This window comes from Mus musculus, chromosome X, assembly GCF_000001635.26.
Source record: "Mus musculus strain C57BL/6J chromosome X, GRCm38.p6 C57BL/6J".
NCBI classification, from domain to species: domain Eukaryota; kingdom Metazoa; phylum Chordata; class Mammalia; order Rodentia; family Muridae; genus Mus; species Mus musculus.
In genome coordinates this window covers 149858331-149930419 of record NC_000086.7, presented here as the reverse complement: position 1 = coordinate 149930419, position 72089 = coordinate 149858331, and the positions used below count along the sequence as shown (strand labels likewise).

General features: G+C 41.7%; 1 pseudogene; it reads left to right on the top strand.

Annotated features, from left to right (window-relative positions):
- On the top strand, positions 31453 to 32984 carry Gm6512 (predicted gene 6512; annotated as a pseudogene).

Here is a 72089-nt window from a genome sequence, read left to right as displayed (position 1 = left end):
CTCTGGAAATCTCCACACCTCCAGGCACGATTTGAGCCGCCTGGGTTATGCAGAGGTCTCCCAGTCCTCATCCTTTTCTGACCAGTGGGAACCCTGAGCAGGAAGAGGGGTCCCACTGCTACTTTCAAACTAGATTGAACTGGTTACCTTCATGGTTCACCCTCAGGTTGCCACCTCCTGTGGGTGTCCCAGCCACCTCAAAGCACAGAGATCCACATGCTGATGTGTGTCTTTCCTGGACCAGCCCGAGGCTCTCAACACTTCCCTAAAGGCATCCTCCAATCACTGTCCTTCCTGCACTGTTGCAGAGGCTCATTGGCCAGATTTCAGCCTATGCCAGGCCACACCACTCCTCCAATCCCAAGTGAGGGGCGGGGAAAGCAGCTATCTTCACATACCTGCTACTCTGCTCCCGAGAGGCATTTTCACAAAGTTCAACCTCTGGGATGGAAAACCTGGAAGAACTTCATCATGCCACAAGCTTTTCTACTGGCTCCTTAAATGTATTCTCTGTTGTATACTAGGGAAATCCTGATCATTACTAACGGGCTCTAAATAATTCTGTTCACACTAATCTCAATTTGTTTTATTTCATTTCATTTTGATTTCTCAGTTCATCTTTTTGGTTATTTTGCCTCCGTGTTACCTGTGACTCAAGTGTGTGCCTGATGGATGTGCAGTCCAGAAGAGGGCTCAATTTTCCTGCAATCGATTGTTGTGAGACATGTGCTGGGAATCAATGCATGTTGTTTGAGGAAACAGCCCTCCCAATGTTCTTAACTTTATGGTGTCAGAGGTGAGAAAAAAATAGGATTGAAAGAAAGATGAAATTCCAAGACCTGTAAGTAACATAATACAAAGCACTCAGAAATTGCTAGTAGTTTGTGAGCCTAGAGGCTGCCTGGGGCTGAGGAAAAAGAAAACCAAACCCAGGTTTGCCCCATAGTTAAAACAATCCTGGGAACAGCATAACCTTAAAGATAAAGAGGAATGTGAGGACATAACAGGGCTATCTAAACTGAGTCAACTACTCACAGAACTCTGACACCCTGCACGTACATGTAATTCTTCTGCTGATGTTTGAATAAGCCAATACTGTGTTGCTATGCTGAATTCCAGACCCCTAAGGCCCTTACCCCATGACAAACCCTAGCTTTTGAGCATCCTGGTCGACATCCTTTATCTCCTGTGTGGGATGCATGTGGGTCCAGAGCTCTGTAATTAAACTACCTAGTCTAATTACAGCAAGATGGTCCTTCGTGATTTTTTTTTGGGGTGCACCCCGATTAGGGAATTGAGTGGGGGTATCCCCAATAGGTTCTATCAGGATATGACTCAGGGGTTCCTAAAGGAGTATAGAATGAAGACTATGGTTTTATAATTGGAAAGGGTAATTAAGACCAAATCTTGGAGGATTTTTAAACTTAAATGTACTTCCCATTCAAATTGGAAGGAAATTATACATTTGAAGTACATGTTTTATCTACATTTCTGATATATTCCTGTCTGGTCCTGAAATTGTGCTGTAGCTGAAGAGTCCATGTAAATAACTCTTATCTTCTTGACCTAGCCTTATTACATTTGATTACCTACACATATTTGAGGATATTTTTAGGTTTCCAGTCCATTTTCCTGGGCATCAAACTCAGATTCTCATGCTTACAAGCATACAATATGTCCCAGAACTCAGCCTAGCCAGCAGTCATTTAATGTTCCAGTGGATTACATGAGCCTGGTATTGAAGTTTTTAAAAAACAGTTTGTCTGTTTTGAAGAATGCTCCAGGTAGGACTGTGTATATGCAAAATCCCAGCACTGTAAAAAGCAGAATAATGGGGCATTTCCTGTCATCCTCAGCCACAATGGGTGTCTCCAGCCAGCAGGCATTAAAGGAAACACTTTCCTAAAAACCAATCCAAACAAATGAAATTATCACATCCCTGAATGAGCATTACCTGGCAGATTATATCTACAATTTCATGTCTAAAACTGCAGAAGCAGAAGGATTGCATTGGAATTCAGGCTCAGTGAATACTGGATTTTAGGACAGGCTTTTGACCAAAGTATTGTTTCAAGACAGGTTGCCCCTTCACTCTGCAGCTTCATATAAAAAATTAAGAGGTAAATAAACGAAGCAATGAACACACAAACACATGAACAAATGCAGCACAATTTCAACTGAAAGGTCAGAAAATGGCAATATTGTAAGTTTTCTTTACTCCAAAACTCTATATGTACCGAAGAAAGATGCATAAATAACGTGAAATGTGTAACCTGGCTTAAGAATGCTTTTCCCCCCAACAACTGGTCCCTTGATTTTCTGTGTATCCAGCTTGATGTCTTGTTGGCTGGATTAGAAATAAAAATGGGAATAATTTTCCTGGCTTTTTTTTTCTCTGTCAAAAGAACTGGAGACATATAAAAGCTGTTAAACTCTTTCCTTAGATGACTTAGGATCTGAATTAGATGCCCAGATTCCCTGCAGAAACCACACACTCAAGGGCCAGTGAAAAGGTTCAGTGAGTCACTGTTGTTGCTGTCTTTCTGAACAACCTAAGTTGGATCCCTGGGAATGGCATGGTGAAAATAATGAATCAACTCCTGTACCTTATGCTCTAATCCACACTTATCTGCACCATAGCATGCCTTATCACAACTGACTCAATACCAAAAGAATCAATATATGGAAAAATATGTAGACCACCATAATTTATAACAGTAATCCCTCGTGTGTGAAGGCAGAGCTCAGAGAATCCCAAGGATGTTGTAGTGGACAACTACCTTGGCCTGACTGCTAAGCCCCAAGTCCCTATGAGAGACTGATCTCAGCATACATGAGGATGATTCCTGATGAAGAACTGCCAGAGGTACCAGTCAGCCTCCACATGGAAGTAGACAATCCTAACAGCACTACTACAAAACATGTGCAACTGTTCACATACTAACAGAAGCACACAGAGATGTAGCCACACCTTTACCATCAGACACACACACAAGTGATTCTGGCAGAGAAGAAAAGAAAAATTATGTTATTTGCACGGTGAACATGTAATTATTCCTTAACCTCTTGATCTGGGATCATTTTAGACCTCAAACTGTTTGCTCCTGTTTCTCCATGAGGCCAGTCAAAGGAACTTAGCAACTGATAACTGATTTTCTCTTTAGCTCTGGAATAGAATACAATCCACTTTATAGAAGGACAAACCAAAAGCAAATTGAACAACAAACCTGGTGTGGTGACTGACACTAAAATCTTGCACTAGCAGCAGAACACATCAATGTAAGACAAAGAGGGCCAGCCTGTGCTGTGTATCCAGAATCTGCCGACATATATAAAAACTACCCAAGGTCTTAACTTGTTCAGAAGTCCGGAGGGTTACTTTTCATAGAGTGCTTGACTAGATTACACCAAAGCACTGAATTTGAAACCCAGGGCAGCATCTGATGCAGACAGACTGTACCAGCCTTGAATTCAGGTTATCCCATGCTTCATGACCCAATGGAAGATATCCTGCAGTGAGACCTTGTTAAAATACGATACCATGGTAAGTAAGAAAAATTAAAATTTTACTTTACGCACGTGGCTTTGGAGACAAGATTACCTGCTGTTTGGCAGACCCTCGACAAACTTTATTTCTCATGCCTGTCCTGGTTCTGTTTTCCCTAATATGAATCCTCTATACCATTTCTTTTTTAATATATGTTTTTCTTTTAGGAGAAAGGGTCTGTCTCTTTGACAGATCAGTCTGGGCTCACATCCAAAAATATGCCCTTGCCTCTGCCTCACCACTGCTAAGACTCAAGTCATGGGCTACCATGCCTTGCATCTCCTCCCCATTTCTTTCCCTCCTTCTGTGTCTTTCTGTTTCCAGCTCTGGGTCTAACTGTATTCTTAATTCTGTGCTTCCAGTCACTTACTCTCTTCTTACTAGTGTGCAGACACTCCTGTACCTGCAGCCTATGTAACTTGTTAAATATTTTATGCCATATTCACATTCATACTCAAACAGAAAGACTCACACAGAGAAAAACACACCCAAATACAAAGTCGCGCGCGCGCACATACACACACACACACACACACACACACACAGAATGCACAGACCCTCAGACACAAACACACAAACACACACACACACACGCACACACACACACACTTTCACTGATACTTTGGAGCCCTTGTTAATGCTAACAAAGTGCTGCTTAGTGGATAGCCAGGGAATGTTCAGGGAGTGAAAGTATGAAAGGACTGGGCAGGAAGGGGCAGCAGGATTAAGCTATGGCATGTGTAATTATTGAAATCTATATCCAGACATGGAACAATAGTGATTTATATAAACAATCAAGGAAACCCATCCAACAAATGTTCATGCTCCACTTAATTTGAGGATCCCTGGAAAGCTAGCCTTACATCCACGAATGAAGCCCATCACACATGCTCACAGCCACGCCCCCTAAAAAATTCTGTGCTATACCCTTCTGGCATTCTAATTCCCAGATTCCTAGAAGACTAACACTAGGCTTTAGTTATGTGATCCTGGAGGTGTGAACTCACCAAGCCCCTTGTGCTTACTCAAAAATAAGGGCCGTTTTACTGTTGCCCCATCCAATAACCATCAATAGCTAGGATATTAAAGTTTCCCTTCTAGAATAGATGCTTTGATGGGGTAGAGGGGCACTGTGCCAGAACAGCTAAAAGCCCCTCCTCGAATGAGGAAGACAGGAGAGACAGTGCCCGAACCCTCTCTGGAAACCTCCAAAACTCCAGATGTCATTTTGAGCTGCCTGGGTTATGCAGAGGTCTCCCAGTCAACATCCTTTTCTGACCAGTGGGAACCCTGAGCAGGGAGAGGGGTCGCGCTGCTACTCTCAAACTAGAGAGAACTGGTTACCGTCATGGTTCGGCATCAGGTTGACACATCCTGTGGGAGTCCCAGCCACCTCAAAGCCCAGAGATCCACTTGCTGAGGTGTGTCTTCCCCGGACCAGTCAGAGGCTCTCAACACTTCCCTAAAGGCGTCCTCCAATCACTGTGCTTTCTGCACTGTTGCAGAGGCTCATTGGCCAGACTTCTGCCTATGCCAGGCCACACCATGCCTCCAATTCCAAGTGAGGGGCGGGGAAAGCAGCTATATTCACATGCCTGCTACTCTGCTCCCAAGGGGCATTTTCACAAAATTCAACCGCTGGGATGGAAAACCTGGAAGAACTTCATCATGCCACATGCTTTTCAACCAGCTCCTTAAATGTATTCTCTGTTGTATACTAGGGAAATCCTGATCATTAGTAACGGGCTCTAAATAGTTCTGTTCACACTGATCTCAATTTGTTTTATTTCTTTTCATTTTGATTTCTCAGTTCATCTTTTTGGTTATTTTGCCTCCGTGTTGCCTGTGACTCAACTGTGTGCCTGATGCCTGTGCAATCCAGAAGAGGGCTCAGTTCTCCTGGAATTCATGGTTGTGAGCAATGTGCTGGGAATCAATCCATGTTGTTTGAAGTAATGTTCTTAACTATATGGTGTCAGAGGTGAGAAAAAAATAGGATTGAAAGAAAGATGAAATTTTAAGACCTGTAAGTCATGCAAAGAACTCAGAAATTGCTAGTAGTTTGTGAGCCTAGAGGCTGCCTGGTGGTGAGAATAAAAGTAAAACCAACCCGGATATGCCCCTTAGTTAAACCACTCCTGGGAACAGCTTAACCTTAAATATAAAGAGGAATGTGAGGACATAACAGGTCTATCTAAACTGAGTCAATAAGTCACAGATCTCTGACACTCTGCACGTACATGTAATTTTTCTACTGATGTTTGAATAAGCCAATAGTGTGCCGCTATGCTGAATTCCAAACCCTTACCCCGTGAAAACCCCGAGCTTTTGAGCCTCCTGGACAACATCCTTTATCTCCTCTGTGGGGATTCATGTTGGTCCAGAACTCTGTAATTAAACTACCTTGTCTAATTACATCAAAATGGTCCTTCCTGATTTTTTGGATGCATGCTGAATGGGGAATTGAGTAAGGGTTTCCCCACTAGGTTCTATCAGGATATGACTCAAGGATTCCTAAATAAGTATAGAATGCAGACTATGGTTTTATAATTGAAAAGGGTAATTAAGACCAAATCCTAAGGATTTTTAAACTTAAATGTACTTCCCATTCAAATTGGAAGGAAATTATACATTTGAAGTACATGGTTTATCTACATTTCTGATATATTCCTGTCTGGTCCTGATCTTGTGCTGTAGCTGAAGAGTCCATGTAAATAAATAACCCTTATCTTCTTGACCTAGCCTCATTACATTTGCTTACCTACACATATTCAAGGATATTATTAGGTGTCCAGTCCATTATTCTGGGCATCAAACTCAGATTCTCATGCTTGCAAGCATTCTCTATGTCCCCGAACTCAGCTTAGCCAGCAGTCATTTAATGTTCCAGTGGATTACATGAGCCTGGTATTGAAGTTTTGAAAAAACAGTTTGTCTATTTTGAAGAATACTCCAGGTAGGACTGTGTATATGCAAAATCCCAGCACTGTTAAAAGCAGAAGAATGGGGAATTTCCTGTCACCCTCAGTGACAATGCTTGTTTCCACCCAGCAGGCTTTAAAGGAAACACTTTCTTAAAAACCAAACCAAACAAAGGAAAATTTTCACATCCCTGAATGAGCATTACCTGACAGATTATATCTACAATTTCATGTCTTAAACTGCAGAAGCAGAAAGATTGCATTGGAATGCCAGTTCAGTGAACACTGGATTTTAGGACAGACCATTGACCACAATATTGTTTCAAGTCAGGTTGCCCCTACACTATGAAGTTTCACAGAAAAAAATCAAGAGGTAAATAAATGAAGTTATCAATACACAAACACATAAACAAATGCAGCACAATATCAACTGAAAGGTCAGAAAATGGTAATAGGATAAGTTTTCTTTGCTTTCAAACTATAAATGTACCGATGATAAATACATATGTTATTTGAAAGTAAGAATGCTTTCCCCCACCACACACACACAACTGGTTCCTGGATTTTCTGTGTATGCAGTTTAATATCTTGATGGCTGGATTAGAAATCAGAATGGGAATAATTTTTCTGTCTTTCTTTTTTTTCTGTTAAAAGATCTTGTCTTTTTTTTTTTTTGTCTGTTATACAAACTGGAGACATATAGCAGTTGCTTAACTCTTTCCATGGATTCCTTAGGACCTGAATTAGATGTCCAAATTCCCTGAAGAACCACACACTCAAGGGCCAGTGAAATGCCTCAGTGAATCACTGTAGTTGCTCTTTTTCTGTCCGAACTATATTGGATCCCTAGGAATGGCATTGTGAAAAGAATGAACCAACTCCTGCACCATATGCTCTAATCCACACATATTTTCACCATAGCATGCCACATGACATCTGACTCCATACCAAAAGAAACAATATATAGAAATAATATGTGGAGCACCATGATTTATAACAGTAATCCCTAGTGTGTAAAGGCAGAGCTCAGAGAATCCCTAGGATGTTGTAGTGGACAACTACCTTGGCCTGACTGCTAAGCCCCAAGTCCCTATGAGAGACTGATCTCAGCAGACATGAGGATGATTCCTGATGAAGAACTGCCAGAGGTACCAGTCAGCCTCCACATGGAAGTAGACAATCCTAACAGCACTACTACAAAAACACATGCAACTGTTCACATACTAACAGAAGCACACAGAGATGTAGCCACACCTTCACCATCATACACAGACACACACACAAGAGATTCTGGCAGAGAAGAAAAGAAAAATTAGGTTATTTGCAGTGAGCATGTAATTATTCCTTAACCTTTGGCTCTTGGATCATTTTAGACCTCAAACTGTTTGCTCGTGTTTCTCTAAGCGGCCAGTCAAAGGTACCTAGTAACTGATTTTATCTGTTGCTCAGGAATAGACTACCATGCATTTTATGGAAGGACAAACCAAAAGCATAGTGAACAACAAACCAGGTGTGGTGGCTGACACTAAAATCTTGCACTGGCAGCAGACCACAGCAATGTAAGACAAACAGGGACAGCCTGTGCTGTTGAAAGACCCCCGAAGGGAGACCCTCACTCAAGCACTCAAGCCCCGGGACAGCCGCGGACCCAAGAGGACACTGAGACCATACATAAAATGTAGAAGGTAAGATTTAATAAAGCAGCAACATGAAAGCACATAGACCAGAGCTCTGGGGTCGAAACTCATACACCTAGTGGTGTAGAGGAGAATCGACGACCAGCCAAATTTTTCACAGGCTTATATAGTAAAACTCAAGGGGGGAGAGCTGGGCAGGGAAAGTACAAGTTTACATCACTAGGGGGTTCTGCCAAGGGACAAGGGTTTCTGCCAAGGGAATCTACGTAACTAAGGGGTCATGTCCTATCATTTGGCATTGTACCCGGTTTATTTTGAGGTTGTTCCAGGAGGCCCTTATCTCAAGAATGTTCTTGGAACAGTCTTTAGTTGGGAGGGTTCGAACTCTAGGGTGAGGAGTTCAGGAATGCATTCTGGGGTGAAGAGTTCAGGAGTGTTACGGGAACAATCTCTAGATGGCAGGGGTCGGGCTCTGGGGTGAAGAAGAGTTCAGTAAAAATTTTTATTCTTCACCGTGTATCCAGAATCTGCCAACATATATAAAAACCACTCTAGGTCTTAACATGCTCAGAAGACAGGAAAGTTACTTTTTCATAGAGTGCTTGACTAGATTGCACCAAAGCACTAAATTGATACCCAGGGCAGCATCTGATTCAGATAGACTGTACCATCCTTGAATTCAAGTTATCCCATGCTTCAAGACCGAAAGGAAGATATCCTGCAGTGAGAACTTGTTAAAAAACAATACCATGGTAAGTAAAAAATTTTAATTTTACTTTAGGCACATGGCTTTGGAGACAAGATTACCTGCTGTTTGTCAGACCCTAGTCAGACCTTCTTTTCTCATGCCTGTCCTGATTCTGTTTTCTCTAATATGAATCCTATATACCATTTCTTTTTTAATCTTGTTTTGTTTTAGGAGAAACGGTCTCTGTGTATGACATCTCAGTCTGGTCTCACATTTACAAACATGTGCTTGCCTCTGCCTCACCACTGCTAAGTCTCAAGTCATGTGCTACCATACCCTGCAACTTCTCCCCATTTCTTTCACTACTGTGTCTTCCTGTTTCCAGCTCCTGGTCTAACTGTATTCTTAATTCTGTGCTTCCAGTCACTTACTCCCTTCTAACAAGTATAAAGACACTGCTGTTCCTGCAGCCTATTTAACTTGTAAAATATTTTATGCCATATTCACATTCATATTCTCACAGACAGACTCACACAGACACAAACACACCCAGATTCACAGTCACACACACTCATAGACACATACACACAGAATGCACAGACACACAGAAACACACACAAACACACACACACTTTCACTGTTTCTTTGTGTCCCCTTTTAATGCTAACAAAGTTCTGCTTAGTGGATTGCCAGGGAGCGTTCAAGGAGTGAAAGTTGGAAATGATTGTGCAGGGAGGGGAACCAGGATTAAGCTGTTGCTTGTGGGACAATTCAAGTCTATATCCAGGCAAGGGACTGTAAGACTCCAAAAATTGGGGAGACCTCAGCTCAAGTCCTGGGACAAGCTGGCTGTCATCCCAATGACTCATGAGAAAACCACACCTGATGCAAACTGCAAGAGGCTTTATTATCACCTAGCTGAGGACAAACTCATTTCTCTCCACAGGGAAAGGGATTTCGGCCAGATTGGTAACAGTAGTGGGCTTTTAAAAGATAGCTGAGGAATTGGGAGGAGTTGGGAGGAGTTGGGTTACTGCTCTTCTCTTTGTCCCTGGTAAAATTACAAGGAATGAGGAGTGGGGAGTGAGTTATAGCTCTTCTTTTTAAAATTTTATCTCTGTGTCCTTGGCACAGGGAGCCAGGCAACAGCCTGGCTATAGAGAAAAAAGAGCTTCTTTCTGGCTGTATTTTTAAAGATCAGGCAAAACAAGCTTGGGGAACATCCAGGGGCTTTACCTTTCAGGGAGAAATGCTTTAAGTCTGTGTCTCTCATCCTCCACTCCTTCTAGTGCATAGTTCTAAATCTAGAAGTAGGAAAATTAAACCTCTGGCCCAGTTGTCAAAGAAAGCTAATGTGAGGTTGCAGCTTTAGGATTTGTAACTTTGAGAGCCTCAGTAGCCCCTGGAATGAGACTAAAGAGTCTCTCCCCAGTCATAGGAGGGAGGGAGGAGTTTCCTGTGCCCACCCGGTGAGTGCAAGCAGGGCTGGGCTAGTGGGCTGTGGAGCAGATGGGATGGGGAGCCAGGAGCTTGCTGGAGGACTGGTGGGGCTTGTCAGAAGCACCAGGTAGGGTCCTTTCCATCTTGGTTCAAGTTTGGCGGAGCAGTGGCACCGGACCAGGACAGGATACCCTATTTGAAATTTATGTGGCACCATTGCGGTTCCTGGATTGTACTTTTTTCCCTGCAATTCCCAAGTGTCTTTTCTGGCCAGTTCTAGGGCAAGGTAGCAGGGGTTGGGAAAAAGGAACATCAGGGTCAAACATTTCCCCTGCTTCTGTTAAGAGGGGCAGTGTCCCATGGAGGAGTTCAAAAGGTGTAAGTTTAAATTTCAATAGGGTGTTCTGTATTCAGAACAAGGCCAAGGGAAGGAGAGCTCTCCACTCATTTCTGTAGGTCTCAAAATCAATTTAGTTAAGGTTTCTTTTAATGTTCTATTCACCTGCTCTACCTGTACTGAACACTGTGGTCTATAAGCATGATGTAACTTCTAATCGATCCCCAAATGTCTGGCTAAACCTTGGCTTACCTGGGCAACAAAGGAGGGGCCACTGTCCAACGAAAGTACCTTAGGGAGTTCAAATCTTGGTATAATAATTTGAGTTGCTGTAGTGAGTAGTTCTGCATAAGCAAGGTACTTTCTGTAACCACTTTCTGTCTTGTTATAAATACTTTTCCTTTTAGGCTTTGGGTGGACCAAAGAATGTTTGAGGAGGGGATAGGAGTTCAATGTTAGTTTAATGTTAGTAATATTTATCAATTAGATAAATATTACTTTCCTTCCTCCCCTTCCTTTTCCTCTCCCTCCATCCTTGCCTCCCTCCCTTCCTTTTGCAGTGCTAAGCATGGAACTCAGAGCTAGAAAATTCTAGGCAAGCACTCTACTGATTACTTTCATATTAGTTTCCTTATAAAAATTTCCCTTCCTTCTTTCCTTCCTTCCTTCCTTCCTTCCTTCCTTCCTTCCTTCCTTCCTTCAACAATATACCACCAAGTTGTATTGGTGGTGCATACCTTTAATCCCAGCACATGGGAGGCAGAGACAGGAAGATCTTTGAATTCATGGCCAGTCTGGCCCACAGAGTGGATTCCAGGACAGTCAAGCCTACATAGTGAAACCCTGTCTCAAATCAAAACAAAACAAAACAAAACACAAAACAAATAAATAACCCACCAACCTCTCCCCCCAAATCAAAAACCAAACAAAAACATTACACCAATATATACCTTGGTTAGCCTAATGCAATCAATAGGACAAAAATAGAAGTGGAAGCCAAGAAGGACAGTGAGAGGGTTGCAATTTCAGCAGAAATATGTATGGGTTATGTTGAAGACAGAACTGGTGTCTTACAAGAGGGAGAGGGAGGTAGTTCAGGTTTTTGTTTTAAGAGAATGGACTCTGACAAGCAGCAAGAAACAAGATTCTGCCAACAGCTAGAATTATCTAGGAAGTAGATACTTCCCCAGAACCTTCTAGCCAGAGGGCACTCTGGGCAAAACTAAAATTTCATGCATGTGGGTCTCTAGCAGACAAGAGCCATCAAACCTGAACATGCAACCTACCAAGCTGGGAGATGATGGATGGGTCCTGTACTAAGGTGTTATGTGAAGTAATGGTAGATGCCAGGCAGGCATGTTTTGGGGCAAATTCTTATGTGTGGGGGTGGTGAGAGGGCTAGTAATGTTTTAACTCTTTAAATAACCCTACCTTTCAAATCTGTTTGCTGACCTACTACTTGAGCTGAAGCCTTTAGAGAAATTTTTACTCTGTTACTCCTTTACTTCAGTTGAATCTGGGAACATTTTTTTTATTATTGTACTAAATTCTCCATCTAGAGACATTTTAACAGCATTTTTGTTTTGTATTTTAACATATGACACATCATGATCTTTGAGCATGCGTTCTAATATGCTAGGCTCCAAAGGTCTGAGAATGTTTCTTTTGGAGACCAAGGACATCAGAAGAGATTTATATTTCCTTGTTTCTTAGTATCTCTTAGTCCTGCCTGGAAGCTCTGCAGGAAGAAATGACTTGAGAGTGTGAGGATGTGCCAGACATCTCATATTTGGGTGCCCTACTGGACTGACAGTTGTGTTTCCCTCCCTATACCTCACACCAGCTTTTGTCCTAAGTTCTTAAACTAGTCCCCTGCCGCAGACCCTTTTTGTTCCCTGTCTGCATAGAATGGGTCTCTAGTTACGGGGTGACAAAGAGTCAGCGAATGACAGACAAAATCAACAGGAGAGGTTGTGTAGAATCTGAATGTATTATCACAAAGTGAACACCAGTCTTATATAATATAGAAAACAAAGAGGTAGGATGTCCCAGCAGGCAAAGTACATTGAAGTTACCTGACACAAAACAAAGGAATGACTTCAAAAGGATTTACAGGAACCATGTCATATTTCAGTAAAGATAAAACAGCTTTGCTTAGGGTCAGCTAATCACAGGTAAGGATTTCACACCCTAATTACATTTTGTGCTACTCCTTTGAGCCTTGTGAAAGCTAGGACCAGGGAGTTCTGCTCTAGCAGACCTTCTCATGAATAATGCAATACCACAAACATCCTATTTCCTAGGGCTTGATAAATTCTTGTATGAGTGAAATTGGATTTTCTCTTAAGTATCTGTGGAGAATCTCCAGTTGTCAGAAGAATTCACCAACTTGCTTCTAATATGCAATGTTGCCTGTTATACCTGGCTGTAGTGAAATTTCCTGTCTCAGTGGGATTCCCTAACTCTTACATGGTAAACCTAGCTATTAGCTAGGCCATTGTATATTCCCTTGTTTGGGTGAGACTGGCTACTGTCCTAAGTAATTACCCTGCAGACTAGCCCTGAGCTATTCTAGCTCTGTTTTTTTGTAATGCCTAATTAGTTTAACCATCTCTACTTGAAGTAAATTTAAATATTAATGAATAGATAATATTCTCACTGAATTCCTACTGAATTCCAAGTTTGTCAGCTTCAAGGATTTTCTGGGATGTTGGAACACTGGCGAAGGCTTAGCTATGTCAGAACTCAATCCTTAAAGGCACTTATGATAAAATAGTACTAAAAGATAGCATGTGGATCCATACACCAGACTAATTCGGGGATAGGGTATGAGTATACTGGTTATGAGAATGCCAACGTTCCAGGAGGTTGAGTTTGCTTGAAACTCTTTTCCTCATAAGTGCTTCCAGTCCTCTCAACCTGTCAAACAGACTTCACTGGAGTGTGCATAGCAGTCCCCAGAGTATCATTTCAGTGGTCCCCTGTCGCTGGAGACACATCCTTCCTCTATAGGAACCATGCCTTCTTCTAAGTTGGCCACAATAAAATGCTTCATCCTAACCCTTCCCAGACACCCCAAGGCCCATGAATTTCATTTTTCCAATCTGGAAGACAAGATCTAGAAATCAACTGTCTTTGGAGGATACTGAATTTTCCTACCTGTCTAAAGCTGAGTTAACCAAGAACTGAGAAAGTCTGCACTCCCAAAGATACGACAAACATTTCCTCTATCACTTACCTGTCTGAATAATCAACCTCTTTCCACTCTTTTTCCTTGGTTGTGGTTATCCTTTCCCTATTACCAAGACTGAATCCACTGTTTACAGCTATAGTTACTGTTTAAGCAACAAAATGTACTGAGCATTCTAGTATTGTAAGAATTGTACCTTCTCTGTACTTGTACTTGTGGAAAGGCAATATGGACAGTAAAATATCCATATATATTTGTAGAAACACAAAGTGTGCTTGAATATATCTTCAAGCTTTTATTAATTGTATGTTTAGGGTGAAGTTAAAAGCCAACACAACACAAAAGAAAACACCCCCTTCCTCGCCTGGAGTAGAGCTCCTGCACAGCTCCTTGATATATCTTTTCACTCAGTGTGTGCACGTGATTCGTTCTCAGTAGTGCCAGAAACAAGCAACAACCAGCACTAGTTCCTCAGTTTCAATCTATCCTTCTGTAATATGGAAATGGTAGTATCTTATCCACAAAGGAATTCTAAGGCTAGATTAAACCATGATATAAAAGTACTTAGAGCTTTCAATTAAATCACAAGTTACCTTTGGTTAGGTTTATTTCAAAGGTAGTATAGAAACATTTCTCATTCCCATTTTTATAAATTCTCCTGGTATCTTTGGTAGAATTTTATAGAGCCATCCCAAAATACCACTGTAGGTGGCCAAAATATACCATCCATAAACTCGCCTTTTATCCCATAACTGAGTTAATCCTTATGAGAAACACAAGGCACATAGGCAGTTGTGGAAACTAAATGAAAAGTAAAAGTTACACTTTTATGACAGCTAGTCACCATTTCGAAGGGTTTTTTTCTTCCTGTCCTATGAAAAGGCAGACAAGCAATAAAGGCAGCCCTTGTTTCCCCCTCTTTTCCTGACCATCTCCCTGAACAGGCCTTTCCCTACATCTTTGTTTGCTTCAGGGAGGTTGGTCTTTAATACAAAATATAATAGTGCATGTTCAACTCTGTTCTTATGGTGTACTTGTGCTGATGACCCTCAATACCTGCCACCTGTACCTGCTTTTCAAAAGCAGCTCAGTGTTTTTACTTACTGAGTCTGCTCTCCAGCCTCTTCTAATGTTTCTTTTTCATTCTCCTCTTTTCTTCTACTGTCCTCTACTATCTTCTCTCTGTGTCTCTATCTCTGTCTCTCTCTCTATCTCTGTCTCTCTCTCTCTACCTCTCTCTGTCTCTGTCTCCCTCTCTCTGTTTTCCTGTCTCTCTGTCTCTGTCTGTCTGTCTGTCTGTCTCTCTCTCTCTCTCTGTCTCTCTCTCTGTCTCTCTCTCTGTCTCTCTCTCTGTCTCTCTGTCTCTCTCTCTCTCTCTCTCTCCCTCTCTCTCTCTCTCTCTGAGATAGGGTTTCTCTGTGTAGCCCTGGCTCTTGTGGGACTCACTCTGTAGACCAGGCTGGCCTTGATCTCAGAGATTTGCATGCTTCTGCCTCCTGAGATCTGGGATCAAAGTCATTGTGCAACTACCTGGCTTCTACTGAAGTTCTTATTACCATTTACGTGAACAGTTCCTCTGAATCTAATTTGACATTTTAATGGTTTGCACCTCATTACAAGATTTCAATTTGCTATGGTGCCCAGATTTGTTTCAAAGTTAAGTGCTCAAATTATCTTTTTAACTTGACTTTCAGATATGGGGATTGCTGGGTGGAATTGATTTTTTGTTTGTTTGTTTTGGTTCTGAGGAATCTAAGCTAGAACCTTGTACATGCTAGGAGAGCTCTTTATCACTAGGCTACAATTCTGGTTCTAGAATGCCCTGTATACATGTAAGGTAGCAGGTGAGCAATCTCATTAAATGAGCCTGAAAGCTCATTCATAATAGGTGTGGTTTGATTCTCTCTTTAATCTCTGTGAATTTTAATGTAGTTTCTCATATCAGAATCGCCTGAGGAACTGTGCAGCTATGAATCATTTAGCACTTAGTTTTTCTATTGTCTAAAATCAGAAATGTCGCCTGTGTGTTTGTTTATATAGAATAGAACTAAATAAATTTTAAAAAAAGGTACTGCATCATTAAAGTAGCAAAATGTTTTGTGTTTAATGTGAGATATCAATTCTGGTGATAGAAAGGTATGCAAAGCTGAAAGTGTTTGGACCACAAGGTTGTATTTCATTGCCTTTAAGCTTGGGCAAATCACCACTTTTAGCAAGTGTCTCCATTTGGCAAGGCCAAACCCCATTATTTACAGCTCCTCTTCTGTATCTTTCTACTTGTAACATCTTGCTTGCTTAAACTATTTCACACCAACCTTGTTATCATATACATCACTGCCTATTTAAAATAAGGAGGGCTTGGGAGATGGCTAAGTTCATCAAGTGTCTGCGTACAAGCACAAGACCCTTGTTTTAGACCCTCGGTATGCATACAAAAGCCAGGTGTAATGGTCACTATCTCTAACTCTGACTCTGGGCACCTAAGGAAGTAAGAACAATTACAGGAGGTTAGTTAACTTGCTAAAATCACATTGCCATTTGTTGCACGATGTAGAGCATAAATCTTAACATTTCTATAAGTAACAACACCAGTGATTCCTATCTTTATAAAAAAAAGATAGCTCTTTCCCCTGAAATAGTTACCTTATGCTATATACCCTAGGTCATGAACTGCTGTATATTGAAGTTATACTTCAGAAAGAACATAGTCTTACCTACTATTTTCTCATCCAAACACAGGTCTACATTTCCTGAAGACTTTTTGTTTGTTTGCTTTTCCTTTTAAAGGTGCTAATGAAAGATATAGTGGTTGCTTATGAAGGCAGGCCTGAGAAAGCAAGGTACAATTTTAATGGGTTAGCAGGGATGGCCAACCTTTTTTTTAAGAATCATATATAGACTTGTAGGAATATAGTTTCTGTGACATCCACTCTGCATTTGTACAGGAGGAATGATAACGATACGTGAGCAAGTGAATAAACATGGCTATGTGTCACTACACCCTCACTTATCCAGCTATTGTATTTGACTGGGGAAATGGCTCAGTGGTAAGACACTTGCTAGCATTGATGAGGCTCTAGGGTTCAATCCTACGTACCATGAAGCAAAGAAAAACAATTAAAACATCCACTATCTACACAAAATCTAACCCCAAACAGACTGTTCAAATTCAAGTCATAGTTTCTGGCCTCTGGATGACAGCAGCTAAAGTCTGTTGCAATGGTGTAATGTTGTAAGACCTAACCTACTTATGTTTGTGTCTGACTATGTAGTTGTGTCCTTATGTATGTGTGTGGGTATGTCTCTGTGTGTGCATTTGTGTACAGGTGTGAAGGCCAGAGTTCAATGTCAAGTGGCTCTCCTCATTCCTTTTGTATTATGCATTTTATTATTTTTAGTTTCTATTTTTATTTGTGTGTATGCACCCACTTGAGAGTGCACATGCTGCTATGCCAAGGCAAGTATGTGGGAGTCAATTCTCCATTTCTACCATATGGGTCCTAAGGATGGAACTCTGGTTGTCAGGTTTGATGGCAGGTACCTTCACCTGATGAGCTATCTTGATGGACTTCACTTTCCTTTTTGAGACAAGAGCTTTCTATAGACCACAGAGGTAGTCAATTTGTCTAATCTGGATAGCCAGCATCCTCTAGAGATGGTCCTTTTTCTACCTTAGTAACTCTGTGATGGGAGCCCTGCACAGTCATTCTTGGTTTTTCATGGGTATTGGGTATGGATTATTGTTTTCATGCTGGTCCAACAAGCATTTTATTTATTGAGCTATTTCCCCAGTTCTCATTGATAACATCTTGCTAATATACTTTTTTATTGAATTTTTAAAAATTTATTCATTTTATATGTATGCATGTTATATATATATATATATATATATATATATATATATGCATATATGTATATATATGAGTTAATGGAAGGGTGTGAAGCTCTATAGGGATATCCTGGAAACTGAACCAATGTCCTAATGCAAGAGAAACAAGTGCTTTTAACTGATGAACCCTTTCTTCAGCTCCATGTTTTGTATTTTATGTAAATATATTATCATATCCCCCTCGGTCAAAAATATAAATACTTCTTATGAGAAAATATAAATTATTACTATAGGTAGAGAAAATTGAAGGAGAAAGAACTGGTTTTAGTTTTTTGTTCAGTTATTTTATTTGAGGCAGGATCTTCCTATATAGCCCTGGGTGGTCTGGTACTCACTATAGAGCCCAGACTGTTCTTGACCCTACAGCAGTGTTCCTGCTTTAGGCTGTCCAGTTCTTGAGTTCAAAATGTGTATCATTATGTTAAGCTGATTTCAAAGTTTAATCTTTCAATTCATCTGCCACTTTCTGTCTGATCTTGATCTTTTTACATTAATCAATTGAGCATAATTTTTTTGGTACCATTGAATGCACATGATAACATAATTTCTGTAAGGTTATTGTTATGATCTGTCTTCAATATCCAGACCCCAGCTTTCATGTTGAAGCCTTGATCCTTAGCCAATGGCACTATTGGGAAGTGGTAGCAAGTATCTGAGGTGTGGCCTTTTTGGAGGAAGTAAACGTATCTCCCAGTGATGGACATTCCCTTGAAGAGTACAGTAGGACCCTATTCCGTCTTCTCCCCTTGTGCTTCCCAGCTGCAGTGATGTGGTGATGTGGGTAGCTTTACTAAAATATTTGGTCTCATCGCCGACCCAAATGATGAGTTTAAGTAAGAATGGAATGATACTTCTGAAATGTTGGGTTAAAATATCTGTTTCCTGCTTCTGCATTGTTTCTCTCAGGCATTTTATCACTGCAATGGGAAACCGATTAACATAAATTTATTTAAAACATACAATGAATCTACATTCATTTCCAAAGCAACTGAATTGCTCATTTGCCCGATTCTTTTGATAATTGCATCATAATGAAAAACAAAAACAAAAACAAAAACCCATAGTGCTCTTAGTGGCATTTACTCTGAAAATATCAGCTGTGCACATTGGGGTATTTAATAAGGCATGCACATGAAGAAACATTCTTGGAGGACTGGGTTGTAATTGAGTTCAAAACCTGTTTTCCTAGCAATCTCTAAGCCCTGGATTCCATCCCTAGCACCTCATAAAATGGGTATGATGATGCAGTCCTATAATTCCAGTACTCCAGATTTAACAGGTAGGAGGATCCGATGATCAATGTCACTCTTGGCTACTGAGCAGGTTTGAGCCCAGCTTGGGCTACATGAAATCCGAGATAAATTATTGGTAGATAGATAGATAGATAGATAGATAGATAGATAGATAGATAGATATGCACTTATATAGGTAGGTAGGTAGGTAGGTAGGTAGGTAGGTAGGTAGGTAGGTAGGTAAAAATAAAGGATTCTCAGAAGATACAAAGTTTGCCTGGAAACTCTATAGGAGGGCTTGCTTAGAATTTTTTAAATCAACTAGAATCTTCCATCACTATCTCTTAACACTTGAGCCCTTCAAGGCATACCTGAATGTTATAGTAAATTATGTCTAATAACAAACAAGTACAAAATTCCTTTTATCCTTTTTTTCCATTTTTTATTAGGTATTTAGCTCATTTACATTTCCAATGCTATACCAAAAGTCCCCCATACCCACCCACCCCCACTCCCCTACCCACACACTCCCCCTTTTTGGCCCTGGCGTTCCCCTGTACTGGGGCATATAAAAGAACTTCACATAAAACCAGAGACACTGAAACTTATAGAGGAGAAAGTGGGGAAAAGCCTTGAAGATATGGGCACAGGGGAAAAATTCCTGAACAGAACAGCAGTGGCTTGTGCTGTAAGATCAAGAATTGACAAATGGGACCTAATGAAACTCCAAAGTTTCTGCAAGGCAAAAGACACCGTCAGTAAGACAAAAAGACCACTAACAGATTGGGAAAGGATCTTTACCTATCCTAAATCAGATAGGGGACTAATATCCAACATATATAAAGAACTCAAGAAGGTAGACTTCAGAAAATCAAATAACCCCATTAAAAAATGGGGCTCAGAACTGAACAAAGAATTCTCACCTGAGGAATACCGAATGGAAGAGAAACACCTGAAAAAATGTTCAACATCCTTAATCATCAGGGAAATGCAAATCAAAACAACCCTGAGATTCCACCTCACACCAGTCAGAATGGCTAAGATCAAAAATTCAGGTGACAGCAGATGCTGGCGTGGCTGTGGAGAAAGAGGAACACTCCTCCATTGTTGGTGGGATTGCAGGCTTGTACAACCACTCTGGAAATCAGTCTGGTGGTTCCTCAGAAAATTGGACATTGTACTACCTGAGGATCCAGCAATACCTCTCCTGGGCATATATCCAGAAGATGCCCCAACGGGTAAGAAGAACACATGCTCCACTATGTTCATAGCAGCCTTATTTATAATTCATTTTATCCTAACAGGGCAGCATCCTCAGCACTCCCTCCCTCTGGAAGGCTAGGAAGACCCAGAATATGAAGGCAAAATTCAGTGAGAGCCTTTTTACAGTATTCTCACACAGCAAAGGGGAGTTCATGCAAGATACATTGATGCCTGTGGATGCAAGAAGATTTTACCATATTCCCTAGAACTAGAGATACAGATGAGTGTGAAGCACCATCCTCTGCAAGTGTAACAAGTGCTCTTAAACTGTGGAGCCATCTTTCCAGCCTGCCTTCTTTTTTTAAATGCAAAACTCTCACTAAATAGAAAAGGCTAGTTTTGGACTGATAGCAATCCTCCTGCAACATGGTCCAAATTCTGGGTTTACTGGTGTACAATATTGTGTTCAATTAAATGTTTGCTATCTTAATTACTAAATCTGTTTCCTGTTGTACATAATTTGGAGTCAGAAAACATGAAAATATGAGAAGTATATAGTACTAAATAAGACTTCTAGAGTACAAACTACACTCACCAAATACTCTGATAATGTAACTGTTTGGCTGAGTCATTTGGCTGAGCAGGTTTGAGACCAGCTTGGGCTACATGAAATCCTAGATAGTTGATTAGATAGAGAGAGATTTACTTATGTAGGTAGGTAAGTAACTATATACTTCTTCTTTCATGGTGGAAGCACAGTCTCTGTGTCCTCTGTGGCTTGCTAGTAGGAATTATCCTGCCTGCGTTTCTTCCTCTTTTCTTTTCTCTTTTCTTTCTTTTTCTTTCCTTTCAACACTCTTCTCTCTTCTTTTTTTGTGAGGTTCAGTTAAAAGTGTCCATTGATTCCAAATGTTTTGTTTTTGACTATTAGCAACAAGGAAGAAAACAGAAATGTGTATATATTTCAGTGTGTACTTTTGGTTACTTCAGGACATGATTTGTTCTTAGAATAGGATATTTATTTCAACCATTCTCTTCCAATTCCCTCCACAAAACTTGAGATCTTCACAGGTTTAAAGAGCAGAGTGTAAGAGATGTTAATTAGGAAGTTGACCGAGATGTGTTCATTTTCCTTTAACATATTCTCCTGGCCCAAAAAGGCAGGACTACTTATGTAACTATTGCCCATGTTTCTTATTTTTCTCATTACTGTCCTTCATAGGCTGAAGCTTTGTCTTTGAAATTCACCTTACTTTCTACTATGAGAGATCCAAGGATAACCACACTGAAAAATCTTAGTTCAAAACCATGCATAAGGTAGCAATGTCTAACTGATCCTGTCAACCAGGAGCCTAACCTCCAGAAGCTGCCCATTGCTTGTCTTTTAGCTTTTAGCTTTTTCAAAAAAGTGCTGGGAAGGTAGCCATGGTCGTACAGAAACATCTTCTACTTCTTTGCCTTGCCCTTAGCCCTGTCTTCTTCCCTCAGCCTCCTGTACCCACAATCCAGGTGGGACAACTGTTAGAATGCTGGTAAATAGGAATTAGCCTAGAACTCTAAAGCAATTAATTATAATACACAAAATTCTCTGCCATCCTAACCGATTGCCTTGTTGCAAATTCTTCGAAACTGCTCTTTATCCGGACCCTTGACCTACATAAGCTTACATAAGCTAGCCTGGAATCTTGTTTTTATCATTCTTCCTGTCATTTCAGTCTTTTTCTCTTTCCACATCTTCTCATGATTTACACTGGACTTAGAATCATCTCCCATTGTGTATTATCTCTTCATTGTATTTCATCTCCCGTGAGCCAGTATTTTTTAAAAAACATTATTTTAAGTTATGTATACATGTGTATGCCTGCATGGGTTTATTGGTATCAGATGTGTGCAGGTACCTACAGAATGCCGAAGAGGGCATCAAATCACTCAGAACTGGTGTTTTAGGCATGTGTGAGCTGTGTGATGTGGCTGCTGGTAAGTGAAAGGACTGTGTTGGTTTGACTAGGTATGATGCCCATAGATGAATATGTTTGAATTCTTGGCCCTTGAGGAGTGACACTATTAGGAGGTGTGGCCTTGATGAAGTAGTTGTGGCCTTGTTGGAGGAAATGTATCATTGTGGGGATGGGATTTGAATTATTCTATGCTCAAGCTCCACCCATTGTAGAATAGTGTCTGTCCTGGCCTTCAGACTAAGGTATAGATAGAAATCTTGGCTCCTACAGCAAGCACCATGTCTGCCTGTATACTGCCATGCTTCCTGCCATAATCATGACTGAACCTCTTAACCTGAAGCCCCAATTAAATTTTGTCTTTTATAAGAGTTTCCTTGGTCATGGTATCTCTTCATAAAAATAAAACCCTAAGACAATTATATCATGTTTATAATTCCATGTGTTTTTTATGTGTGTGTGTGTTTTTCTGTATGTTTGTAAGTACCAGAAGAGGGTGTCAAGATGCCTTGGCACTGGAGTTATAGGTGGTTGTGAACTCTACAATTTGAGTTTTGGGAACCAAACCTGAGTCTTCTTAATTGCTGAGACTTCTAGCTAGAGCTAAAATTTATTTATTTATTTATTTATTTATTTGTTTGTTTGTTTATTTGTTTCTATGAGTCATTCTATTCGTTTACATCTCAAATGATATCCTGCTTCCCAGTTACCCCCTCCACCAATCCCCCCATCCTATATCTGTCCTCCACCTACCTTTTGTCTGTATTAGAGTTCTCCCTTCATCTACCCACACTTCCCCGCTCCTCAGCTCCAACATCCCCCTATTCTGGGGCATCCAGCCTCCCTGGGTCCAAGGGCTTCCCCTCCCATTTCTGGCAAGGTCATTCTCTGCTACATATGTATCTGGAACCATGGATTCTTCCTGGTACCCTTCTTGGTTGGTGGTCTAGAATCTGGGATAACTGGGTAGTCAGGCCAGCCTCGGTTGTTCTTCTAATTTGGTTGCAATCTTCCTCTGCTTCTCCAGTCCTTCTGCCAGCTCCCCCATCAGGTTCTCTGAGTTTTTTTTTTCTTGCATTTTCAATATAACACAAAATTGCATTTCATAGAACAGTGGATTGGGGTCGTTGTTCATTTGGTAGGTGCCTCACTAGCATCCACAAAGTCCTGGGTTTGAAGTCTAGAACTGCATAAAACTGGATGTAGTAGTACATGCCTGTAATCCTAGCACTTGGGTAGAATTGGGAAGACCAGAAGTTCAAGGTCATCCTCTGATATGGAATTAGAGCACAGCTTCAGTTACAAGGCACTCTTCCTCTACATGTGTAATATATGATATTTCTTATAATACAATGAAGCTATACAGACAACGAAGACTGTTTTGGAGAGGCAAGAGTCATTGCATTGTACTGTATATTGTAACTGGGGCATAAAAGAAACAAACTTCAAGTGTCTGAGACTGCTATGCCTGCTTTAAAACCCTAAAAAGAGAAAAGGTTCTATTAGAGTGACTATCATCCATAAAAGTTTAGGTATACTTATTTACATATTTGTTTATTTATTGCAAGGGCCCTTATCTTCTGTGGTATGCTGAGGGAGGGAATAAAAGAAAAGACCCATAGCCAGACATTATACAGAGAGCGACACTGGAATTCTCAACCTTAAATGAAAGTTCTCTATCAAATCCCTCCCTTCTTTACTCAGGAAACCCCTTAGAAGAGGAGGGAGATGTGGGTGAGCCAGAGTACTGGAGGACATGAGAACAAGGCCATGTAAAACAATGGGTCTAAGCTCTTACGCACTCACAGTGATGGAAGTAGTAAGAAAAGGGCTTGCACAGCTCTGCACCAGGTCCTTGGCATATATATTATAGCTTTTAGCTTTAGTAGTTTATGAGACTTCAGAGTGTGAGAACAAGTGTCTTTTCTTAGGACTCAGTTCCTCCTATTGAGTTGCCATGTCCAAATTCAATATGATCATTTTTGTTTCTAGAAAATTTTATTTTGTTACAAATAAACTTAAAATGCTGAATTTTTTATTTATTCATTTATTTATTTATTTATTTATTTATTTATTTATTTATTTATTTATGGGGAAGGCATGTGCATTCCATGGTGAGTGGTATGCTTTGAGAGGTCAGAGGACAACTTGCAATCATCAGTATGATTTCAATATGTTGGTCCAGTGGATTAAAATCAATAAGTCAGGCTTGGTATTGGCAAGCTCTTACCCGCGTTCACGACCGGCCAGGAAAGACGCTACAAACCGGAATCTTCTGCGGTAAAAGCTTTATTGCTTACATCTTCAGGAGCCAGAGAGCAAGAGAGCAAGAGTGCAAGAGTGCAAGAGTGCAAGAGAGAGAGAAAGAACAAGAACAAGAAAGCAAGAGAGAGCAAGAAAGCAAGAAAAAGAACAAGAACAAGAAAGCAAGAGAAAGAATGGCAAAACCCCGTCCCTTTTAAGGAGAATTATCCTCCGCCTAGGACATATTACTCCCTGATTGGCTGCAGCCCATCGGCTCAGTTGTCATCACGGGAAAGGCAGAACACATGGTGGGAAAACTGCCCCTGCACGTGTGCAGATTATGTTTACCACTTAGAACACAGCTGTCAGCGCCATCTTATAATGGCAAATGTGAGGGCGGCTCCTCACAGCAAGCATCTTTATCTCCTGTGCTGTTTCATTGGCTGAAATTCCTTTTCTTTTTGTTGTTGTTTGTTTGTTTGCTCCTTGTTTTTTGAGACATGGTGTCAGTGTGTGTACCTCATTGTCATGGAACTCACTTTGTAGACCAGATTGGCATTGAACTCACTGAAATTCACTTGCCTCTGCCTCTGTCTCAGCCTGGGAATAAAGGCATGGGCCAACATGACCCACCCAAATGCTTGTTTTTTGATGGACTGTTTAAAAGAATATTAAAATAATAAACTGTCAAGCGATGAACCAAGATCTTTATTTTATCTTGTTTGACAGTTTTTAAAGATATATCCGCTTTACTTTTACAGCCCTGGATGGATTTGAAATTATGACAATCTTGCTGCCTCAGCCTTTAGAGTGTTGGAATCAAAAGCTCCCATAGTCTGTGAAAATTTTATTCCTAAGTGAAATATCTAGACACAGTTTATTGATAAATTATCACTTTCAATGTCTTTTGGAGAATTTAAGTAGCCAAAAATATGAGTAAACCACAGAGTAATGGAAACACAAAGTCTCCCAAGTTATGAGGTAAATACAAACGTCAATCTTATCTTGACACTTTCAGTATTCTCTGAGATAATGCCTGTTAAGAATATCATTCTGTCACAATTGCTTGCTACACAGAAGCATCTTTGTTTTTTTAAAAATTATTATTCTTTTTATTTTTTTACAGTTCAGTCATTATCCCCCTTCTGGTCCACCCTCTGACTATCCCGCCTCCCATTCCTCCTCCCCCTCCCCACTTCTCCCTGTCTCCAAGAGGATGTCCCCACTCCCCCACCACTATTCTACCAGACCTCCCCACTCCCTGGGGCCTCCAGTCTCTTGAGGGTCAGATGCATCTTCTCTCACTGAGTCCAGATGGGGCAGTCCTCTTCTGAATGTGTGTCAGGGGCCTTGGACCAGCCTGTGTATGCTTCCTGGTTGGTGGCTCAGTGTCTGAGAGATGCTGGGGGTCCAGGTTTGTTGATACTGAGAAGCATATTGTTATCTTGTATCACATTCTATAGAAGTAGAGTCAGAGACAGGTATTTGGTTGCCTATGGAGGTGAGAGAAATAGAAATCAAAAGAATAAGGAAAATGTGCCATTTAGGAACATCTAGGCTTCTCTGATTCATGGAGGGACAGTTATAGAGAATAAAGCACAAGGTAGAATTCTCCCCACTGGGGAAAGAAATCAGTTATGCTCCTACTCTTCCTGTTCCCCCTTCCACTCTTAGTTACTGTTGTATTGCTGTGAAAAGACAATATAACCAGTGAAACTTAGAAATCACTCAATTGGGGCTAGCTTACAGGTTTAGAGGGTTAGTCCAAGGCCATTCCACTGGAGAGTGGTAGCAGACAGGCAGGGAGGGAGGCAGGCAGATGTGGCACTGGAGCAGTAGCTGAGAGCTTACATCTTGGCAGCATAAAATAAGGAGAGAGAAGAAAGGGGGTGCTGGGTCTGCTGTAGGTTCTGAAATCTCAAAGACCACCGCCAGCACACCCTCTCCAAGGCCGTGCTTCTACTTCTTTTTAAACAGAACACCAACTGGGGAGGAAACATTCAAGTCTATACTTTATTTGTTTGTTTGTTTTTGTTTTTTGTTTGTGTTTTGAGACAGGGTTTCTCTGTGTAGCCCTGGCTGTCCTGGAACTCACTCTGTAGACCAGGTTGGCCTCGAACTCAGAAATCTGCCTGCCTCTGCCTCCCAAGTGCTGGGATTAATGGCATGCACCACCAATGCCCGGATCAAGTATATACTTCTATGGGGGTCATTTTCACTCAAACCATCACATTCTCCTCCTAAAGGTGGAGCAGTGTCTTACTTTGTAGCATTGACTAGAATAGAACTTGTTACATTGTTATTATCTAGGCAATTGTGAGGCTGGTTTGTCAGGAGATCAAGGTTATTTTCATCTATGTAGTCAGTCTATAGTATATGCGACACAATTTCAATGAACAACAATAACAGCAGCAACAAACAAAACAAAACCTAATGGAGGGGGGAGGAGTGGGGGAGATGGAGAGGGAGAAGGAAAGGGAGGAGAGGGGAGATTTGAGTCCATGTTATGGGCCACTCCACATTGGAAGTGACCTTCCTGGTAGATGTGGTTTTGACAGCTGAGGACAGTTCTTCAGCCAAAAGGGGGGCAGCTGGAATGCTTTAGGAGCCAACTGCCTAGCAGCTGTAAGATGGACACTCTGCTGAGATGTGCATGGAATACTAATGGAGCTGTCTTTATCAGACCTTTTCAGTGTCACCCAGAAAGTCTGCTTAAACAGATTTCAGAGTCTAGAGAAGGAGGAAGGGAGGGAGGGAGGGAGAGGGGGGCGGGAGGGAGGGAAGAGGGGGAATGTTAGTTTAGGATTCCTTTGGCTCTCAATGTCTAGAGAAAGAGGGAGGGAGAGATGTAGGGAGGGAGGGAGGGAGGGAGGGAGGGAGGGAGAGGGGGAATGTTAGTTTAGTATTCCTTTGGCTCTTCTGCTGTGATGTATGAGAATCTAAATTGGCCCCAAGTTTCAGGTTCTGCTGCTGCTGCTGCTGCTAGCCCTAGTATTCCCATTTAAGGAGCACTGCTTTGCGTAGGCTGCCCACTCACAGTGGGTATCCAACCAATCCCCATGAACTGAATTGGATACCACATAGGCTTGTCTGATAAAATATAAGTGCTCATTAAATTTGAAGTACATGTAAATGGTGAATAATTTTAGTACAAATATATCCTATATATTGTCTGAGACAAAAATTTGTTGATGTGAAATCTACATTTAAATCTAAATATATCTGCTATATGAGATGGCTCTGATTCACCTTCCTGCATCTGTATGAATGTAATGAAAACATTGCCAGTATTACAAGATGAAAATAACAGTGAGAAAAAAAGGCATGGGAACATTCGTCTTTAATGCCAGCAGCACTCAGGTGGCAGAGGGAAGGGGACACCTGAGTTCAAGGTCACATAGCAAATTCCAGGTCAGTTGCAGATAGATCGTATGACCCTGTCAGAAAAAAAAAGAAAAAAAAGTAAAAACAAACTGGAAAAATTGAAAAAACTGAAAGTGGTGAGAAATGATCAGGGAGAAGAGATGGAATTTACTTGAGGAAATGGATCCCTTTTGAACGTGAGACTGGGAGTCCTCCTTCAGTGTTATGGGCCTGTTAGTACAAAACTAACTTCAGGTGGTTCGTGCTTGCTTACCAACCCAGAAACTAATCCTGGTATAAATGCTCTGAATGAGACTCTGGTTTCCAGAAATAAGTGACTTGGGAGTTGACATTTTATCTTAATGAGTACAAAGCTGATTAAAATGAAATGCCTGCTATTATCTTTAGATCCCAAAGAGTAGAACGCACCAGGCAAATGGCTACTTCTGAAAGGTACAGAATGGATAGAGAATCTCCACTTGCCAGAGCAGAAACCAATAACTAGGAACATCTGTGGGAAAATGTATGGGTTTAGAAGAACCTGTCCATTCTCATTGATGTACTGAGGGAGGAATCAGGGTGTCGGGTACTGAGGGAAGGATCAGGATGTCGGAATCTGAGAGTTGAACACTTTCACATGAATTGGGCATTGTCCCAAGCTGGGCATCCTAGAACTTGGGGAAGCTTAAGTAGGTGGAACCCTTGATTTGGATACCTGGCTAAGGAACAAAGCAAAACCTCATTGCCTCAAAACAAATTCTCCTGGTGGGGACCTACCTTTGGAGAGGGCACAGTTATGTGAATTTTTCCTATAGGAGCTTCATCTGTTTCTGGTAGTGACTATGGGGTTGAGGGTAGGGTGGGGGTGGGAGGAAGTTCCCTTGAAATTCTTAGGGAGGAAGAACAAAAGAAACAGCATGACCCTTCATTTAACTCCACAACCAGTGCAATCTTCTGGAGCTTTATCAGAGCCTGGTTGACCTGAGACAAGGGACATATACAACGCCATGTCCCTGTAGCCATCCTCAGCACCCACTTCTAGAGGAGGTTCAGGTGAGTTAGGAAGCACAGCTAGAGCTAAAGCCTAAAAAGAGCATTCCTTCCTCGAGCATATTGCCACTGCTTCAGAAAAGGTTTTGTCTCAGAAGTTTTGCTTTGTTTTATTTTGTTGCTGTTGTTTGTTTATGTATTGCTTTTAATTCAGTAAGCGATGTTCATCTCAAAAAAAAAATTACAAGGAACAGAAAAGCAGTATATAGACACAATATTTTATCCAGGAAATGATGTGTGCCTCCAAGAAAAACAATACAAGGCATGAAAAAGCAGCATAGAGAGACAATGCAGTATTTGCCATAGTTCTAATAGAACTGAAAAATTAATGGCTGGGGTTGTCATTTAGTGGTAGAATATTTGCTTAGCATGTTTCATGTCCTTGGTTTAATCTTCCATACAACAACAACAAAAAAAAACGAACAAACAACAGCAACAACAACAACAAAAAAACAAAGCAAAAACAATTGAATAACAGCAAAACCAACAAAAGCCCCCATCATCAGACGACAAGAAGAAAATATAAGTGGACATCACATGCTTATGACAAATTTCAGAAGCTGATCTGAGAAAGCTACATAACATGATTTCAGTCATGGAGTGTACTGGAAAAGATAAAACTATGGATCAAAATAGGATCAGAACTGAGGAGAACACAACATCAGCCCCAACACTGGGAATAACTGGGACCAGTGGGACTCAGGAATTCAGGAACTCCACCAGACCAGCAGCACAGGTTCCTTCTGGTCTGTCTGGACCGGTGCCCTAAGCAGACCTTGGGAACAAACTCCAAAGCCAGCCTAACACCCAAAGGCAGCTCCACTTGAAGGGGCTCTAACACACCCAGGATCAAAGGATTCCAGTATCCCAGGACCTTGGTCACCACCAGGATTTCAGGGTCCAATAGGCAGCTTGAGTCCCAGAAACTTAGATACACCCAGGATCTCAGGATCACAGGATCCCAGAAACAGCTTTACTATGAGGAGTTCTTACACAACCAGGATCACAGGAAGGATAGGCTCGACTCAGACATAGCCAGGGAAGGTAGCACTAGAGATAACCAGATGGTGGCAGGCAGTAGTAAAACCATAAGCAACAGAAAACAAGATTACTTGCCATAATCAGAACCCAATTCTTCCACCATAGCAAGTCCTGGATACCCCAATACACCGGAAAAGCAAGATTCAAATCTAAAATCACTTCTCATGATGATGATAGAGGACTTTAAGAAGGACATAAATAACTCCCTTAAAGAAATACAAGAGAATACAGGTAAACAGCTGGAATCCCTTAAAGAGGAATCACAAAAATCCTTTAAAGAGTTACAGTAAAATACAATCAAACAGGTGAAGGAAATGTCCAAAACAATCCAGGATGTAAAAACAGAACAAGAAACAATAAAGAAATCACAAAGGGAGACAATCTTGGAGTTAGAAAACCTAGGAAAGAGATCAGGAGTCATAGATACAAGCATCATCAACAGAATACAAAAGATAGAAGAAAGAATTACAGGTGCAGAAGATACCACAGAAACCATTGACACAACAGTCAAAGAAAACGCAAAAAGCAAAAGGCTCCTAACGCAAAACATCCAGGAAATCCATGATACAAGGAGAGGACGAAAGCTAAGTATAATAGGTATACAAGACAGCAAAGATTCCAACTTAAAGGGCCGGTAAATATCTTCCACAAAATTATAGAAGAAAACTTCCCTAACCTAAAGAAAGAGATACCCATGTACATACAAGAAGTTTACAGAATTCCAAATAGACTGGGCCAGAAAAGAAATTCCTGCCATTACATTATAATCAAAACACCAAATGCACTAAACAACAAAAGAATTTTAAAAGCAGTAAGGGAAAAAGGTCAAGTAACATATAAAGGCAGACCTATCAGAATTACACCAGACTTCTCACCAGAGACTATGAAAGCCAGAAGATCCTGGGCAGATGTCATATAGACCCTAAGAGACCACAAGACCCAGAAAAACTCTTAAATATCATAGAAGGAGAAAACAAGATATTCCATGACAAAACCAAATTTACACAATATCTTTCCACAACTCCAGCCCTACAAAGGATAATTGTTTTAGATGAATTTATAATGGTGGTTACATCTCATAACACTTTTATCAAAAGCCATAGAATGTATAATGAGAAGCACCCCTATTTTTGATTCAAAGTTTTGGGTGATGATGGTCTGTCAGTGTCTGGTCTCAGATTTGGAGAGTGGGGAAGACTGCATATGGAACATTGGGCTTTATGGGAAATGATGGTAGCTGAGAACTTAAAACTATTGTCAAAAACAAATGTTTTATGCTGACTCCAGGGACGGACTGGCTCAGGGCAGTGAGGGAATGAAGACAAGATAAAACAGCAACAGAAAGCTGCAATGGAACAGTCTGCCTCTCTACCTGAGAAACCACAGTTCCCTGCGAGCGCAACACGTTTATTATATGGTCTCCAGAAGCCATTTCCCTGTCAAAGCCACAGAGAAGCCATTTCTCCCAAATCCATCAGATGCTGTGAAGCCTATATGGCCACATTTACCCCCCAGAGAAGTAGCTGGAGGCACCTAGAGAGACACTGTGGAGTTCAAAGGTCATGCTTCCGGTGCTTCCGGTCCCCATAGTACAAAGTGGCCGCATATCCTTGCCCCCTCCCCAAGTAGCTGGAGGCACCTAGAGACACTGTCAAGTCCAAAGGTCACGCTTCCCGGTGCTTCTGGTCCCCACAGTACACAGTGGCCACATGTTCCCCGAGAAGTAGCTGGAGGCACCTAGAGACAGTGTAGAGTTCACAGGTCACACTTCCGCTGCTTCCGGTCCCCACAGTACTTAAAGGCCCATCAGTGGCAGGTGGCATCACTCGTATCCTGAGCCTTGAAGGTGAAATGGCGGCGGCAGGTGGAGGCGTCAAGTCTGTGGCTGGTGAGGACTTGGCTGTGCCTTTCGACCCTGAGGGTAGCAGGGGCCCAGACATAGAACTTGGACATGGTAGACCCTTGACGAGAAGCCAGAGAGGAGTCAGCCAGACCCCGAAAGGCCGGAAAGGGGGCCAAGGTGGCCAAGGCGGGAAAGGCAACAAAGGCCACAGCGGGCCCCCGCCTGAAACCCAGAGCAGTAGCAAGGGGAAGCAGCCCAGCCAAAACCTAAGGGCAGAGCGTGCAGGCGGGCCCCCGCTTCCAGGAGCCCGAGCAGCGCCTACTCGGTCTCAGCCCCAGCCATCGTCCTCTCGGAGCTCTGGGCTGAGCAGCAGCCACCATTTTGAACGATCTGTGGGGAACCTAGAAGCCCCGGAGAGCACCCTCATTAGCACCACCGCCACCACTGCCACCACCACCTCGCTGGGCTTTGTCTCTTTCCACCAAGCCCTTTGCACTGGCGCTGGTCCTCGCAGCCATGTCCCCGGGTCCAGCCGTGCTGGGAGGGACCCGTCCACCCCTGCTGGCCGAGAATGGCCACAGGCCAGGGCGCATGACGAAGAAGATGACAGTGATGGCGATGACAGTGAAGACCCCAGAGGTAGCAGCAGCACCGAAGGACTGGTTCTCCGCTCCCGAATAGTCCCTCATCCAAGCAGTGCAGCAGAGGTGGTCTTCCTTGAAACTTGCCCTGAAACCCAGCGTGCCAGCTGGAATTTACATCCTCGGCCCACTGCACGGGTTCCTGTTGCTCACAGCAGTAGCACAAGGTCCAGTTCCCAGAGAGGCAGCAGCCATGCCACCCCGAGCCGAGGCCGAAGCACAAGGTCCAGTTCCCAGAGAGGCAGCAGCCATGCCACCCTGAGCCGAGGCCGAAGCACGAGCTCCAGTTCTCAGAGAGGCAGCAGCCGTATCACCCCGAGCCAAGGTCGAAGCCAAGGCAGAAGCACGAGGTCCAGTTTCCAGATCAGGTCCAGCCTGATCCGAGTGAGCCAGTCCTCCTGCAATAGGCCTGCAGTTCCAAGGAGAGCCTCCTGAGCAACCAGTCTCTCCTCCTCCAAGGCACCCAGTTCATATGCGAGCCTCTTCCTCTTTCCCTCCTTGTAGTCTAGATCCCTTCCCTGGGCAGTATTATAAAGGTGCCAGTTCTTCCTCCTCACAGTTCTCCTGTGTTTCAAGTTCCCATTCTTTCCCAAATAAGTCACAAGATCGAGGCTCCTCACCTGCATTAAGCTCTGTCTTGGGTCCTAGTCCTAACACCCTTTGGCAGGCCTTGATACCTGACCTGGATTACCTTGATTCTTCCTCTTCTGGAGAGTCAGAGGAAGAAATATAGGATGTTCCTCACTCTCTTACAGAGGAGGACATGTAGAGGATGCCCCTTATTCCCATACTCCGCCCTGGCTGTAATTCATTGTGAGGGTTCACACAGTCTCGTAAAAGGAATTGGCACTTACCCACTGTTGGCTGTGCAATTATCTGGGAGGTTTCTAGAGTTTCTACCTATTCACCAGTAGTCTGAGCAGTTTTGAAGTCCCCTGTTATTCTCACCCCAACTATCTAGCACTTATAAGGACTTTGATTCCCTTCAGTACCCCGTTTTATCTTTAAAACAGCCTGGGTTGTTTGTTTGTTTTTTGGTTTGGGTGGCTTTTTTATTCCAAGTTGCTTTTCTGTAATTAAGTACTTTAATAAAATAAGTTCTATTTTAAAACAAAACAAAACATGTTTATTATATAGATTTGAACAAGGAGGCAGAAATATTATATACAGATAAACAAGAAGACAGGATTTATAGGTTCAAGGAGATAGGTTTAGCTAAGGTAGGTAGGAGCTGTCTCTATAGGGGAGCTACATCTGGAGAGCTATGATGGACATATTTTGCATATGTTATCAACATTGATTCTCAGCCCCTCTATGGATTCCAGATAAGCTACATCTTTAGCCCAATGTGAGTCCAAGTTAATGTGTTACCTTTCTTTTCACTCTTGCTTTTTTTAAAACAGTATTTGATACACTACTTAGTTATAATACATAATGTATGACAGGATATTATTTACAGATTTAATATGTTTGTTCTTTCCTCCATGCTGGAACACATATTCTGTGGAGCCAAGATCTTTATTTTGTTGATTGATGTAGGCGAAGTGGTCAGTACAGCCATAGACACATGCAAAGCATTTAGTACATATTTTTTGGATGGATGGATGGATGGATGGATGGGTGGGTGTGTGGGTGGGTGGATGGGTGGGTGGATAGATGGGTAGGTGGGTGGATGGGTGGGTAAGTGAACACATGGCAAACAGTGGCTTGTCTTTGGGTTAATGGTTAAGTCCACAATGAAATGGAGAGAGCTGGTGGTGAGTACCTGACAGAGGAGCCACATTTGTCTGAAACCCTAGGTATATCAGAGAACATAAGGGCTGAATTTGAAGAGGGGTTCATTTACCCCAATAGGATTTCAATACATTCAAATATGACCTGTGTAGAAAACAATATGTCTCATATGAAGGAGGGAAGGGGCCTGCTGGACTTTTGAGCTGACAATAATAGTCCCCTACAAACATATCTCTAGTAGATGGTGCTTGATCAAGATGGCAATGCTGTTCCCACTTGTGTAAATGCAATGGAACCTGGGTCTTCTCTGAATGCCAGGGTATTGAGGTAGGATAGGGGGAAGAAGGATGGGATGGGGGGGGGGTCTGAAGGGGAAAGCGGGAAAGGGGATAACATTTGAAATGTAAGTTAAAAAAATATCCAATTGTGGGAACTAAAAAAGGGGGCCCTGGGGAAGAGGAGGAAGGGGGGAAGGTCCACTCTCCGCCAGAGTTCCACCTATGCTCTGTACAGACAGGTGTGGGAAGGCTGCCTGACTATTTCCACTCAGCCCCTGGTGGGCATACAAGCCTCTGACCCATTTTCGGGAGGTGGTCAAGGGGCAGCTCAACCTAGGAGCCCCTGGGCTACTTTCCTAAAGCCTCGGGGTTATGGGAGAGAGGGATGAGGGAAGAGAGGATCTCACACCCATGAGAGTGAGCACAGCGAATCTTGACTAGAGCACAGGAAGGCCTTCCATCAGAAGATTAGAAATGGCTCATTAGGAGAACAGAAGTAGATGCTCACAGTCATCTATGGAATGGAACACAGAGCCCCCAAGGGAGGAAAAAGTACCCAAGGAGCTGAAGGGGTCTGTAACCCTATAGGTGGAATAACAATATGAACTATCCAGTACCCCCAGAGCTCGTATCTCTAGCTGCATATGTAACCAGAAGATGGCCTAGTCAGCCATCATTGGGAGAAGAGGCCCCTTGGTATTGCAAACTTTATATGCCCCAGTACAGGGGAATGCCAGGGCCAAGAAGTGGGAGTGGGTGGGTAGGGGAACAGGGCAGAGGGAGGGTATAGGGGAATTTCGGGATAGCATTCGAAATGTAAATGAAGAAACTATCTAATAAAAAATAGGATTAGATAGAGAACACAAAGTAAGGATAACCCTCTTCCAGTTCTAAAGAGAAGAAAAAGTAGATACATTTAAATGTTCTTTGGAATGATTCAAAGCTCAGATATTTTCTTACCTAAATTTCACATCAACTAAACTTATAGCCGCTTTGATGACTATAGAAGTATGCTTTCCACTTTCAGTATTTACGAATCAGAAAGCAAGCAAATAGACTTTATTGTCAATCACCAAAGAGAAACTTTACTACTCTGCCAAATCCATATTTCAAAAAAAAAAAAAAAAGATTTTTGCTGCTGGTTCTATCCAAACCTGAATTGTCCTTTAGACAGCTGAAGTAATTTTCTAATAAATATATTGCCTCAAAAAAAAAAAAAAAGGAGAAAGCCTATCCCATCCTCCCATCCTCCAAGTGCAGTGGGCCTTGATGAGCAGAGACATTCTATGGTTTTAGAGTTTTGTTAGAGAAATGCAGGGATATATATATATATATATATATATATATAGAGAGAGAGAGAGAGAGAGAGAGAGAGCGCTAGAGAAAAGGGAATAAGAGGGTGAGAGGAGAGGAGGGGTGAAGGGGAGGGGGGACAGGGAGGGGAGGGGAAAGGGGACGGGAGAGGAGAGAAGAGGAGAGGAGAGGAGAGGAGTGGAGAGGAGACTAGAGGAGAGGAGAGGAGAGGAGAGGAGAGGAGAGGAGAGGAGAGGAGAGGAGAGAAGAAGACAGAGGACAGAGGAGTGAGGGGGTGAGAGTGAGGAGTAAGAGAGAGGTGAGTAAGAGAGCAAGGAGTTGCTGAACAGCCCATTTTATTGTCTTTACTTTTGCTAGGTAATTGGGGAGGAGTTTAGCCTGAATGTCAGAAGCTTGGGCCATTGACTACATGACTTCTAGCCATGCTTCTCTTGTGGGGGCTGTGGTGGGCAGTAACTTAGGCAGGGGCAGGAGTTCCAGGAACATGAGGGAATGCCTACCTTGTCATGTAGATGAATTATCATGCTTTTAGGGTTCAGACCTCAGTTCAATTGGAGACCAGCCTGTCTGTGCATAGCCTAATGCACCACATCCAATAAAAACTAAAAAATTAAAAAAAATCAGCAAATGCTCTTAACTGCAGAACCATTTCTCAAGCTAGCCCCCCCCCAACATTATATTTAAAAAACATACTTTGTAGAACAAATTTTCACCCTGGTAAAATTCCTGCTATCCATTTAAAAGGCACAAGAACAACTTTGGAATACTTTTTAAAAAGGGAGGAATGGTTTATTTGGTAACAAGGAATACAAAGAAATTTTTTTTGAGGTTTCCCATCACATATGGTTTATTTAGTCAATTTTTTTCCATTTATTATTAGGTATTTAGCTCATTTACATTTCCAATGCTAAACCAAACGTCCCCCATACCCACCCACCCCCACTCCCCTAACCATCCACTCCCCATTTTTGGCCCTGGCATTCCCCTGTACTGGGGCATATAAAGTTTGCAAGTCCAATGGGCCTCTCTTTGCAGTGATGGCCGACTAGGCCATCTTTTGATACATATGCAGCTAGAGACAAGAGCTCCGGGGTACTGCTTAGTTCATATTGTTGTTCCACCTATAGGGTTGCAGTTCCCTTTCGTTCCCTGGGTGCTTTCTCTAATTCCTCCATTGAGGGCCCTGTGTTCCATTCAATAGCTGACTGTGAGCATCCACTTCTGTGTTTGCTAGGCCCTGGCATAGTCTCAAAAGAGACAGCTATATCTGGGTCCTTTCAGCAAAATCTTGCTAGTGTATGCAATGGTGTCAGCGTTTGGAAGCTGATCATGGGATGGATATCTGGATATGGCAATCACTAGATGGTCCATCCTTTTGTCACACTTCCAAATTTTGTCTCTGTAACTCCTTCCATGGGTGTTTTGTTTCCTATTCCAAGAAGGGGCAAAGTGTCCACACTTTGGTCTTCGTTCTCTTGAATTTAATGTGTTTAGCAAATTATATCTTATATCTTGGGTATCCTAAGTTTCTGGGCTAATATCCACTTATCAGTGAGTACATATTGTGAGAGTTCCTTTGTGATTGTGTTACCTCACTCAGGATGATGAACTCCAGGTCCATCCATTTGGCTAGGAATTTCATAAATTCATTCTTTTTAATAGCTGAGTAGTACCTCCCTCAGCATACCACATTAAATGTACCACATTTTCTGTAACCATTTCTCTGTTGAGGGGCATCTGGGTCCTTTCCAGCATCTGGCTATTATAAATAAGGCTTCTATGAACATAGTGGAGCATGTGTCCTTCTTACCCGTTGGGGCATCTTCTGGATATATGCCCAGAAGAGGTATTGCTGGATCTTCCGGTAGTACTATGTCCAATTTTCTGAGGAACCGCCAGACTGATTTCCAGAGTGGTTGTACAAGTTTGCAATCCCACCAACAGTGGAGGAGTGTTCCTCTTTCTCCACATCCTCGCCAGCATCTACTGTCACCTGAATTTTTCATCTTAGCCATTCTGACTGGTGTGAGGTGGAATCTCAGGGTTGTTTTGATTTGCATTTCCCTGATGATTAAGGATGTTGAACATTTTTTCAGTTGCTTCTCTACCATTCGGTATTCCTCGGGTGAGAAATATTTGTTCAGTTCTGAGCCCCATTTTTTAATGGGGTTATTTGATTTTATGGAGTCTACCTTCTGAGAGATAATATCCTAAGTAAGATCCCTACAGTAGGAGATCGTTGCACTGACAGTCATGTCCTTCTGCCTGGAACTCAGTTGGTGGAGAGGTAGATAGTTGGTAGAACCTATAACAGCAAAAGATTCAGAGAATAGATAGAGGTTGGACAGGCAAGTTGCTGAACAGAAGTAAACTAATAGGATGAACAGGTTGTTACAGAGTCTTGAGTAATCTAGAAAAATGGCTTATGATGTTTTAAAAAAAACATTTTAGTGATTCTCTGAGCCTTTTATATCTTTTATATATTTTGATTATATTCATGCCCAATCCCCAACTTTGACCAAGCCCCACCCCCATACCCTACTCTCCTAACTTCATAGAATCTCTTCATTTTTACTTTTTGATTAAGTCCAATTTGTATTGCCCACGTCCAGTCAGTGGATTGTGGTTGACCTAGTAGTGATTATATATTTACAGAAAAATAACTCTTCCTCTCCAGTAGCCATCAACTCTCTATGATTCCTCAGCAAGGGGTGGGGTCCATATTCTACTGTTGACTGGATTATTTTTAAATGTTCGAGTGAAGAGTCAGGTTCTGTTTTATTGTATAAAATTATATACTGGTTGGTGTTTATTTATTAATATGTTCTTTTATCTGTTTCCTCCTCAACATACATGGCTGAAAGAACAAAAGAGATAAATATTTACTCATCAGAACTGAAGCATCACATGCCAGTTCTCAACAGAAAATTAAGCAATGCATAGAATTTGTGGGGGTTCACTTTAAAAAATGAAATCCTATCTATGCATTGCTTCACAAACTGATAAATAAAACAGCTCCAACATCTAGGACAGCTCCCTAGTAATGCATTTTCTCATCTTTTTGATGTCTAATCTACATGCAATAAAATTCATCTTTTTGTTCTGCTTTGTTTTATTTTGTTTTCAGATAGGGTCTTGTGTAGACCAGACTGGCCTCAAGCTTCCTATGAAGCAATGGTTGCCCTTCATTTTTTCATCCTATTGCTATAATCCCCCAAGTGATGAGATTTTAGGTCTGTGCCACTATGCTCACTCTACTGGCTAGTTTTCTGTCAACTTGACACAGCTGGAGCTATCACAGAGAAAGGAGCTTCAGTTGAGGAAATGCCTCCATGAGATCCAACTGTATGTCACTTTCTCAATTAGTGATCAAGGGGGAAAGGCCCCTTGTGGGTGGGAGCATCTCTGGGCTGGTAGTCTTGGGTTCTATAAGAGAACAGGTTGAGCAAGCCAGTGGAAGCAAGCCAGTAAGAATATCCCTCCATGGCTTCTGCATCATCTCCTGCTTCCTGACATGCTTGAGTTCCAGTCCTGACTTCCTTTGGTGATGAACAGCAGTATGGAAGTGTAAGCTGAATAAACCCTTTCCTCCCCAACTTGCTTTTTGGTCATAATGTTTGTGCAGGAATAGAAACCCTGACTAAGACACTCACTTTAAAATTTGCTTTTAATTCAATGGTACATGCAAACTGTTAGGTAGCACTGTTTCATTTTTGCAGCAATTTTCTTCACCTGGCCTGAGTAAAACCACTTTACTTCAATTACCAGACACTCTACCTCTTCTCTTTCCGCTCAGTGCCTCCCAAGCACTATGAGCCTTCTGGCTCTCTGGATATATCTATTGAGTACAACTGGACGCCTATTATACCTGGTCTTTTAAAATTGGCTACTTTCCTTTAGCATGTTTCAAAGGTCAGTCCATGTAATAGAGTATACAGCTATCCCATTCCTTTTCATAACTAAACCTCATCCTATAGTTTATGAATTCATCAGTGGAGAGTAGACATTTGTCTATCAGGAGTATGCTCTTATAAACTTCTATTCACAGATTTCTGAGTCTCTGTGATTTAATTCACTTGCTCCCATACTCAGTGCTTAACATGTGTGATGGGGATTGAACTCAGGTCCTTATACTTGCACAAGAAGCACTACTCACTGAACTATCTCCCTGCCTCCAAACTGAATTTCACAGCAGCTGAACCCTTATCATTTCTATCAGCAAAATTTGAATGGTTCAGTTGAAGTGGAAACTTCTAGTTCTTTGGAATGTTAGTTATGTCAAATGATATTTTGCTGGGGCACAGAGGTAAAAGGATGTCTTGCTAAAGCAAACATGTTAAAGACTGTTTTCCTGAAGTAGACACAGGTGAAAGGATGTTTTGATATAGCAAAACCATGAAAGAATCCAGGATAAAGGAGTATAAATATGACCCCGCAGACAGTGACAGACGAGCACTGAGCATTGTTGTTGTTTGCTCCACCCTACTATTCTTCCCTAAAGACATGCATGTATTGATTTGCCTTACATAGCCTTGTTGAGGTCAACTTGTGGTAACTCCTACATTGAAAGAACTTGCCCAAGACTGCTTGTGAAGTTCCTGTGACAGTTGCCACGTCCATGGCCTTGCCTCAGGAGTGTTGATGATCCTGACGGTTTCTTCAGGATTGAAGTACAGCCTAGTATCTGTTTGCCGGAAGGACCAGTCCTGCAGCTGCTGGTTTGTGCCTGGTGTCTGCCTCCCTAGAGGACTGGTCTGCAGCTGCTAAGTCTTATTTTGTGTTTTCTATGGGACTGAACTGCGGCTCAGGGAGAGCAACCGCACCCATAAAGATCTCCTGCTGAACATATATGTCTTAGTTAGGGTTTTACTGCGGTGAACAGACACCATGACCAAGGCAAGTCTTATAAAAACAGCATTTAATTGGGGCTGGCTTACACGTTCAGAGGTTCAGTCCATTATCATCAAGGTGGGAGCATGGCAGTATCCAGGCAGGCATGGCACAGGAGGAGCTGAGAGTTCTATGTCTTCATCCAAAGGCTGCTAGTAGAAGACTGACTTCCAGGCAACTAGGCTGAGGATCTTATACCCACACCCACAGTGACACACCCATTCCATCCAGGTCACACCTATTCCAACAAGACCAAACCTTGAGGTGGTGCCACTTCCTGGTCCAAGGATATACAAACCATCACAATATACTAATAACTTTTTGGGCTCTATCTCTAGCAATGCTGTAAATTCAGTTGAGACTGTTTTATAATTAATTAGTTATTTAATTAATCAATGAATGAATGAATTAGTAATTAATTAAAGGTCTTACTATGGAGTCCAGGTTTTAGAAGCACTAATAAATTTTCCACTACCTCTGCTGGATGGTGGGCTAGAGGATAGGTTGAATCCAAGTAGGTTGCAAAGAATATATGCCTACATTCAGTTTCTTCACTTCCTCATTAACATCCATTATTCTCTCTTCCAATTATAGGTACGTTAGTGCACGTGAAACAGACATGTCAGGTAGTGTCCTAATGCATATAACATACAATACAGAAATTCTCTTTCATTAAGGACATGTCTTAATGCTATCTATTTGTTATGGTTAAGGAGACAATATTGACATGTCATTATTGATCCAAGTACATAAGTCACATAAGCCGGTCACTTTGGATGTTGGACATTCCCTGAGACATTGTATTTAGCTTTATTTATCCATTGTTATTTTTTGAGATGGGATCACATGAGGCAGTCCAGGCTTATCTTGAATTCTCAACATTTTTGATTCAGTCTTTAAGCCCAGGTATTGAAAGTACATACCACTATATCTTTATTTTTTAAATTAGGTTAGTTTTATTTTTTTAATTGATCTGTGAATTTTTCTTATAATTTATAAATACATTTTTTTTATTTTTGGCGTTTTGAGACAGGTCTTTCTATGTGTAACCTTGGCTGGATTAGAATTTGCTTTGAGGACCAGGCTGGCCTCGAATTCACATAGATCTGACTGTCTCTGCCTCCCCAGTGCTGTGATAAGGACATATGCAAGTATGTCTTTCTCACAGATATCTCCTTAGATATAGGTATTGCAATATTTTCTCATACAGTATATATTAGCATTGTACATTTTGTGCGACTGAGATAGCTACATGCCTGCCTTGTACTTCCTTGCATTTTTGTGGTGTCTTTCTTTGGAGTAATGAATTACTTGAATATATGAGGTTCAAGAATAAAGTTTGAGCATGTTGGTATATGGCTATAAATCTGCTGCTCAGGAAGCAGGATAGAAGGATTGTAAGTTTGGGAACCAATGGATAAAGTTGAGGCGCTTGGGGTATAGCCATGTGGCACTGATCTATCATGCTCAAGGCCTTGGACTATAACAATGCTGTAAACACAGTTGAGATTGTTCAATCAATCAATCAATCAATAAATCAATCAATCAATTCCTAATTAAAGGTCTTACTATGAAGTCCTAGTTTTGGAAACACTGTGTAGGCAAAACTAGCCTTTATCTTTTGGCAATCCTCATTCCTTATCCTCTGGAGTTCTGGGATTACAGACATGTGACATCATGCCAGCAAAGACTGCTCTAGTTAAACACATTAAAGCCATTTATATAATATAATGATGTTGTCCATACCCAGTATACTGCCTGAGATCACAGTGATTCTAAATACAATACTGCTGTCTACATTTTTTTTTTTTTTGGTTTTTCGAGACAGGGTTTCTTTGTATAGCTCTGGCTGTCCTGGAACTCTCTTTGTAGACCAGGCTGCCCTCGAACTCAGAAATCTGCCTGCCTTTGCCTCCCAAGTGCTGAGATTAAAGGCATGTACCACCACACCCGGCCTTACATTCTTTACCAAGAGCTAAGTAAGAGTCCAGGAGCACTGCTCTAGAGTGTCCCAGAGTCAGACTATAGTGTATTTCAGAATCACTAGGAGCTCTCTCTCCTTAATCACGCAAATTGTACCCCACATTCATCAGACTTTCATATTTAGTAGGTGTGAAGTAGAGAGTAATATCTGTCCGAAATTTTCTCAGAATCCTCAGAGGAATAACTGATGCTGACAAGTACTGAGCCACAGGGTGAGAACCAGGCACACAGCTACCTTTTCCATTGTGCCTGTAGTTTGCAAAGCTGTTGAATGGTGAAAGGATTTTACCAATTTTCCAAGTACCTCCTCCAAGCTTTTAATCCACAAGTGTGAATTTCTATGTCCTAAGGTGAGACATGTTGTGCTGTCACCAAATTTTTGAACGTGGTATGAGTCTTAGAACCCCTTCATTATATTATTGGTATGGTTGCATTGTATGACTGAAGATATATTATTTGTGTCTTATTGTGTCACAAAGGACAAAATTATCGAGTATCCCCAGAGCTTGTGTCTCTAGCTGCATATGTAGCAGAAGATGGCCTATTCAGCTATCTTTAGAAAGAGAGTCCCCCTGGTCTTGTGAACTTTAGATGCCCCCGTACAGGTGAATGCCAAGGTCAAGAAGTGGGAATGGGTGCATATGGGAGAAGGGCAGGGGGAGGGTATAGGGAACTTTTGGGATAGCATTTGAAATGTAAATGTAGAAAATATCTAATAAAAACTTGAAAAATACATTATGAAAAAAAGAAAATCTATACAAAGTTCTGAGATAGGTATTAGTAGTTCTTAATGACTAATTGTAATTGCAGTGAAAATTCCCTGTCATTGGTTCCTACCAGTGTGAAAGGAGTAAAGTTTACATTAAAAAGCACAGCATTCACAGTCCTCCTGGGAAACTCACGCCTATTTTATGTTTTTGTTCTTTTTTCTTTTTAAATGAAAGGGGCACCCTCCATAAGATATTATAAAGAAGAACTTCCCACCCCAATTGAGGCTCTCTGATTTCTGTGAGTTCCCATGAGTCACAATCAGTTGATTCAGTGATATCCCAGAGACTACTTGTTCTTCTGATCCTTTCTCCCACACCTCTACAGGACTCCCAGAGCCTATTATTTGGCTGTGGAACTCTACATCTGCTCCATTTGGTTGTTGGGCAGAGTCTCTTCAGTCTGTCTGATGATGTTTATGCTAGGCTCCAGTGGTCCCAGAATACTCTTCAAGCAGAAAAACTGTAAGTCAAAGGTTTTGTGTCTGGGTAAAATATTGTCTCACATTAAAAACCAGGCTGGCCCAGAACTCACTATTTTGCCTCAGCAGGACTCAATGTCTAAGTGACCTTCCTGCTTGGTTTCACAAATATCGGGAATTGAGTGGGGGTTTCCCCACTAGGTTCTATCAGGATATGACTCAGGGGTTCCTAAAGGAGTATAGAGTGCAGACTATGGTTTTATAATTGGAAATGGTAATTAAGACCAAATCCTAAAGGATTTTTAAACTTAAATGTACTTCCCATTTAAATTGGAAGGAACTTATACATTTGAAATACGTGTTTTCTCTACATTTCTGATATATTCCTGTCTTGTCATGAACTTGTGCTGTAGCTGAAGAGTCCATGCAAATAACTCTTATCTCCTTGACCTAGCCTCATTTCATTTGCTCACCTACACATATTGGAGGATATTATTATGTTTCCAGTCCATTATCCTGGGCATCAAACTCAGATTCTCATTCTTGCAAGCATGCTCTATGTCCCATAACTCAGCCTAGCCAGCAGCCATTTAATGTTCCAGTGTATTACATGAGCCTGTTATTGAAATTTTTAAAAACAGTTTGTCTATTTTGAAAAATACTCCAGGTAGGATTGTGTCTATGCAAAGTGCCAGCACTGTTAAAAGCCAAAGAATGGGGAAATTATTGTCATCCTAAACCATAATGTGTATCTACAGCCAGAGGGCATTTAACGAAAAACTTTCTTTTTTTTTAAAATATTTTTAATTAGGAAGTTTCCTCATTTATATTTCCAATGCTATCCCAAAAGTCCCCCATTACCCCCCCCACTCCCCTACCCACCCACTCCCCCTTTTTGGCCCTGGTTTTCCACTGTAGAGGGGCATATAAAATTTGCATGACTAATGGGCCTCTCTTTCCAGTGATGGCCAAGTAGGCTATCATTTGATACATATGCAGCTAGAGACAAGAGCTCAGGAGTACTGGTTAGTTCATATTGTTGTTCTACCTATAGGGTTGCAGTTCCCTTTGGTTCCTTGGGTACTTTCTCTAGCTCCTCCATTGGGGGCCCTGTGATCCATCCAATAGCTGACTGTGAGCATCCACTTCTGTGTTTGCTAGGCACTAGCATATTCTCACAAGAGACAGCTATATCAGGGTCCTTTCAGCAAAATCTTTCTAGTGTATGCAATGGTGTCAGAGGTTGGAGGCTGATTATGGGATGGATCCCTGGATATGGCAGGCTGTATATAGTATATCCTTTATTCTCAGCTCCAAACTTTGTCTCTGTAATTCCTTCCATGGATGTTTTGTTCCCAATTTTAAGAAGGGGCAAAGTGTCCACACATTGGTCTTCATTCTTCTTGAGTTTCATGTGTTTCGTGACTTGTATCTTATATCTTGTGTATTCTACGTTTCTGGGCTAATATCCACTTATCAGTGAGAACATATCATTTGAGTTCTTTTGTGATTGGGTTACCGCACTCAGGATAAAACCAAACCAAAGAAACGAAATTATCACATTCATGAATGAGCATTACCTGACAGATTATATCTACAATTTCTTGTCTAAAACTGCAAAAGCAGAAATTGCATTGGCATCCAGGCTCAGTGAATATTGGATATTAGGGCAGTCTTTGACAACAGTATTGTTTCAGGACAGGCTGCCCCTACACTGTGAAGTTTCACATAAAAAAACAAGAGGTAAATAAATGAAGTAATGAATTCACAAACACATAAACAAATGCAGCACAATTTCAACTGAAAGGTCAGAAAATTGTAATAGGATGTTTTCTTTGCTCCCAAACTCTAAATGTACCAATGAACGATGCATTAATTACTTGAAATATATAACCTGAAAATAAGACTGCTTTTCCCCACAACAACTGGTTCCTTGATTTTCTGTGTACGGAGCTTAATATCTTGCTGGCTGAATTAGAAATCAGAATGGGAATTATTTTCCTTTCTTTTTTCTTCTTTTAAAACACAAGAGACATATTGCAGCGGGTAAATTCTTTCCATGGATGCCTTAAGACCTGAATTAGATCTCCAGATTCCCTGCAGAAACCACATACTCAAGGGCCAGTGAAATGGCTCAGTGAGTCACTGTAGTTGCTGTCTTTCTGGACTACCTAAGTTGGATCCAAGGGAATGGCATGGTGAAAAGAATGAACCAACTCCTGTGCCTTATGCTCTAATCCACACATATATGCACCATAGCATGCCACATGACATCTGACTCCATACCAAAAGAAACAATATATGGAAATTATATGTGGAGCACCATGATTAATAACAGTAATACATATGGAAATAATATGTGGAGCGCCATGATTTATAACAGTAATCCCTCATGTGTGAAGGCAGAGCTCAGAGAATCCCTGGGATGTTGTAGTGGACACCTACCCAGGCCTGACTGCTAAGCCCCAGATCCCTATGAGAGACTGGTCTCAGGAGACATGAGGAGGATTCCTGATGAACAAGAGTCAGAGGTAACAGTGAGCCTCTACATGGAGGTAGACCAACCTAACAGCACAACTACACACACATGTGCACCTGTTCGCATACTAACAGAAGCACACAGAGATGTAGCCACATCTTCATCATCATGCACACACACAAGAGATTCTGGCAGAGAAGAAAAGAAAAAAGTCCAGAGGATTATTTGTTCTCTGAGTGCTTGACTAGATTGAACAAAGCACTGAATTTGATACCCAGGGCAGCATCTGATCCAGAAAGATTGTGCCAGTCTTGAATTAGGGGCATCTTATTCTTCATGACCCAAGGGATGATAACCTGTAGTGAGACATTGTTTAAAAATGATACTATGGTAACTAAAAAATTTAAAATTTTACTTCAGGCACATGGCTTTTCAGAGAAGATTTCCTGCTGTTTGTCAGACTGTAGCCAGACCTTGTTTTCTTATGCCTGTCCTGGTTCTGTATTCTATAATCTGAATCCTCTATACCTTTTCTTTTTTAATCATTGTTTTTGTTTTAGTGGAAAGGGTCTCTTTGTATGATAGCTCAGTCTGGTCTCACATTTACAACCATGTACTTTCCTCTGCCTCACCACTGCTAAGACTCAAGTCATGTGTTACCATGCCCTACAACTTCTCCCCATTTCTTTCACTCCTGTGTTTTCCTGTTTCCAGCTGCTGGTCTAACTCTATTCTTAATTCTGTGCTTCCAGTCACTTACTCCCTTCTCACCAGTGTGCAGACCCTCCTGTTCCTGCAGCCTATGTAACTTGTTAAACATTTTATGCCATATTCACATTCATACTCCCACAGACAGACTCACACAGACACAAACACACCCAAATACACAGTCGCACACATTCACAGAAACATACACACACAGAATACACAGACACTCAGACACACACACACACACACACACACACACACACACACACACAGACACACACACACACACAGACACACACAGACACACAGACACACAGACACACACACACACACACACACACACACACACGCACACACACACACAACCACTTTCGCTTTTCTTTGTGGCCCTTGTTAATGCTATCAATGTGCTGCTTAGTGGATTGCCAGGGAATGTTCAAGGAGTGAAAGACAGAAATGATTGTGCAGGGAGAGGAAGCAGGATTAAGCTATCACTTGTGGGACAATTCAAGTCTGTATCCAGGCATGGGACTCTAAGACTCCAAAAACTGGGGAGACCTCAGCTCAAGTCCTGGGATGAGCTGGATGGAACCCCAATGACTCAAGAGAAAACCACACCTGATGCAAACTGCAAGAAGCTTTATTATCAGCTAGCTGAGGACAAACTCTTTTCCCTGCACAGGGCATGGGAGTTCGGCCCAATCAGTAAGAGTAGTGGGCTAATAACAGCTAGCTAAGGAATTGGAAGGAGTTGGGAGTAGATGGGAGGAGTTGGGTTTCAGCTCTTCTCTGGTGGTTGTCCTTGGTAAAATTTCAAGACATGAGGAGTGGGGAGTGAGTTATAGCTCTTCTTTGTGAAATTTTATCTCTGTGTCCTCGGCACAGGGAGCCAGGCAACAGCCTGCCTATAGAGTACAATGAGCTTCTTTCTGGCTGTATTTTTAGAGATCAGGGAAAACAAGCTTGGGGAATGTCCAGGGGCTTTACCTTTCAGGGAGAAATGCTTTAAGTCGTGGTCTCACATTCTCCACTCCTTCTAGTGCATAGTTCTAATTCTACATGTAGGAAAATTAAACCTCTGGCCCAGCTGTCAAAGAAAGCCAACATGAGGTTGCAGCTTTATTTGACATTTATTTGTATTTGTAACTTTGAGAGCCTCAGTAGCCCCTGGAATGAGACTATAGAGTCTCTCCCCAGTGGTAGAAGGGAGGGAGGAGTTTACTGTGCCACTCCCAGTGAGTGCAAGCAGGACCAGGCCAGTGGGCCATTGATTGGATGCGAGGGGGACCTGGGCATGTGCTGGAGGATTGGCGGGGCTTGTCAGAAGCACCAGGTAGGGTCCTTTTCATGTTGGTTCAAGGTTGCCAGAGCAGTGGTCCCAGAACAGGACAGGGTCCCCTATTTGAAATTTATGTAGCACCTTGGTGGTTCCTGGTTTGTACTTTTTTTTCTGTAATTCCCATGTATCTTTTCTGACCAGTTCTAGGGCCTCCAAGCAAGGTAGCAGGAGTTGGGAAAAAGGAACATCAGGGTCACACATTCCCCCTGCTTCTGTTAAGAGGGGTGGTCTCCCATGGAGGAGTTCAAAAGGTGTAAGTTTAAATTTCCCTGGGGTGTTCAGTACTCAGAACAAGGCAAAGGGAAGGATAGCTGTCCAGTCTTTTCTGCCAGTTTCTAAAGCCAATTTAGTTAAGGTTTCTTTAATGTTCTAAGCATCTGCTCTACCTATCCTGAACACTGGGGTCTATAAGCATAATGTAACTTCTAATCGATCCCCAATTGTCTGGCTAAACCTTGGCTTACTTGGGCAACAAAGGAGGGGCCATTGTTAGAGGAAAGTACCTTAGGAAGTTCAAATCTTGGTAAAATTTCTTCTAATATCTTCTTTGCCATGACTTTAGAGGTGTCCTTCTTAATGGGGAAGGCTTCGACCCACCCTGAAAAACTGTCTATAAAAACTAATATATTTATTACCGTAGTTGGCTGGATTAACTTCAGTAAAATTTACTTCCCTGTATGCCACTGGCCGATCATCTCTTAGCTGCCTTCCGGGGTCGTTCTTGTGGTGCCCAGCATTGGTGAGGGCACAGGATTGACATTTATTAACAATCTCCTGAGCAATGTCAAGCAATCTTATAACATAGTAGTTTGAGCTCTTAACAATTTCTTTGAGTTTCTCAGATCCCAAGTGTGTGAGCTGGTGTAGATATTGTTGCCTTCTTCGGTGGGCAGGGCCAAGTGATCATCTTCAGTCTTAGCCACTCCCTGTGGAGTATACCCACATATCTCAGGTATTTTGTCTATTAGTTCCTGATCGTCTGGAGTGTAGTCAATGCCTGCTTCTTTGAGTTCATAATGGTCCTTAAGTTCTTTATTATTATTATTTTTCTTTATCTATTATGAGGATCATAGTTCCTTGGGCCACTGGTTTGGCAGCCAGGTCAGACATCTGATTTCCCTTTGCAATGGCATCAAGGCCTTTCTGGTGACTGGGGCAATGTATGATGGACAGTTTTTTGGAAGTATATGGCTTATAATAGGCTCAATATTTCTTCTTTATTTTTAATATCTTTCCCGGTAGATATGAGTAGCCCCCTTTGCCTATAGATCGCCCCATGTATGTGAGTGGTGGAAAAAGCATACCTGCTGTCTGTGTAGATATTGATGTTCTTCCCTTCGGCCAGCTGCAAGGCTTGGGTGAGTGGGATTAGCTCTACTCTCTGGGCTGTCTTCCCTTCAGGCAAGCTGCTGGCCCAGATGGTTTGTTTTCCATTGACCACTGCTGCCCCCGCTTTTCGCTTACCTTTAACTAAAAAGCTGCTACCATCCCTGTCCCAGTTGGGGCAGCCTGGCCATGGCTGGTCAGTGAAGTCTTTCCTAGTTCCAGTTTCTTCTGCCAGGATGTCCATACACTGGTAGGGAGTCATGGGCTTCTGGCAGCAAGATGGCTGGATTCAGGATAGCAGGGGGTGAAAACTGCACTCTCTCAGTCAGTAAGAGGCTCTGATAATGGGTCATGGGAGCATTAGTCATCCAGCAATCAGGTGGTTGTCTAAGGATGCTTTCTAAGCCATGGGGGGCTACTACTATAGTTCTTTGAACCAGATTAGGTTTGTCAGCATTTTTGAGAAGTAGTGCCACAGCAGCAATAGCTTTAAGCACTGGCCACTGGGTCTAATTTTTTGACACGTAGGCCACTGGTCATTTCTATGGCCCCAGAGCTTGGGTCAGAAGCCCTCTCACTATTCCTGCTCTTTTGTATACATAGAGAGTGAAAGGCTTGGTCAGGTCCGGCAGGGCTAGGGCAGGTGCAATAAGCAAGGCCTTTTTAATCTCTTTAAAGGCCTCCTAGTGTATGGGGGGCATGAAAAAGTCCCAGTCTCTTTAGTAAGGGGGTAGAGTTGGTCTGCCTGGGTGGCAAAGTTTGGGATCCAGAGCCTACAAAACCCAGCCATGCCCAGAAATTCCCTCACCTGCTTCGAGGTTGTTGGGGTAGGGATTTGAGTCACAGTCTTTTTCCGAGCTTTTGTCAGCCACCGTTTCCCTCCCCTGAGAGTATAATCCAAATAGGTTACCTCTGTCTGGCAAAGCTGGGCTTTCTTAGCGGATGCCTTGTATCCCAACTTGCTCAATTCTGCCAGTAATTTCTCAGTTCCCAGTCTACCCTCTTACTCAGTGGTGGCAGCAAGAAGCAGGTCATCAACATACTGAAGGAGAGAAATTTGGGGTTTTTCTGACCTGAACAGCACCAAGTCCCGGGGGAGGGACTCATCAAAGAGAGTAGAAGAGTTCTTGAATCCTTGAGGCAAACATGTAAAAGTTATTTGTCCAGCCTGGCCCGAATCTGGGTCTCTCCACTCGAAAGCAAAGATTACCTGGCTCATGGATGTAGTTTTAGGCTGAAGAATGCAAACTTCAAGTCCAGTACCATATACCATTGTCTCTCATGGGGGAGAGAACTGAGTAGATTGTAGGGGTTAGGGACAGTAGGATGAATATCATGTACTCTTTGGTTTATTTCTCTTAAGTCTTGTACTAGCCGACTATCATTAGTGCCTCGCTTTTTAACTGGTAGCAACATAGTATTCCAGGGAGACTGACAAGAGACCAAAACACCTAGTTCTAAGAGCCTTTGAATGTGAGGTCTGATGCCCTCTCAGGTCTCTTTGTTCATGGGGTATTGATATACCCCAATAGGAGTCCCACCAGTTTTCAGATTTACATCGATGGGGAGTACCCTCTTTGTCTCTCCCATACACCCAGTCTCTGCCCAGGCTTGAGGATATCACTCTAACCAAGTTCCTTCTAGTACTGTTCTCAATGGGGCTTGATGCTCATGTATGTAATCTATATCCTTCTTCTAATTTTAAATCCAAAATTATAGATAGGGGCTTGCCAAGAGATTGATGTTCCTTCCAAAGAGAAGCTTATTTGGTCTCTTAATTTTGATAGTAAGTTTCTCCCCAACACTGGGGTGGGGCATTCAGTAATGACAAGGAAGGAATGAGTTATTTGGCTTCTTCCTAGATCAACTTTCCTATCAGTGGTCCAAGAGTATGGATTCTGACTAGTAGCCCCGATTACTAAGGTTTTCTTGTTCCTCAATTTCCCTAGTGGCTCTTTCAGGACTGAAAACTCTGCTACAGTATCAACAACGAAATCTGTGGGGGTCCCCTCCACAGTTAGGGTTACCCTAGGCTCAGGGAGGGGGTCTGAGCCGTGTCTCCCCTAGTCATCATCCTCTAGGGTAAGGACCTTGGGCGGTCTGGTGTCTGTCTTTTTCTTGGGGCAGTCTCTTGTCCAGTGTCCCTTTTCTTTACAGTATGCACATTGGTCCTTATCTAGAGATGGTCATGAAGTTTCTCCGGAGTTTTGAGTTCTTCTTGGCCCTGTGTTGCCCAGGTACCCTGCCTGCCTACTTCCTCTACTTTTTCTATAAACTTCCTTATCACCTGAGAATGTAGCCAAAATCCTCGTTAAATTTTTTTCCTGCCTTCTATATCATCTACTTTCACTTGCCTCAGCCTCTCTCTACTCTCTTTCTCTTTTTACTCCTTCAGTCTCTTTCTTATGGTATACTTTCTCTGCCTCCTTAACCAGACCTTGCAAAGATAATGCTTGCAGACCCTCTAGACACTGTAACCTTCTCCTAATGTCAGAAGCAGACTGCCCAGTGAAAGCCATGGCAACTGCCACCTGCTGTCCCTCTGATGTAGGGTCAAAGGGAGTGTAACGCCTGTATGCTTCTAAGAGGCACTCTAAAAACACTGCTGGGGGTTCCTTTCCCTCTTGTAGGATCTCTCTTACCTTGGACAAATTAGTGGGGCGCCTTCCAGCTCCTCTCAGTCCTGCTACCAGAGCCCGGTGGAAAATTGTCAATCGCTCCCTACCTTCAGGCCTGTTACAGTCCCAGTCAGGGCATGTCAGAGGGAAGCATGCATCTATTTCATTAAGAGGTTGTATCGGTAGTCCATTGGCCCCCAGCACATTCTTTCTTGCCTCTAGCAGAATCCTATCCTTCTCCTCTGTTTTGAAAAGAACCTATAAAAACTGCTGACAGTCATCCCAATTGGGCTGATGAGAGAACATGAGAGATTCCATTAGATTAGTATGGCTGGAGGAGTTTTCAGAGAAGGGGGCATGAATTACTTCCAATTATAGAAATCTGAGGAGGAAAAAGGCCAGTACTGAAGGGGCTGCAGTTGTTTGGGTTCCACTGGAGGGGGTCCATAAGTAAGTAAAAGCAGTGTGGTGGTTGAGTCTGGTCCTTCTGGGCTCTGAGCTGACTGGCTTTGAGTCCTTCTGTCGAATCTCTGGTGGCACACTGTTGAGGGATCTGGGAGAGGACTGGTTGGGGATATGGGGGTGGGGTGTTATGCCATTTTGGAGGTTCTTCTATCTCTGGATAGATCTTAGGAGGAGCCGAGGGTTACAGTTCAGCTAGTGCCATTTTTATCTTAGTTTTTTTCTCTGAGTCATGGAGAGCTAGGACTCAGGAGCCCAGCTTGTTCTTCTGAAACCAAGGCTACAACCAGGATGGGGGGATGGTGTACTGTGCTAAATTTTCCCAGATGAGAATATAGGGACTTGATCTGGTTGAGACCCTGGTCTCTTCTGCAAAAGAACATCTTTAATAGCAGAAATCACAATCAAAACAAGAGTGCTCTCTGATGGCCAACCAACATCAAAAGCTGGCCATTCCATAGAGCAGAAAGTTCTCTAAAGTCTCTTTCTGATATCTACAGACAGATTGTGAGCCCTAGTCTTAATTTCAGTCCAATGCTCGAGAGTCAGGCCAAGAAGAGTGCTACTAGCATGTCCCTTCTTCAGAGTCACATACAGGGAAACAAACAAGATATACACACAAAAAAATTACAATAACCGAGACCAGGGCCCAATCAGACGGCCAAGTGAGCCTACTCTCACTTGGCACCCAGATGGGAGATCTCCAGACATCCCTGGATCTCCCTCAGACCTCCTGGGGCATCTCCAAGGGTGGCAGCTGGTTACTTCTGACACGTCTGTCAGTAACCCTGCTCTCCATGCCGGACAGGGAGTTCATTGCTCTTAAGAGTTCAGAGGACTGCAGACCAAGTATACTGAATTCAAACACAGCTGCAGACAAAGACATAGACATAGAAAGAGAAGGATCTTGCCTCCAAGTTGGGTCTCTGAAAATTGGTGTAGGTCACAAATCCCAGATGAGCCCACACATGGAAGACCCCAGAAACTGGGGAGACCTCAGCTCAAGTCCCGGCATGAGCTGGCCAGCACCCCAATGACTCGAGAGAAAACCACAACTGATGCAAACTGCAATAGGTTTATTATCATCGATCTGAGGACGAACTACTTTCACTCCACGGGGTATGGGAGTTTGACCCAGAGCAGTAACAGTAAGGGGCTTTTAATAGCTAGCTTAGGAATTGGGAGGAGTTGGGAGGAGAGTGGGGAGGAGTTGGGCTACATCTCTTCTCTGGTGGGTGTTCTTGATAAAAGTACAAGGCATGAGGAGTAGGGAGTGAGTTATAGCTCTTCTTTGTGAAATTTTAACTCTGTGTCCTTGGCACAGGGAGCAGGCAACAGCCTGGCTATAGAGAACAAAGAGCTTCTTTCTGGATGTCCAGCTTGGGGAACGTCCAGGGGCTTTACCTTTCTGTGAGAAACACTTTAAATCAGGGTCTCACATTAAAATGGTGATTTATACAAACAATCAAGGAATCCCATCCAACAAATATTCATGCTCTATTTTTTCTGGCATTTAATATGAGCAGCCCTAGAATGCTAGAATGAATCCCATACCACATCCTCCCAGCCAGCCCTGCCCACTAAAAAAAATCGAGTGCTATGTCCTTCTGGCATTCTAATTCCCAGATTCCTAGAAAGCTATCCCTAGGATCCAGCTATGTGATCCTGGAGATGGGAACTCAGCAAGCCCCTTGACCTCACTCGAAATTACTGCCGTTTTGCTGTTGCCAATTCCAATAACCATCAATCACCAGGATGTTTAAAGTTTCCCTTCTAAATCAGAGGGGTAGATGGGGTAGAGGAGCACTGCACCAGAAAGGCTAAAAACCCCTCCTTGAATGAGGAAGACAGGAGAGACAGAGACCGAGACCCTCTCTGGACAGCTCCACACCACCCTCTCTGGACAGGTCCACATCACCAGGCAACATTTTGATAGGCCCTTGTTATATCAAGTTCTCCCAGTCAACATCCTTTTCTCACCAGTGGGAACACTAGGCAGGGAGAGGGGTCACACAGCTACTCTCAAATGAGAGAATAAGTTACCTTCAAGGTTTGCCATCATGTTGCCACCTCCTGTGGGACTCCCAGACACCTCAAAGCACAGAGATCCACATGCTGAGGTGTGTCTACCCTGGACCAGTCTGAGATTCTCAAAACTTCCCCAAAGGCGTCCTCCAATCACTATCCTTCCTGCACTGTTGCAGAGGCTCAGTGGCAAGAGTTCAGCCTATGCCATGCCACACCACTCCTCCAATCCCAAGTGAGGGGCGGGGAAACAGCTATCTTCACATGCCTGCTACTCTGCTCCCATGGGGCATTTTCACAAAATTCAACCACTGGGATGGTTATTCTGGAAGAACTTCATCATGCCACAAGCTTTTTCTACCAGCTCCTTAAATGTATTTTCTGTTGTATACTAGGTAAATGTGATCATTGCTACTAGGCTCTAAATAGTTGTGTTCACTTTAATCTCAATTTGTTTTATTTCTTTTCATTTGGCTTTCTCAGTTCACATTTTTGTTTATTTTGCCTCCGTGTTGCCTGTGACTCAAGTGTCTGCCTGCTGCCTGTGCAGTCCAGAAGAGGGCTCGATTCTCTTTGAATCGATGGTTGTGACCCATGTGCTGGGAATCAATCTGTGTTATTACAAGTTGAAGCGTCTTCTGTGTATATGCCTAGGACTGGGATTTCTGGATCCTCTGGAAGTACTATATCCAATTTTCTGAGATTCCACCAAACTGATTTTCAGTGTGGTTGTACCAGCTTACAATCCCATCAGCAATATAGCAGTATTCCTTTTTCTCCACATCCCCGCCAGCATTTGCTTTCACCTGAATTTTGGATCTCAGCCATTCTGACTGGTGTGAAGTGGTATCTAGGGTACCCCCAGAGCTCCCTGGGACTAAATCAACAACAACAACAACAAAAAAAAAACATGGTGGGACTCATTTCTCTAGCTGCATATGTAGCAAATGATGATCTAGTTGGCCATCAATGGGAGGATAGGTCCTAGGTCTTGCAAAGATTCTATGGCCCAGTATAGGGGAATGTCAGGACCAGGAAGCTTGAGTGGGTGTGTTAGGGAGCAGAGGGAGGAGGGAGGGGATAGGGGATTTTCAGAGAGAAAACTAGGAAAGGGTATAGCATTTGAAATGTAAATTCAGAAAACATCTAATTAAAAAAAAAAGACAAGATGTTCAGTTTCACTTCTCATTAATTAATTAATTCTGGACATTTGCTATGCTTCATAGTGAAGCTAGGGCCATACAATTGACAGGCAAGTTTTCTGGCTTGACCTATAGCCCCAGGTTCATTCATCCTTCTTTATCTTTTCATTTGTTACAGAAAAAACAAGTTGTTTCATTTTGAGTTGGACTCACTACATGGTCCAGATAGTTCTTGTACTTGTAATCCTCCTACCTCAGCCTCCTGAGTAGTTAGTACTGTAGGTTTGTATCTTCAGGCTGAGAGGTTATGGCCTTCTAACTAGAAGACTTCCAAGATAGCCTGATGAGAGTCTAAAAGGTCATATGAGACCTAACAAGACAAGATTTTATAGTAGACATCTCATTCAAGAACAAATTAATCCATATAAGTGGTAGAGTCCTGAGCATCTTTTCTTCCCAGTAATTTTTTTATTTATTCACTTTACATGCAGATCATAGATCCCTTTTCCCAGTACCCCCTCACACAGTTCCTCCCCTATCACACCTCTTCTTCGACTCTAAGAAGTGGGAGGCCCCCTTGGGTATCAATCCACCCTGGTACATCAAGTTTTTGCAGGACTAGGTATTTCTCACTGAGGCTTCTCCATAACCAAGCAGTAGAGTCAGAATGAGGCTCCACTCCAGTTGTTGGAGGTACTACATAAAGACCAAGCTGCACATCTGCTACATATGTGCAGGGGGCCTCAGACCAGCCCATGTATGCTCTTTGGTTGTCTGTTCAGACTCTGGAGACACCCAAGTGTCCTGATTATTAGATTCTATTGATTTTTCTTATGGAGTCCCTATCATGTTTGAGTCCACAGTCCTTGTCTCAACTCTCCCACAAGATTTTCAGAGCTCTTGTTTAATGTTTGTCTTTGGGTCATTGTATCTGTTTCAGTCAGCTGCTGGGTGGAGCCTCTCAGAGGACAGTTATGCTATGCTCCTGCATATAAGGATAACAGAGTATCATTAATAGTGTCAGGGATTGGTTCTTGCTCATAGGATGTGTCTCTAGTTGGGCTGGTCATTGGTCAGCCATTTCCTTGGTCTCTGATCCATCTTTGTCCCTACAACTCCTAAAGGCAGGACACAATATGGATTGATGTTTTAGTGGGTCGGTTGTTGTCTTTATCCTTCCCCTGGAGTTCCTGCCTGGCTATAAGAGGTGGCAACTTCAGACTACATATCCCTCTCTGCTAGGAATCTCAACTACTGTCGCCCTCATAGACTCCCTGAAGCCTCTCCCATCACAGATCTCTGTCAGTCCCTAGACATTCCCTGTCCACACATGCATACACACACACACACACACACACACACACACACACACACACACACACACACATACAAAGCCTTGAACACATGGGTACAGGAAGCAAAGACCTGACCAGCACACCCATAATTCAGGGACTAAGATCAACAATAAGTAATTTTACCTCATGAAACTGAAAACCTTCTGTAAGACAAAGAACACTATCAATAGGACAAAACAACATCCTACATAATGGGAAAAGATCTTCACCAACCCAAATAACCTAATATATCAAGAAGATAAACACCAACAACCCAAATAACCCAATTAAAATGGGGTACAGAACTAAACAGAATTCTTAACAGAGGAATATGAATGTCTGAGAAGCACCTAAAGAACTGTCAAAAGTCCTTAAGGGAAATATTAATAAAAATGATCCTGAGATTCTACTTTATACCAATCAGAATGGATAAGATCAAAACTGTAAGTGATAGCACATGCTGGCCAGGATATGGAGAAGAGGTGCACTCCTCCATTGCCGGTGGGATTGCAAGCTTGTACAACCACTTTGGAAATCAATCTGGCAGTTTCCCCGAAATCTGGGAATAGTTCTTCCTGAAGACCCACCAACAACACTCTTGGGCATATACCCAAAATATGTTCTACCATGCCACCGGAACACATGTTTCCTTACGTTCATAGTAGCTTTATTCATACTAGCCAGAAACTGGAGGCTAACAAGATGTACCTCAGCTGATGATTAGATAGAGAAATCTGGTACATCTGCACAATGGAATACTACTCAGCTATTAAAAACAAGGACATCATGAATTTTGCAGGCAAATGGATGAACTGGAAAACATCACCCTGAGTAAAGTAACCCAGACCCAAAAGGACATGCAAGGTATGCACTCACTGATAAGTGGATATTAGCCATAAATCACAGGATACCCACACTACAATCCACAGACCCAAAGAAACTATAAATAACAAGGAGGACCCAAAGGAGGATGTCTGAGCACCTTTTAAAGGGACTACCTTGTCCAGCCTCTTCTTTCAAATAATGGGCATTAAATCTCAATGTGTTCAAGAGTGGACTGTATTCAAAACCATCTGTGACTGCATTACATAAGAAAAGTTATCCTCCCAACCTTATTGAAATAAAACCAAGCTCTGAACACAGCCTGTGATCTGGTGAACTAATAACTGGGTAGGTCTGTTTCCTACAGCATCAGCTCACACCATTCTGTAGTAGTCTACTGATAGGTGGGTTGGCTTAGAGGTCCAAAGAGCTTCATCTTCAGTTCCATGTGTTGATGGAAATGGAATATCTGAATGTAAGCCTTTGGTATAGTAGTCTGTACATAGACTTCTTGTTTCCTTCCTGAACAAGCATCCCAAGAGCTTTCAGTGGGAGTTCTATGACCTGGTCTGCCTTTGTTTTAGAAGACACATAACATGCATCCTCCTACATTGACAACCAGTTATTTCTATTCTTAGACTTAACATTCCATGTATTCCACTTCTATACTCTCTTCATCCCCATGGATTGCTCCCAACTGAATTATGGATATTGCCTTTCCGTCAAACTTCCTGAAACTATGGATTTACTTAATCATCGACCCATACTTACAAGTCCAGAATTTTAATCAACATTTTACAAGTGAAGGAAGAGACATCAAAATGTTTATATCACCTGTCAAAAACCACAAGACCAGCAGGGCATGGAGGCCCATTCCTACAAAATTGGCATTTGGAAGCTGGAATCAGGATGTTTAAAATTCAAAGTCAACTTTGGCTAAATGAGGTCCCATTTTTATTGTTTTCTTTATTTAAGTCACGAAACTAATAAATGTTTCAGACATGACCTGATCTTTAATTTTCAGACTATGCTCTTTCCATATTGCACTTTTATAATGGGATCTCCTGGGGAAGTATTAATAGTGAAATATATAGGCATTGCTTATTGAAAAGAATTTCCTAGCTGTAATGGAAAAGTAAGGTTTATTGGAAAGGGCCAGGATGGAGAGAGAACCAACTCAAAAGCTTTAATTAGTCTATGTACGTCCTTCTATAATTTTAATGTGCAGATGAATCACCCAGAGATCGTGTTAAAATGTAGATTCAAATTCCAGAATGAAGGCCAAGATTCTTTCTCTAATAAGTTGCGGTTTGCTGAAAGCCACATTCTGCGGAACATGGGTGTAAGCAGGGGATGATGGAAAACAGAATGAAAAGACAGGATATATAGCAGTGGTATGCCAAAACAAAGTACCACTCCAAGTGTTCAATGGATTTGTATGGATAGTCACAGGAGTTCAAATAATTGTACACCTAGTTATCAAGTGTGTCGGTTCATTTTGACTGGATTGAGAAAGACTTAGGAGATAAGGCACATTACCAATCAGAATATTTTCCAGGGAGGATTAACTAAATGGGGAAGACCTACCCTGAGTGGGAACAGCACCTTCCCATGGGCTTGGTATACAGATGGAAAAAGAGGGGAGGGATGAGACTGCCAAGGTGGGCAGGTATTCTCTTTGCTTCTACACTACCAAGAACTAAAGACATTCTTCTATGGCACAACTCCATGTCATTGTCTGAGCTATGTACATAGGGACCAGTGACTAGGCACTGAACTCTCTGAAACCTTAATCCAAGACACAAACATTTAACCAAGGACAACCAAACTAGAGCTTAAACAGAAACCTGCTGATTTTTCATGCAGCTCATTTCCATGGAGGGAATTCTACAGTGAAGTCACAAAGCATGAATTCCCTAGCACAACCCAACAACAAATATCTTACACCACACATGTTTTAATTTGCATTTGTTATGTTTAAACCTTGTTGACCTCTTTTTATTTCTACTCAGCGCCATTTCTCTAGCATAAATTTGGCCATTAAACTAAAAGTCATGTGTGTTATTATATAAAGTTAAAGTTAAGTAAAGAAGCATTTTCATACATTAAGACTATTAAGATAACTGCCACCCCACAGCCTCATCTGTATCCCAGGAGGCCTGCTCTAACTAGGGACACTGAGATACATGTAAGAACCCTGCCTGGATACCCCCACCTGCTGGGACCCCACAGAGTCTTGCAGACATAGGCTCTGCCCTGACCTGTTGGAGCATCTGCCTTCCTTTCCATACCTTCACCTGCATTAGATGAAGATGAAAGACCAAGGAAGTACTGCAAAGTTAGCTATGTATGCCAGCTATCCATGGCCATTGAGTGTTTTTTATATTCCCTCCAAATTTCACATGCCTCAGCAAAATTCCACATGAGTCTCTATCAGATGACAGATCCAGAAACATCCACTTCATTCTGCCAATCAGTCTGAGTTCTCAGAAGCCACAAGAAGCTGACAGAACAGCACCAAAAGTTTTTTGGTGAGTTTCTTTCTATGAATTGACAACAAATAATAACCACAGAGGAATGACAAGTTGAACCAATACAATCCAGCATCATCCACTGTCTGTTGAGTTATATTTATACTCCTTAGCATCATGCATCCTTTGATGTGTTTGCTTTAGCAAAACATTCTTTCACCTGTGTCTGCTTCTGTGAGGCATTCATTCACATGTATGCTTCAGCAAAACACCTTTTCAAATGCGTGCCCCAGGAAAATATCCTTTGACATAACTGACTTTCCAAAGAACCCAGAAGTATCCATTTTAGATGATAGTTGCCTTTAAAAGGGATATAAAAAAAAAACCACTGAAAGAGATACAGGAAAACAGTCAAACAGGTAGAAGCCATTAAAGAGGAAACAAATCTCAAAGAAATACAGGAAAATATCATCTGGCATGTGTGTGAAATGAACAAAAGGTCCAAGAACTAAAGATAGATATAGACACAATAGAGAAAACTCAAATGGAGGCAACCCCGGAAATGGAAAGCCTAGGAAAAAATCAGGAGCTGCAGATGTAAGTATCACCAACAGAATACAAGAAATGGAAGAGAGAATCTCAGATGCAGAATATATCATACAAGGAAGTATCAATTCTGATCATCTATGCCCTAATGCAAGGACACATACATTCATAAAGAAATTTTACTAAAGCTCAGAAAAACATATTGAACCTCACACAGTAATAGTTGGGGACTTCAATATCCCATTCTTACCAATGAACAGGTCATTGAAACAGAAACTAAACAGAGACACAGTGAAGCTAACAGATGTTATGAACCAAGTGGATTTAACAAATAACTACAGAACCTTCCACTCAAAAACAAAAGAATATACCTTCTCAGCACCTCACTGAACCTTCTCCAAAACTGACCATATAATCAGATACAAAACAAGCCAGAACAGATACAAGAAGATTGAAATAACCCTATTCAACTTATCAGACCACCATGGATTAAAGCTGGACTTCATCAACAACAGAAACAACAGAAAGCCTATAACCCTCATGGAAACTGAACTCAATGATAATTCTACTCAGTTATAACTTGATAAGAAACTCTACTCAATGATAATTTGCAAAGGGAACAAACAAAGAATTTAAAGTCTTTCTAGAATTCAATGAAAAGAAGGCACAGCATACATAAACTTATGAGCCATAAGGAAAACTAAGAGGAAAGTTCATAACAATAAGTGCCCTTGCAAAGAAATTGGAGAGATCTGTTTATTAGAAATTTAAGAGTTCACTTGACCTTAGAAAGAAATTAGGGAAACAACATCCTTCACAATAGTCACAAATAACATAAAATACCTTGTTGTGACTCTAACTAAGGAAGTAAAAGATCTGTATGATAAGAAAGACTCTTCTAGTCTCTGAAGAAAGAAATTGAAGGAGATCTCAGAAGATGGAAAGATCTTCCATGCTCATGGATTGGCAGGATTAATATAGTAAAAATGGCTATCCTGCTGAAAGCAATCTACAGATTCAATGCAATCGCCATCAAAATACCAACTCAATTCTTCACTGAGATAGAAAGGGCAATTTGCAAATTCACCTGGAAAAATAAAAAAACCTAGGATAGCAGAAACTATTCTCAACAATTAAAGAACCTCTGGTGGAATCACCATGCCTGACATTAAGCTGTACTACAGAGCAATTGTGATAAAAACTGCATTGTACTGGTACAGTAACAGACAGGCAGATCAATGGGATAGAATTGAAGACTCAGAAATGAATCCACACACCTGTGGTCACTTGATCTTTGACAAGTGAGCTAAAACCATCCAGTGGAAAAAAGACAGCATTTTCAAGAAATGGTGCTGGCACAATTGGTGGTTATCATGTAGAAGAATGTGAATTGATCCATTCTTATCTCCTTGGACAAAGCTCAAGTCTAAGTGGATCACAGACCTCCACATAAGACCATAGACACTGAAATTATTAGAAGAGAAAGTAGGGAAAAGCCTCAAAGATATGGGCAGGGGGAAAATTCCTAAACAGAATAGCAATGTCTTGCACTGTAAGATCAAGACTTGACAAATGGGACCTCATAAAATTGCAAAGCTTTTGTAAGGCAAAAGACACTGTCAATAAGACAAAAAGGCCACCAACGGATTGGGAAAAGATTATTACCAATCCTAAATCTGATAGGGAACTAATATCCAACATATACAAAGAGCTCAAGAAGCTAGACTCCAGAAATTCAAATAACCACATTTGAAAATGGGGTTCAGAGCTAAACAAAGAATTCTCAACTGAGGAATACTGAAGGGCTGAGAAGTACCTTAAAAAATGTTCAGCATCCTTAATCATCAGGGAAATGCAAATCAAAACAACCCTGAGATTCCACCTCACACCAATCAGAATGGCTATGATCAAAAACTCATGTGTCAGCAGATGCTGGTGAGTATGTGGAAAAAGAGGAACACTCCTCCACTGCTGGTGGGATTGCAACCTTGTACAACCACCCTGGAAGTCAGTATGGAGTTTCCTCAGAAAATTGGACATAATATTCCCAGAAGATCCAGTAATACATCTCCTGGGCATATGCCCAGACTAAGTTCCAACTGGTAATAAGAACACATGCTCCACTATGTTCATAGCAGACTTAATTATTTTTTATTATATTTTTATTAGGTATTTTCTTAATTTACATTTCAAATGCTATCCCAAAAGTCCCCCATCCCCTCCCCTCCCACTCCCCCACCCACCCACTCCCACTTCGTGGCTCTGGTGTTCCCTTGTATTGAGGCATATAAAGTTTGCAAGACCAATGGGCCTTTCTTTCCAATGATGGCTGACTAGGCCATCATCTGCTACATATGCAGCTAGAGACACGAGCTCTGGGGGTACTGGTTAGTTCATATTGTTGTTCCACCTACAGGGTTGCAGTCCTGTTTAGCTCCTTTGGTGCTTTCTCTAGCTCCTCCATTGGGGGCCCTGTGTTCCATCCAATAGCTGACTGTGAGCATCCACTTCTGTGTTTGCCAAGCACTGGCATAGCCTCACAAGAGACAGCTATATCACGGGCAGCTTTATTTACAATAACCAGAAGCTGGAAAGAACTCAGATGTCCCTCAACAGAAGAATGGATACAGAAAATGTGGTAGATTTACACAATGGAGTACTACTCAGCTATTAAAAACAATGAATTTATGAAATTCTTGGAGAAATGAATGTATCTGGAGGATATCATCCTTAGTGAGGTAACCTAATCATAAAAAAGTCATTAGCTATGTACTCACTGATAAGTGGATATTAGGCCGAAAACATAGAACACCTATTTGCAAAATATATTTGCAAAACACAAGAAAATCAAGAAGAGTGAAGACCAATGTGTGGATACTTCATTCCTCCTTAGAATAGAGAACAAAATAACTTTGACAGGAGTTACAGAGACAAAGTTTGGAGTTAAGACTAAAGGATGGACTATCCAGAGACTACCCCATCAGGGGATCCACCCCATAATCAGCCACCAAACCCAGTTACTATTGCATATGTCAGATAGATTTTCCTGAAGGAACCCTGTTATAGCTGTCTCTTATGAGGCTATGGCAGTGCCTGGCAAATATAGAAGTAGATGCTCACAGTCATCTATTGCATGGAACACAGGGCCCCTAATGAAGGTGATAGAGAAAGTACCCAAGGAGCTGAAGGAGTCTGCAACCCTATAGGTGGAACAAAAATATGAACTACCAAGTACCCCCAGAGCTCGTGTCTCTAGCTGCATATGTAGCAGAAGATGGCCTAGTTGGCCATCACTTGGAAGAGAAGCCCTTGGTATTGCATACTTTATATGCCCCCGTACAGATATCCATAGAACATTTTATCCTAAAACAAAAGGATATACCTTCTTCTCAGCACCTCATGGTACGTTCTCCAAAATTGACCATATACTTGGTCACAAAACAGGCCTCAACAGATACAAAAATATTGAAACTGTGCTATGCACACTATCAGATCACCATGCACTAAGGCTGATCTTCAATAACATCATCAATAATAGAAAGCCAACATTCACATGGAAACTGAACAACACTCTTCTCAATGATACCTCGGTCAAGGAAGGATTAAAGGAAGAAAGAACCTTTTAGAGTTTAATGAAAATGAAGCCACAACATACTCAAACTTATGGGACACAATGAAATCATTTCTAAGAGGAAAACTCATAGCTCTGAGTGCCTCCAAAAAGAAACTAGAGAGAACACACAGGAGCTGCTTGACAACACACCAAAAGCTCTAGAACAAAAGGAAGCAAATTCACCAAGAGGAGTAGACAGCAGGAAATAATCAAACTCAGGGGTGAAATCAACCAAGTGGAAACAAGAAGAACTATTCAAAAAGTCAACCAAACGAGGAGCTGGTTCTTTGAGAAAACCAACAAGATAGATAAACCCTTAGCCAGACTCACTAAAGGGCACAGGGACTGCATCCTATCTAACAAAATCAGAAATGAAATGGGAGATATACCAACAGACCCTCAAGAAATCCAAAACATCATCAGATCCTTCTACAAAATGCTATATTCAACAAAACTGGAGAACTTGGATGACATGGACAAATTTCAAGAGAGATACCAGGTACCAAAGTTATATCAGGATCAGGTTAATGATCTAAACAGTCCTATATCCCCTAAAGAAATAGAAGCAGTCATTAATAGTCTCCCAAAATAAATAAATAAATAAAATAAAAACCAACCAAACAAACAAAAAAACAAAAACAAAAACAAAAACAAAAAATAGGACCAGTTGGGTTTAGTGCAGAGTTCTATCAGAGCTTCAAAGAAAATCTAATTCCAGTTCTTCAAAAGCTATTCCACAAAATAGAAGCAGAAGGAACTCTACCGAATTCATTCTGTGAAACCACAATTACTCTGATACATAAACCACAGAAATACCTAACAAAGAAAGAGAACTTCAGACCAATTTCCCTTATGAATGTCAATGCAAAAATATTCAATAAAATTCTCGCTAACCAAATCCAAGAACACATCAAAACAATCATCCATCCTGACCAAGTATGTTTCATTCCAGGGATGCGGGGATGGTTTAATATATGGAAATCCATCAAATAAACAAACTCAAAGACAAAAACCATATGATCATCTCGTTACATGCTGAGAAAGCATTTGACAAAATCCAACACCCATTCATGATAAAAATCTTGGAAAGATCAGAAATTCCAGGCCCATACCTAAACTTGATAAAAACAATCTACAGCAAACCAGTAGCCAACGTCAAAGTAAATGGTGAGAAGCTGTAAGCAATCCAACTAAAATCAGGGATTAGAAAAAGCTGCCCACTTTCTCCCTACGTATTCAACATTGTACTTGAAATCCTAGCCAGAGCAATTCGACAACAAAAGAAGATCAAGGGGATACAAATTGGAAAGGAAGAAGTCAAAATATCACTTTTTGCAGATGATATGATAGTATATATAAGTGACCCTAAAAATTCCACCAGAGGACTCCTAAACCCGATAAACAGGTTCAATGAAGTAACTGTATATAAAATTAACTCAAACAAGTCAATGGTATTTCTCTATACAAAGGATAAACAGGCTGAGAAAGAAGTTAGGGAAGCAAAACCCTTCTCAATAGTCACAAATAATATAGAATACCTTGGCATGACTCTAACTAAGGAAGTGAAAGTTCTGTATGATGAGGACTTCTAGTCTCTAAAGAAAGAAATTAAAGAAGATCTCAGAAGATGGAAAGATCTCCCATGCTCATGGATTGGCAGGATCAATATAGTAAATATGGCTATCTTGCCAAAAGCAATCTACAGATTCAATGCAATCCCCATCAAAATTCCTACTCAATTCTTCAACGAATTGGAAAGGGCAATCTCTGAATTCATCTGGAATAATAAAAAACCTAGGATAGCAAAAACTCTTCTCAAGGATAAAAAAAACCTCTTGGTGGAATCACCATGCCTGACCTCAAGCTGTACTACAGAGCAATTGTGATAAAAAAAAACTGCATGGTACTGGTATAGTGACAGACAAGTAGACCAATGGAACAGAATTGAAGAGACAGAGATGAACCCACGCACCTATAGTCACTTGATCTTTGACAAGGGAGCTAAAACCATCCAGTGGAAAAAAGACAGCATTTTCAACAAATGGTGCTGGCACAATGTAGAAGAATGGGAGGGTGTGGGGGACTTTTGTGATAGCATTCGAAATGTAAATGTAATAAATACCCAATAATAAAAAAATAAAGAAAAGAAAAGAAAATGTATAATGATGAGCTGGAAAAAAATAAATTCCATAATTGAAAGTATGAATCTACACAGTGCAGGCCAATAGCCACAATATTCTTTACATTTTGAAACTTTGATGAATTATGTAAATACTAGAAACCCACTATTGAAGGTAAACTACACAGTCAGTTTTAAAAATGTGCAACATCATGGAGGTAAGAGGAAAATCAAGAAGGAAGTTGTCTCAGTCCCTAAATTCATTCATTCTATCATTTTACATGGTCCCTATTTAGACTTCTATGTAAACAAACCATGAAAATATTTTGCTGTTTGTATCAGACACTATCCCCTTATCAAAATATTTTGAAGATGTTTTAATGCTGGTATTCCATGATCCCATTATTTAAAAACATTGATATCCACATTAGAAACAATTGATAGTACTTTCTTATAGTCATGGTATATTGGGTTTTGAGTCATTATTCCAGGGGTGACTGTGAAATTACCATGTGAGAAATGAAAGAAAGAAAGAAAGAAAGAAAGGAAGAAAGAAAGAAAGAAAGAAAGAAAGAAAGAAAGAAAGAATGAAAGAAAGAAAGAAAGAAAGAAAGAAAGAAAGAAAGAAAGAAAGAAAATTGAGACGTAACAAAAAATAATCAGATCCTACTAGAAAAGCCTATATACAAGTAAATTTGAAAATCTGGATAAAATGGACAATATTCTAAGCAGATACAATATGACAAAGCTAACCCATCTACACAGCCCCATAACCCTTATGAAACATAAGCAATCATTAAAAGGATGTGGAGAAAGAAGAACTCTCCTCCATTTTTGGTGGGATTGCCAGCTGATACAACCACACTGGAAACCAGTCTGGCAGTTCCTTAGAAAAGTTGGACATAATAGTTACTACCTGAGGATCCAGCTATACCGCTCCTGGGAATATACCGAAAAGGTGCTCTAACATATAACAAGGACACTTGCTCCACCATATTCTGAGAAGCCATATTTATAATAGCCAGAAGCTGAAAAGAACACACATGTCCTTCAACAGAGGAATGAATACAGAAATTGTGGCACATTTACACAATACTACTCAGGTATTAAAAACAATGACTTCATGAAATTCTTAGGCAAATGTTTGGAACTAGAAAAAAATCATTCTGAGTGAATTAATAACCCAGCCACTAAAAGAACACATATGGTATATGCTTACTGATAATACCCAAGATATAATTCATGTTCGTATTACCCAAGATATAATTCACAGACTACATGAACCTCGAGAAAAAGGAAGACAAAAGTGTGGATACTTTGGTCCTTAGAAGGTGGAACAAAATACCCATAAGAGGACTTACATACACAAAGTGTGGAGCTGATGGAAAGGCTATCCAGAGATTGCCCCAACTGGGGATCCATCCCAAATACAGTTACCAAATCCAGACACTATTTCAGGATGCCAAGAAGTGCTTGCTGACAGGAGCCTGATGTAGCTGTCTCCTGAGAGGCTCTGCCAGTGCCTGACAAATACAGAGGGGGATGCTCACAGCCAACCATGGGACTGAGCATACGTTCCCAAATGGAGGAGCTAGATAAAGTACTGAAGGAGTTGAATGGGGTTGCAGCCCCATAGGAGGAACAACAATATGAACCAACCAGATACTCCAGAGCTCCCAGGGACTAAATGATTAAGCAAAGAGTACACATGGGGGGGGGCTCTAGCTGCATATGTAGCAGAAGATGGCCTTGTTGGACATGAATGGTAGGCCCTTGGTCCTGTGAAGTCTCGATGCCCCAGGGTAGGGTAATTGGAGGGCAGGTAAGTGGGAGTGGGTGGATGGGTGGGGGAATACTATCATTGAAGCAGGGGAGGGTTGGATGGGATAGGGGTTTTGGGGGGTGACTGGGAATGGAGACATTTAAAATGTAAATAAAGAAAATATCCAGTAAGAAATTAAAAATATTAATAAAATACTTATGTATGTGCATATTTAAACATATGAATGTATGTAGTTTGAATGAAGTTTTACAATTCTAAGTGCCAGCTCTCGGTACAAGGATCATAGACTACCTAACATAAATCCTGTGCTAGGTACAGGAAACCTGCTCTACAAGTGTTAGACACAGGAATAGAAGAGACTCCCAAAATAATACTGGCTACTGCTGTTGCCCTGTTTGCCTCACATAATTTGAAGGCAAGATCCTATAGCTAAAGACAGCATACACTTTGGAGAGTGGATTTGGAGAAACTGCTGTAAGATATACTTGTTGGGCTTAGATATCAATCACTTGCCTAATGTGTACAGGCTCTATCACAATTTGCACAACATCATACAAACTCACACACACACAAATATGCACACTCTCTCACACAGATACATACACTCACATACATGAAAACACACAAAGAAGGGGAGATAATTTGTCTGATGAAGCCTTTAAGGCTCCTAAGGAAGGAGATAAAGGAAAGAAACAGGTTGACTGCCAATAGTTATATCCTATCATATCAATTTCACGCAATTTTTTGGTGTATTTTCTTGCTTACTAGCTTGGAAGATGCAAAAGGAGTAGCTACGCTGAGTCGTGCATAGGCCTAATAGGAAAGGCCAGAAACTGTGAAACAATCTTAAGCCATCGCATATGCATGTGAGTTGATATCATGAGCCACAAAATTGTTCCCATACACTCCTGAATTGGAACAGTGTCTGAAAGACTATCCTTTAGGGATCATTTCTATAATTTGTTACTAGACAAGTTTTTCCTACTGTGTGCAGCATTGTCTGAATTGGGAATATACAAATTTAGTTATTAAGACACAGAAATTCTTATACTTTTCTATATCATTCCAAACATTGTACTAACATTGATAAAGTACTGATTTTGTTTCTACCTGTCAATTTCTGGCTCAGTTCCTGGTGGTGATGCATCCCTTGGTCCATTTCTTCCTCTTGGACCATGGTATCTTTCTCCTTCATGAAGCATCCATGACTGGATGCTACTAGATCTCAATGAGGTGTCATAACGATCTCTCCATGACCGGGTGTTATGAGCTCTCCATGACTGATTATTATGACCTCTACATGAGTGGTTGTCATGACCTCTCTGTGACTGGTTGTCATGACCTCTCTGTGACTGGTTGTTCTGACCTCTCCATGACTGGTTAAGATCTCTCCATGACTGGTTGTTATGAGCTCTCATTGCATGGCCATGATAAGCTCTCCCTGAGTGTTCATGATGAGATTTGCCGTCATGGTTGTGATGAGCTAACCCTGTATGGTTATCATGAGCTCTCCCTCTTTGGCCTTGATTATCTCTCTCTGTGTGGCCAGGATGAGCTACCCCTGAGTGGCTAGGAAGAACTCTCTCTGTATGGGTAAGATGATATCTATCTGAGTGGCCATTTTGAAGCCTAAATGCATGGTTTTGATGTGGTCTACCTGAGTAGTCATGAAGTTGCCCACCTGAGAGGTCAGGAAATGATCTAGCTGACTAGTCATGGTATGGTCTACCTGAGAGGTCAGGAAGTGGTCTACCTGAGAGGTCAGGATGTGGTCTACCTGAGCGGTCACGAAGTGGTCTGACTAATCATGGTGTGGTTTACCTGAGAGGTCATGGTGTGGTCTTACTGATAGGTCAAGATTTGGTCTATCTGAGAGGTCATGATGTGGTCTATCATAGACGTCATGATGTAGACTATCTGAGAGATCATGGTGTGGTCTATCTGAGAGGTCATGATGTGGTCTATTTGAGAGGTCATAGTGTAGTATATCTGAATGGTTATGATGTGGTCTACCTGAGAGTTCATGGTGTTGTTCACTGTATAATTATTAGTTCTACCTAGTAGACACGAGATCTATCTGAGTGAAAATAGGAGCTCCCCTGAATCAACTATATGATATTCTGGAATAGTCACCATAAGATCTGCCAATGTGGTGTCATGAGATTGGGAGAGGCCATGTCATCTCCTGGAGAAAAATTGGTTTCTTTCTAGTTGTAGCTCTCTCTTTCTTCTGATTGGTTTCCATTCCTCCTTGTTCGATTCTCTCTGCTGACTTGTCATGTCTGCAAAGGGTCCCAGTTATATAATATAAATGAGATAGTCTATGATTTGATTAAGCCATGAGTGTATATTTCTTTTTTTTTAATTTTTTATTAGGTATTTAGCTCATTTACATTTCCAATGCTATACCAAAAGTCCCCCATACCCACCCACCCCCACTCCCCTACCCATGAACTCCCCCTTTTTGGCCCTGGCATTCCCCTGTACTGGGGCATATAAATTTTGCGTGTCCAATGGGCCTCTCTTTCCAGTGATGGCCGACTAGGCCATCTTTTGATATATATGCAGCTAGAGTCAAGAGCTCCGGGGTACTGGTTAGTTCATAATGTTGTTCCACCTATAGGGTTGCAGACCCCTTTAGCTCCTTGGGTACTTTCTCTAGCTCCTCCATTGGGAGCCCTGTGATCCGTCCATTAGGTGACTGTGAGCATCCACTTCTGTGTTTGCTAGGCCCCGGCATAATCTCACAAGAGACAGCTACATCTGGGTCCTTTCGATAAAATCTTGCTAGTGTATGAAATGGTGTCAGCATTTGGATGCTGATTATGGGGTGGATCCCTGGATATGGCAGTCTCTACATGGTCCATCCTTTCATCTCAGCTCCAAACTTTGTCTCTGTAACTCCTTCCAAGGGTGTTTTGTTCCCACTTCTAAGGAGGGGCATAGTGTCCACACTTCAGTCTTCATTTTTCTTGAGTTTCATGTGTTTAGGAAATTGTATCTTATATCTTGGGTATCCTAGGTTTTGGGCTAATATCCACTTATCATTGAGTACATATTGTGTGAGTTCCTTTGTGAATGTGTTACCTCACTCAGGATGATGCCCTCCAGGTCCATCCATTTGGCTAGGAATTTCATAAATTCATTCTTTTTAATAGCTGAGTAGTACTCCATTGTGTAGATATACCACATTTTCTGTATCCATTCCTCTGTTGAGGGGCATCTGGGTTCTTTCCAGCTTCTGGCTATTATAAATAAGGCTGTTATGAACATAGTGGAGCATGTGTCCTTCTTACCAGTTGGGGCATCTTCTGGATATATGCCCAGGAGAGGTATTGCTGGATCCTCCGGTAGTACTATGTCCAATTTTCTGAGGAACCACCAGACTGATTTCCAGAGTGGTTGTACAAGCCTGCAATCCCACCAACAATGGAGGAGTGTTCCTCTTTCTCCACATCCACGCCAGCATCTGCTGTCACCTGAATTTTTGATCTTAGCCATTCTGACTGGTGTGAGGTGGAATCTCAGGGTTGTTTTGATTTGCATTTCCCTGATGATTAAGGATGTTGAACATTTTTTCAGGTGCTTCTCTGCCATTCCGTATTCCTCAGGTGAGAATTCTTTGTTCAGTTCTGAGCCCCATTTTTTAATGGGGTTATTTGATTTTCTGAAGTCCACCTTCTTGAGTTCTTT